This window comes from Melanostigma gelatinosum (assembly GCF_949748355.1).
Source record: "Melanostigma gelatinosum genome assembly, chromosome: 20".
NCBI classification, from domain to species: domain Eukaryota; kingdom Metazoa; phylum Chordata; class Actinopteri; order Perciformes; family Zoarcidae; genus Melanostigma; species Melanostigma gelatinosum.
The window spans coordinates 7,168,274-7,240,362 of record NC_136653.1 but is presented as its reverse complement, the minus strand read 5'-3'; the positions used below and the strand labels follow the sequence as shown (position 1 = coordinate 7,240,362).

The following is a 72,089-nucleotide window of genomic DNA, read 5'->3' as shown; positions in this document are numbered from 1 at the left end:
TTCAGACTCAACAAGGTAACACTGCTCAAAGAACACAATTTGAAAAGGCATTTGTCTGACACTTTTGTATTGGAAGTTAGTCAAGACTTGGAGGGAGCGTTTCCCAACAGCTACGCATTAATCATAGGTTGCTTCACTCCAGAAATGATGCTTCCATTTGGTGAAGGGAAGAGAAGGTGTGTTTTTAATGAAGCAGAGTTTGAGTCACTAGACACGCCTATGTAATGGTACAACATTGACAAATAGAGTAAAAAATGTGATGATGTTTGACTTTCCTCTGAGTAATAACAAGTGACCTCACGTTGAACTTGTGGACAAAATGCTAAAAGTGCATGCAGTGATTTTTTAACCAGCAGGTGACGGAAACCGTGAAAAAGAACCGGCAATCCGTTTTGCCAAGTTTGTTGCGCCTCTGACCACACCCAGCAGTGATGTCACTATGTACTGACCACACCCTGCAGTACACTTTTACATCACTGCAACCAGGCGATGTGCACAACATTTCTGTTGGTGTTAAGTTTCTCTTCAAGCTTGCGTATTTTTCTGCTTGTTGTCAGAAAGAAACCAAGTCAGTGAAGATGATGTACCAGAAATCTAAGTTCCCCGTCACCTACATCCCGGAAGCCAACTGCCAGGTAACTAGTTTGTTGATCAATCAAACAACTGTTAACTGACCAGGCAACAGCTGAACTAATTGTGTATAAACTTTGTTAATGAGGTTAAACAGGATTTAACGAGATTTCCATGTAATGTGAACGATTCCAAGGAGAATGGATGAGGTTTTGATTGTGATCCATTGTACAATAACTGTGAAACTAAATACCGAACAAGGTTGTTGTTTTTTTGGTTGCATGTAATCCCATAAACTATCTTGTTAATACATAACAAATAACTATGTAGTTGTCAGACCAGTAACAGGAATTTGCTGTAATTTTTGAAACCCTCTGTTGCACAGATCCTCGAGATGCCTTACAAAGGAAAGGAGCTCAGCATGTACAACGGGTCTGGAGAAGGTGGGACACACACACATACACACACTTGCTCTCATAAAGAAATCCACAAGACGCAGACAAACAAATAATTGATTGTGTGTCCGCCCCCTAGCTGGAGAAGGCGCTGACCTATGAGAACTTTGTGGAGTGGACTCGTCCAGACATGATGGATGAAGTTGAGATCCGGGTGGGGCTGCCTCGGTTCAAGATGGAGGAGAGCTATGACATGAAGAATGTCCTGGCCAGCATGGGCATGTTGGACGCGTTCGACGTGTCAATGTGTGACTTCTCTGGTAGGACGTGTGCCTGGATCACATCAGATATATATATATATATATATATATATATATATATATATATATATATATATATATATATATATATATATATATATATATATATATATATATATATATATCAGACATGTCATGCAGGGTGACACGTGACCCTGTGTTTTTTTTTTTTTTTTATATTCCATCTCCGCTCTCTCCTGTGACAGGCATGTCTCCCGGCAACGACCTGGTGCTGTCGAAGGTCGTCCACAAGGCTTTCGTGGAGGTCAATGAGGAGGGAACGGAGGCGGCTGCCGCCACTGCTGCTGTCATGATGCTGCGCTCCATGCCGCAATCCTTCACCGCAGACCACCCCTTCCTCTTCTTCATCCGACACAACGCCTCCTCGAGCATTCTCTTTGCTGGCCGATACTGCTCCCCTGAGTGAGCCGTTTAGAGCAGTGTTTCTCAACAGCACGGGGGGGGGGGGGGGGGGGTACAATATGACTACTATTGTAACAGTGTACAATATAAGCATTACTGGAAGTATGTTGAGAATCACCACCCTGGACTTCCCTATAGCTAACCACATCCTGAGTTCTCGTCCTTTATCTTCAACACCAGAACTAGTAAAGTCGTTGGTGTTGAAATTTCCTGAGAGCGGCTTCTTGTTGGCGTCACCTCTGTGTGTAATACCTAATCTCATCCGTAGGATCTGCGTCACTTTATGTCTGTAATGCACGTATGGCCCTATTTGCTGCACCCTCACACACTACCTTAGTTAATCTTTACCATTAAAGTCGAATGTATCTTATCTTAAGCCTTACACCCTTTGAAAGAATTTGCCTTAATCACAATTTCTCTTTTTTCTACCTCCAGCCAAGACGTTAACTTTACTTATACACCATATGAATACACGAGTGTTGCAGGATTTGCTGCACATTTTCTGCCGAACGATTTCAGCATTTTATATGTTCAGTCAACCAAAGAGAAGAGAGTGATAATATGAATCCCATTGTCAGATAGATGATTGGTGTAGTGAAGGAAAGCTCAGTTATTTGTAATTGTACCATCATGCATATAATAAATATAGACTATAAAGAACAAGCGCTTACATGAAGGTTTGAAATGGCATTGAGTCCAGGTTAGTGTATGTATCCTTGTGCTTTTACATGTGGAATAAAAGTGTGTGGTTTAAAAATAGTTTGTCACAAGAAAATCATTTTATTGACATTTTCTAAGATCTGGTTCAACCACTTGTGTAAGATTGATAACCTGCAGTTTGATCGGTCATTGTGGTTTGTGTGTTATTACTACACTGGTTGTCTATGAGACGCCTTTATCTTACTGTTAATGTTTAACCCTCGCTGACAGTAGTAATGCTTTGGTCAATTATATATGAGGGAGACTAAGTATACTACAGGAACTACTTTAAGTGTCCTATTCCTACAGGCGTGTCTTCCCTGAGATCAAAAGAGTAACATGTTCTTGAAAGAAAACCACAGTGTATGAACCCTCTAGACTGGGGCTGTTACACTATACAATCATGAAGGTCTAATAACATTTGGAATAACTTTTTTCATGGGATTGAGTGAACCTGTAAGCGTTTAGATGTAGAAACATGAGAAGAAACAAAGCAGGCTTACTGTTCTGGACACAGGTTTTAATTCTACATAGCAGATCAAATAAGACGTATGCTGCGTGATAGAGCAATGGGACATGTAATGGTGTGTTAAACACAGTGGTGTATAAAGTACCCAAAAGCCATACTTGAGTAAACGATACCTTACTGGAAAATGACACCAGTAAAAGTCACCTATTAGAATACTACTTGAGTAAAAGTCTTAAAGTATCTGATATTTATTGTACTTAAGTATCAAAAGTAATTTTCTGATATTAAATGTACTTAAGTATTGAAAGTAAAAGTACAAGTGAATGCTGTAAATAAAAAAGCAAAGGGTCAGAATTTTGAGAATTATGAAGTTTATTCTTTTAAGTGCTGTGGCACCATGACCAAGGACATGAGCTGTGTTGACAATAATTGGGATGGCTGTGATCCATCCAGGAGCAACAATGTTCAACATAATATATTGTACACAAGTATACTTTTGCATCGACTATGAACTTATCATAATTCTCCGAAAAGCAATATGACACTATGAAGGAGTTGTAACAGTGCGTTTATAAGTATGCTCATTCCGACTAGAGGCTGTAGAGGGCAAATGCATAATATTATGTTCAGCAAAAAATATCCACTTGATGCATCAGGTCAGTGTTTAGAGAAAGGACACCTGCCTTGTAAACTCCTGTGGGCCTGATTTGAACACAACAGGGAAAGGTTTTGCTCAAGCTGAATCTGCAATTGGGCGACTGCTACCATCATAACTCCATCTGATCATCCACAACATGACTCAAATATCAAAACATGATCAATAATAAAGCAGCACCGAAAGTAACAACCCAGTCATTACTTGAAACTGAAAAATGTCCTGTTCATCTTCAAAAGACAATTCTATTAGAATGTAAAGAAGTTACATTGTATTAGAATGTAAAGAAGTTACATTGTATTAGAATGTAAATAAGTTACATTGTATTAGAATGTAAAGAAGTTACATTGTATTAGAATGTAAAGAAGTTACATTGTATTAGAATGTAAATAAGTTATATTGTATTAGAATGTAAATACGTTACATTGTATTAGAATGTAAAGAAGTTACATTGTATTAGAATGTAAAGAAGTTACATTGTATTAGAATGTAAATAAGTTATATTGTATTAGAATGTAAATAAGTTACATTGTATTAGAATGTAAAGAAGTTACATTCTATTAGAATGTAAAGACGTTACATTGTATTAGAATGTAAATAAATTACATTGTATTAGAATGTAAAGAAGTTACATTGTATTAGAATGTAAAGAAGTTACATTGTATTAGAATGTAAAGAAGTTACATTGTATTAGAATGTAAAGAAATTACATTGTATTAGAATGTAAATAAGTTATATTGTATTAGAATGTAAAGAAGTTACATTGTATTAGAATGTAAAGAAGTTACATTGTATTAGAATGTAAATAAGTTATATTGTATTAGAATGTAAAGAAGTTACATTGTGTTGGAATGTAAAGAAGTTACATTGTGTTGGAATGTAACTTCTTTACATTCTAATACAACTTCTAATACAACTTAATGCAACTTCTTTACATTCTATTAGAATGTAAAGAAGCTACAGTGTATAGAATGATTCTATTGAAGTTATTCCTTTTTTAAATGTTTTAGACGAGTCACTAATCACTTTAAAAGAGTGATTATAGCTGATTTAACTTACAGACATGAGATTGATCTTAACAAAATACTTCGTTAACCAGTGGTGTATAGGAACGAAGAACATAACACAGGAAGACAAGGGATTTGTCGTTTCTCACAAAGGGACTAACGTTACATAATGTATGCCAGTAAACGCATCTTACTCCAACACAGTAGTTGGCGCTGATGCATCGGCGTGTTTGTGCCCCGAATAGAAAGCAAGGAAGAAAAAGCTAGGAACGGCACTTCCGGTTTGCTTCCTGGTTGTCATTGTTTGAAGTCCGATTATTCAAAAACGAATCGCTTATTAACAATACATGACGACTGTATAACTAAAAGTCGGAGGGGATAATGAGATGAGGGAAACGGACACTTTGGCTGACCTATTCTGGCTGAAAGACGACAAACTAGCTTAGTTAGCTTCCGGAGCTGCCTGCTGAACTGGTTTCCCTGCTTGGTTGGTGATGGAGAGGCTAATAACCAAGCTCACGGGAAAGCATGTCCTCTTCACGGCTTCCTTCGCTTTACGACTGGCGCTGGTCGCTTATGGAGACTACCAGGACAGGACTATGGTGGTGAAGTACACTGACATTGACTACCATGTGTTCACAGATGCTGCAAGATTCATCACTGAGGTAACATCAGTCTAATAACGTCTGTGACAGCAGTGAAGTAGTCAGATAAAGCTGCTTGGTCCCAGAATATGTCTACTAATATAAAGTACTGCGTATTGCATGTTAATGCTTCAGTAATAATGATCCAATAACATGGACTGGTGCTATTCTGCATGATGAGTACACTCTGTTGCTTCTGTGCACAGGGTCAGTCCCCGTACAACAGATCCACCTACCGCTACACCCCTCTCCTAGCCTGGCTGCTCACCCCGAACATCTATCTCAGCCTGGTGTTTGGCAAGATCCTCTTCATTGTGTGTGACGTGCTGTCAGGACTGCTCATCTACAGAATCCTCCGTCTGAGAGGTCTGAGCTCGGAGGTATGTTTTTGAGGCACTTTTAACAATTTGTGTTGTTTATACCTCATTCGTTTTGTCCTGTAAAACAACAGTGTGTAGCCTTCCTGGAAATACACTGTTCAGATTAAGTTGTGTTTTTTTGGGGGGGGGGGATTTATGTTCAGACTGCGCGCCGTGTTTGTTCTCTGTGGCTACTCAACCCACTGCCCATGGGAGTGTCCAGCCGAGGGAATGCTGAGTCAATACTGGCAGCTCTGGTGCTGGGGACGTTACTCTGTATGGAAGGTAAGGGTGTGGATGGTGTGTGTGGAGCTTTTGAGTTTCAAAAATACATTTTAAGCTCTTTAAAATAATGTTTCGTAATGTAGATACTCAACTTTTGACCTGGTTTTCCTTCTAGCCCGGCATCTGACGTGGGCAGCCGTGCTCTATGGTCTGTCAGTCCATATGAAGATCTACCCCGTTACATACGCTCTGCCCATCGCTCTGTCCCTGCGCACGCCAGAGACCAGACCAGAGAAGGACCAAAAGGGGTGGAGGAGGTTCATCGGGTTTACGGGAAGCTTCCTCAACCGGGAGCTGCTCCTCTTTGCAAGTGTGGCCGGAGGAGTTTTCTGTGTGCTTACAGCCCTCTTCTACTACATGTGAGAAGCTACTAAGTATTTCTGATACGACTCAATATTAGCCTCTCTACATCCTCCCTTATCTGAAGAAATACACTAAAATAATCCTTTCCTGAACCGTCAGGTATGGATGGGAGTTCCTTCATGAGACCTACTTGTACCATCTGACCAGAAGGGACATCAGACACAACTTCTCGCCATACTTCTATATGCTCTACCTCACCACAGGTATTCACCGCTCCATCCCTTCATAGCCTCCTAGCGTGACACCTTGCTGCAGACAGAACTACAGAACAAAGACCAGCATCGAGTTTAAGCTCATGTGCAGAAGTACACGGTCAGCAGCAATGAAGTGGTTGTTTATTAAATCAGATTTAAAGTTGGTTTTATTAGTTTTCCTTTCATCTGTTTGATTGGGAGTGTAAACTTGCAGCTTTCTAAGCCTGGTCTCGTTCTTTTGTTGGCACAGACAGCGGGTGGAGCCAGTGGCTCGGCCTGGCAGCATTCCTGCCTCAGCTCATCCTGCTGTTGGTAGCGTCATGGGCCTTTCACTCTGACCTGGCTTTCTGCTGCTTCCTGCACACCGCCATCTTTGTCTCTTTCAACAAAGTCTGCACTTCACAGGTACATCAAAACAGTCAATATTCACCCAGTTTTTTCCCCACTCGCTTCTGTAGTCCTAAAGCATTTTCAGCATTGAGATGAGCTGTAGAAAGACAATAAGGATGCTTGTTTGGGGGGAATAGGATCCAATTAAGAAGAGATACTGTCTTTTTGTTGTTTGTAGTTAGTTTAGTGTCATGACTCTGGACTTGACTTTTATTTTCAAAGGCATATTTCTTAGCGAGAGAACCACCTGACGACATCACAACAGAATAATGTGAAAAATCAACACATTAAAGTGAATGAACTCAGGACGCACACGTAGACATCTGAGGTCATTGAGTGAAAGTGATTGCACCTGGGGGGGGCGGGGGCTTTACAGTCAGTAGCGTTTGTTTTGTCCTACCTGCCTCAGGTGTGGCCATATGTTTGTCATCCTTTCATAGTACTTCCTGTGGTACCTGTGTCTCCTCCCTCTGGTCATCCCTCACCTGAGTCTGTCACTAAAACAGGGAGTGGGACTGCTCCTCCTCTGGTTTGCCGGACAGGTAATTTACTTCATCGTATTTTGGGTTTGCAGTGCTTTGAACAAAGTAACTGAAATTGTCTTTGGTATGAAGAAGCTCTGATATTTTCTCTCCACCATCAGGGTATCTGGTTGGGCCCAGCCTACTTCCTGGAGTTTGAAGGCTACAACACCTTCGTGTCAATCTGGCTGGCTGGATTACTCTTCTTGATCATCAACTCATCCATCTTGATTCAGATCGTAGCCCATTACAAACCGACTCAAACTCCACAGAGACTGAAGGTTGAGTGACATTCCAGTCATTTTAACTGAAGATGATGGACGATGGATGCTCAAAAATAAAGTCTATATTTTGTTAACTCTCAGTCTCCCGGGTACTTAACTACTTCCTGTAACCTAAATCATTTTAGGACAGAACGGATACATACAGTGCCATTTTCTGAGTGACTAAATCCACTGGTTCATTTCAGTCATTCAGAGTTAAAACCATTGATTACATGCTTGCCGCTGTAGGCCACTTAAATCCTCAATGACTCACACAGGGCAGAACACTGCTGCTGTGCTGCTTTCTCTCGGGTGAAACGTTGAAGTCTGTTCTTCCACCTGTAGCCACGCCACATGACAAAGCAGATGTTTTACATTTGCTGGCAAGGGCAAAACACCAACCGCAGATCAGAGAACACACACACAGCCCCTCCACAGTTTAACAACCACGATGTTAAACAGCTCTGCATCAAAATACTTCACACACCCTTCAGAGGTTTCTGGTTGCCATTGTCACTGCCATCTTGAGAATGGGAAGCACTTTCTCATTCCAGAGGGAGAAATGGACACATTGTGTATCGCTAAGTAAATCTATATCAATTTTGTGACCTGACTGGGATAAATACTGCACATTAGTCTCATGAATTGGGAATGTTTTGTCTTTAAATATGTTGTTGCGTTGTGGAACTACGAATGACTAGACTGTGATCGGTAATTATCAATGAATCCAGATACGGATACAGAATCATGCTTTCCTATAACAGCCGCTTCCATCTTCCGATGTAAATATTCTACATGGCTTCAAAGCTCGTGCCATGCGATGTGATTTAATAAGACTTGACTCTTCCTCAGTTGCAGTGTGCTGTCGTGACCAGTAGGTAGAAGCATTCGCCAGCATACGAGGCAGCTCAAACGTCTATCCTCTGGTGACCCTCGCAGATGAATCAGCCAACTGAAGGATAAACAAACTGCAAAACAGACAGTGCTGGCAGTGGCTCCATAATCCCACTGTACTCTTCCCCCTAATCTCACCCGGGAGTTATTAGAGCATTCGCTAGTCCTGTAGGTTCAGATCATGTTTGCTGGCCTTGCGCCGTGGGATTGAATGTGGGAGTGCATAATGACAATAAAGCATGTATTCGTGGATGCATGTGAGATACACAGTAGAGGGTTGATTTAGTTGCTTTCCTGAGACATTCCTGTAAAGCCCTTTGTGTATCTGTGAACGCTTTCCTTGTGTGTTGTGTGCATGCGTACATTTGTGTCAGCTGCGGCCTGCATATCTAGTTTATGAATCACCAGGTTGCACCTCAGTAACCTTTCAACTGGCTGGTCGCCCCTGGGCACATACACCATTTCATTTTTACACTGCATCCCACCGAATAAACTCACATGCTGAAGTTTATTTTTAAATCCCCAGGACTGGAAATATGAATGTTGTTTCTTCTTCAACTCGATTTCCTCTGAGTTTCTAGAGCAGTCGTGCCCAACCAGGGATACTTGTACCTCTCCGGTTCCCTGGGGGTTGGAAAGATTTTAGAGGAGCTCAATTTATTTGACAAAGTCAAAATTACAAACCTATTACAGTGATACGTAATGTCCGTATCAGCTGTAACACCTGGACACCTAGAGACTGAGGCTGCTTGAAAAGTAGTTAGCAAGCTAGCAGTGCAGAAAGAGTGAGCAAAATACTGGATAATGATTCAAATGAATAGCTAAAAGTCGTGAATAAACAGTTGAAATCGTTAGGTAAATGTACTGCATCGTGGATAGGTGGTTGATACTTAGCTACACATGATGGATAAATGATTGCAATCGTCAAAAGTTATGGGTAGATGTTTGAAATAGACAGCTAAAAGTAGGATAAACAGTTGAAATAGCTAAAGGTAGGAAATATAATTTAAATTGTTAGCTGAAAGTAGGATAACCTGTTCAGCCAAAAGCTACGCTCGAAAAAAACAGTTGCAATAGTTAGCCTAAAGTGTTGGAAATGGTGGAAACCCCGCAAAATATGGCTGAAATGGCTTATTGATAAAGTTATGAATTGTCAGAATAAATAGCTAAAAGTAATGGGTAAATGTTTGAAACATCCAGTTTTCGTTTGGTAGTAGTGCAAATGAAAAACTGATTTAATTGTGTTAAATAACATCCAGTTTAACAAACTTAATTTCAGTGAATACATTTGGAACATGATGGGTGGTTTAAAGCGATCATTGAGTTCTTCTGACAGGGCTGTGGGGATAGATCAGACAACAACAAAAGGTTGGGCACTACTGCGTTAGAGGCTTTGACAGAGCTAAAGAAAGTAAGCAATAAGGCAAGGTGCTGTTCATAGTTCATTAGCTAATTGTAGTCGGGAAGCAAGAAGTGGCAAGGTTGTGGGGGTGATGGGCGGGGGATTGCGTGACTGTCTCCCATGTGCTTGGTAGGGTGTGTGTATATGTGCATGATAATGTGCATGCATGTGTGTACATGCATGTCTGTGATATACCCTCAAGGATTCTCCTCATTGTCACTGGGGGATATGGGGAGAGGAGATGTGGACTTTGTTGTGTCTATGTATGCATTGGTGCATCTGCCTATATGAATGTGTACTAGTGTGTGTGAGAGTGTGTGTGGTCAATTCGGGCAAATGATGTGTGGAGCAGCAAAGAGTGGGGTATGAACGGTCACGCAACCTTGCGTGGTATATAGGATTATAGGTTTGGTCTGCACACACACCCCCTCCCCCTAACAGCTGTCAACAAGGATCAAACACTTTGCCTACACTACAGTTGCCCAAAGCAGTCTCCCCCTCGCTCTTGATTGGATGTGCTCTCTGCTCTCTTGTTGTCACATCATCAGTCTCACTGCAGTGAGACAAAAGCAAAGTCTTCCTTTGGGGGAAAGCGGGAGAGAGATACTACACACAGTTTTCGTGTGAGTTAGTTGTTACTCACTTGTGAAGAAAACTGTGTGTATGTCAGAGGGGCACAATTGCATATGTAATTCATGTTATAGAGCTTGAAAAGCGCTACGCTTCCTCCTTGTTCGGCTCTGTCTAACATTGCACTTAGTGGGGTGGATACCATTGTAGCTTTGAATATTCAGTGTCCACATTGTGGGTGCATGTCTGGTGAGCAAAACAAAAACAGTACTCATGTAGTTATTCCTTTCACAAAAACTTATTTTTTTCTATTAAACTCTACAACGCTGCCTGTGGACCATTTTTTGTTTATTACTGTATGAATCAAAAACACTTATGTTAACACCATTTAGCCCTTCCTATCCCCCCTGTATGATATTGTGCCACTCCTTGCCAACTGCCAAGTAATGAAACTAATTCGTTTTCAGGCAGTTACACATAACCTGTCACAACAAGCCCTGCCGCACACACAAAGGTGCCCAGGGAGGGAAACCCAAATGTTACTGTTGAGATTAAATGCATGTTAAGTTCCTGTTCAAGTGAAAGCCCAAGTGAACACAGTGTTCAGTCTCAGGACAGCAACTGGAGGAGGAAGTAATATCTTAATTGGATAGAGCATGTTTTAAGCCAAGAGGAAGAGAACAGTTCTTCTGTACTGTTCTTTACTGTCCGGGTCTACATGGGTGTACAAAACACCAACGCTGACACGCATATGGCCATTGTGTAACTTGTTGCATCGTGAATCAACAACATACTGGTAACCAGAGGAATTCACCTTGTTTGGCGTACACTTACTGTAAGGGAAGTGTAGTTTTAAATGGAGAAATAGTAGCTTCGATAGCAATTATCTTCCAACCCCCGGACACATACATAGACTAACATGGCCATCCATTATTAATATTGTGCACGTGAGTGACTTCTGTGGTTTTTGATGCAGGGTCATTTGAAATTTTAGCAATTGCATCAACTCCATTGTTGTTGTAAATCTAGCAGAGGATATTTTAACCACAGAAGTTCCACTCTATCGTTTATTATCTTCATTCACAGCACTTTTAAAATAAAATAAAAATATTGCAGGTATCTTTTTTCAGGTTGTGTTGTTTCTATTGCTTCAAATAAGGTTAAAATAACAAAATTAACGGAATCAAAAAGCCTTATTCTTAAAAATGAGTTAGTACGGTAGTCTGTTCGCAATCAAACCTGGGACGTCGCTATTATACTCATCATGCCTATGACACGTGCACATGATTGTGTTTCTGTGGCCCTAACTGGCCAAGTGCCCACGCAATTTAAATACAAAAAATGTAATCTTTATATTTCTCTTGGTGCAAATATATAACACATTGTGGTCATTTAAAGAGCAATTATTGAATGTGTGATTTTGTTTCGTGGTGTTACAGTTGCATTAAAGCAAAAGAGAAAAATTCACAGTGTCATATAACCTGAGGTTTTGAATGTGGCCACCGTGCCAAATAGTGCTGAACGCTCGTCCTGCAGTAGCTATTCATGTGGTGTGATTTCAGTTATTTTCTTCATATTAATGCATACTTTTACATGTTCCAGTGTTGTAATTATAGGTCGCCCACCATTTGCTTTATTCCGAAACCTCTATTTTGTGTCCAACTATCTGCAACCGCATCACCCTAGAAGTTTCCTTTCACCCAATTTACATCTAATATAAGCAAATCAGATGTCACTGACTTTAGAAAAGGAAAATAGTTGTATTTCAAGCTGAAACTGTAATTTTCATTAGTCTTGGTAAGTGATTTTTTTGGGGGGCTTTTAGAGCCAATATAATCTACAGTATTTAATGCATGTAATGATGAAAGATCAGATTCTCTCTGTTACAATGCAACTTTCATATGAAAAATGAAGTGCTCCTCTGTCCAGAGGGAGGAACACTGGATAAAGTAGACAGTGAATGTTCAGGGCCGATTTTAAACCCGATGTGCCAAGTGAACGCAATTAATTACCTCGTAGGATAGAATTCCCTGGACCAGGACTTCACCACAGCTTTTAGGCTACATCTCTGCCTCTTCTTGCTCCCTGCTCCCGTTCTCGCCCTATACCTCTCCGTGGATGCCAACATTCCCCTGGCTCGAGCTCTCGTCCTAGACAGTGGTGAGAGACTGGTGTTGAGTTTCTCAGATCGTGTGAAGGAGCTGTCATGCCAACTTTACAACACATTAATCATACAGGCAATGTGGCTAGAGATACTCTGTATCCTGTTCTGCTGAGTATTTATTATTAATAGAGACACAAATCTGAAGAATGAGACCACATTTGGTGTACGTGAAAAATTCAAAAGCTGCTAAAGAGACACGGCTGTTAATTGAACCATAGAATTTGGGAATTTTTAATTCTGGAGAGCGTTAATGAGAGCAGGAAACCATGAGATTATTTCACATTACTTGATTTGAGCTCCATGGTTTTCATTTGGCATTGTTAAGGAAATATGTATATTTCTACTATGAAAAAGTCCTTGGAACGTTGTACCATCTTCTGCAGAGTTTCTTGCACAAAGCCATGTTGCTGCTCGCTTTCACTCATCTATTGCAAATCCTAAAAGATTAGTATGCTTGTCATTCACAGCTGTGTAATATTCACACAGGCCTTTCTCACAGCAGACATCTGACTTGTGATAGCGGGAGAAGCACAGGTGTCACTATGAGAGTGAGGCGGCATGCACGACACCAGAAACCTGAAATCAAAGCCATCATTAATTCCATTATTTACACCTGTGCTTTTCCTACTGCGGCAAGTGAAAATGTCTTCTCTAAAAAGGTCTAAGTGACTAGTTATGTGTAATCTGATTACTGTGGATTTGTTTGTTTTTTGGTGGTAGTCCAGAATGCCATCATGTGGGACATGTTGATATGTTACTCGCCCACCAAGCTGGCAGTAATTGGTTGCCTTGTTTTCAATCTGCCTCGTGGCAAAAGAACAACACTTCACCCAGAGTTTGCATATCAAGAAAAAGTCTTTTAATAGATAAGTCCCATTTGCAAAAACACGTAGAAACATTGGAAGACATTGCATATGTACACTGTGTTCGCTACCTTGCAGCTACCTCCTCCATGAGACAAGTATGACTTTTATAACAATTGTCAAAAAAGATAGCAAGAAAAAAAAGGCATATTTATTTACCTTAGTGAAACAGAAAAGCCTTCAAAACTGTAGTTTTTGAAAAATTATACACTTTTGCCTCTTACAATAAATACGAATCATCAAACATTTATTGAAATGAACACACAGAGAGAAAAAGACAAAGTCAAAACAGTGACACCGTGTACAGTTGTCTCAAAAACCTGTCTGGGTAGGCTGAACTTCAACTGAACTACTCCCAGTAGTGCAATTCCGAAACTACAACAGCAGCTCCACAGAACTGAGACTCTAACAGCGAATCAATTTGGTGCTTTTTTAATTCATCTTGTGCAAAAACATTGATTGTGACGAAAAGGTCGGATGTTTTCGGACTCAAACGACGACATGAAAAGTGTATATTCATTTCAAAAGGAAATGTGTCGTGTCTGCAGTGAGACAGGCTGTATGGAGTTAAAATGCTGCGCTTGCCATGAACACTAAACCAAACTGTACAACATTAGCTTTGACATAAAATGACATAAATAAATTCATTATTCGTATGCTCGACAGGTTGCATGACTTAATATGATAAAAATGATTGTGCACGTTGGAAGAATAACATCGAACCTATTAACAAAAGTCTTCTTTCCCTTCAGTTCAAACACTTCTACCTCGTCCAAACAAACCTTCAACTGAGTAATTATATGGTCATTTAAGCGGTGCAGACCATCGTTCTTAGGTCCAAGTTCATCTTAGGTCCTGCAACTTAAAGGGCAATTCAAGTGTGATCCTTTACCTCAGAGCCAAGGAGTGCATGCTTCAACCACAGGTGGTGGTACTTCATCCGCCCCCTCATGTATTCAGTTTCTAGTTTAATAAACAGATGCAGTGAATATGCTTAAAGCTTTGGCCAATAGTTTTACATGTTTCCGTCTATGAACTAAAACGTTTTCCAAAGCTTTCTGCATTTGCAAGGAGAAACCTTTGTTGTTGTTGTTAAACTGTCCTTTGTGGTGGATAAATGTGCGCTCTGACAAAAGCACAGCATTGCACGCTATGATCTTGGAAAATCAAATTCAGGTCATAAATCTTGAGCAAACAAAGTAGTTGTGAATAAAATATCAATTTGGTTGTGTCATGCATTTAGAAAACAGATTTTCTGCAGCTGCAGGAATGCATGAATGAAGAGGGACCAAACTGTTTTCTTTACTGCAATTGATGAAGTTTCAAGTCTCTGAAAGTTGATTTAATACAAGTCTAAAATGCATAGAAACCACGAGATTCCATTCAAAGATCACTGGGGGCATTCATGAAAAAGGTAGGCTGATGTTGACGCACTAAAACATGCAGAACCACCATCAAAGCAGATCATCCTTTAAGTTGTTATCACTGACTGTGTGCCATCTCCTTTGATAAGCCCAGCAGCAGGTGTAAGTCATCTCCTGTGTACAACGTTTTAAAAATAAAGTCTCTTTTTACAGCAACATCTTTGTTCCTCCCACAAAAGCCAGGTGTGCACAACACATAAAACTAAAATGAAATTGTGTCTCCAGACATAAATTGTCTCACGAAATCCAAAAGTGCTAGGAACCAACTACAAAATGTATCCCTTAAAAACTAAATCGCCGATCCACAAACTGGATTCAAGGTATTATTTTTGATTGTCACAACACGAACACTAGAACCTGAGCCTTGTTTGTGACCTCTTCATCGGACTGAAGAAGAAGTCACTTAAATGTTAATGTCCTGGGAATCCTTTTGTAATGCTGGTGCATTTGGCGCAATACAAAGTACTTTAATGCACACTGATTGCTTGAGAGAGTGTGTGTGTGTGTGTGTGTGTGTGTGTGTGTGTGTGTGTGTGTGTGTGTGTGTGTGTGTGTGTGTGTGAGAGAAATGATCTGCTGTGTTTGCTCCAATCACTCTTATGGCAAATAAATGTAGGGACTGGACTTGTGGTGCCCCGTGCTCATCACACATGGCATAATGTTCCTCGGACCAACCATCATGGACTGGCTTATGTTGTGAGCGTTCTCAGACCACGGTGGGGAGTCCATGGGCTCCCGCTTGATGGAATGGACCAGGCCGTGACCTTTGAACTCGTAAGTGCCATGCTTGTTGTAGTCCGGGTGCATGTAGGCCTTGTGAGGGTCCTGTGGATAGACGTGTGAGTCCATGAGGTTGACAGATTGGTTGCTGCATAGAGAGTCGGAGTGAGAGAGTCTCTGAGGACTAAACTGGCTGTTGTCGTTGTGATTGCCAAAGTCTTTGTCACATTTCAACAGACGTCCGGTTGTGTTCCCGCCGTTGTTGACTGCATAGTTCTGATAGTTGCCGTTGTTGTACGGTGGGCTGATTCCTGCTTTCCCTCGCTGGCAGGGCGAGTACTGCGGATCATAATATTCCGCCTCTGATTTGAGATGGAGGCCTGAGCTCTGGTCGTATACCTCGTTGCCGTAGCGGCGGTCGACGGCCTCTGGGTCGCGGCACGCCCAGGGTCGCCCGTAGGCATCGCAGCCGTTCTCAGAGTCCGAGTCGTGCTCCACCTTGATGGGCTGCATCTCGGGCATCATGCCATCGTAGCATTCCCCGTAGCCGTTCTCGTTCTTCACCAGGTCCACGCAGTAGGCATCCGGGTCTGTGGGGATCTGGACGTTCCCGTAGAGCTTAGAGACAAACACCTCGCCACCTCTGCCGCTGTGGCAGTTAGGGGAAAGGCGGTATGGCTTCCCGCACTGGCCGGCCTTGTTCATGCGGTTCGAGGGGATGTAGCCGACACCCTGGCCCGATCTGAGGGGACCGGAGTTCGGCCGCAGGGGCCAGCCGCAGCCCAGGCCTGGGCTAACACCTTGATGGGACGCCATGGTGGTCTTGCAATAGTTGAGGGGCTCCTCCTGGTTGTAGTAACCCTCAGGGCGGTACTTGAGGTTGTCTTTGGAGAGCGGGGTCCAGGGAGTGTGGTGACCCCGCTGGGTTGCACCAGGAGTGGGACAGGAGAGGAGGACTGGGTCTGCTATGTCGCCCATTCCTCCACCGAAGGAATGCCTCCGGAGCTGTTCCCCTCGCTCACTGTGAGGGAGAGGAGAGGCATGAAAAGAGGGGTGGGGAGGAGAGAGGGATGGAAGAAGGATATCATTAGTCACAAAACAAGATGACAAAACAATCACAGTAGATTATACAATGTTTCTGTGGTCCTTGAGGACATTCAAGAAGAGGTGGTCTCTTGAAATATCATTGATCCGCCCAGAAATCCATATGGGATCGTCCACAAACTGATTGTTTATTCTACTGATTGATGAGTGACTCAAAGCCCAAATATCTAGGTTTGGTTCACTTAAGTTCACGAGAGAATCATTCCAAAAGTGACTCATTTTTTCCAGGATTCAACTCATCTGAAAATTGAGAACAGAGTCAACATCCATAGCCCAAAGATCAATGATGGCCCGCAATCCAAGTTAATTGGCAGGACAACAATTGGCCATTTCAAACTTCTGATTGTAATGGCAAAACTTTGACTTCAAAACAAGTTTTTTTCTCCCGTGAATCCCCACTCTGACTGTCTTTTGCCGCTCTTTGCTCTTTCTCAACAGGAGCTTTTCACAGCATTGACGTGTCACAGCAGGGTAAACACAGGTGTAATTGATCAAAAATAATTATGCCCTCATTCTATTTAGCATGCCACAGCCATTCCAGTGAGCCAGCATGCACAGTACCAGGGCCACAATTGATTAAAAACACCTGTGTTTACCCTGCAATTACATGTCAAAATGATTGGTGTGAAAAGGGCCGACTGGATCACATAACACTATATTGATAAGATAAGGCTTTGGAGTAGTATTACCTCTTTGGACCCAGGCAGCACACATTGTCTTTTTAAAAACATTATGTAAATATACACATTTTCAAGCGTTTCCCAGCTGCCATGTATTTTGAACATGACACTGTGTTCTCATACTGAAGACCCAACCCTATGAGCTCCTTGTGATCCAACCAGCCAACATGCCGTCCACTTATAAGTAATTGGTATGTTTCTCAAGAAACCTGGATGATGCTTAGAAGGAATGAACAGCAGAGGGGGTGGTGGGGCTCTGCTCTCTGACTACAGCTCAACTCTTGGCCGCTCTGCCTCCCAAAGTTGTTAATGATGCATGAAGCGCAGAGGGCCTCATCCAAGCTGGGACATGTATTTGCTCCTAATTGGCCACAGGTAAGGCATCCAGCACTCGTATGGTTTGGTGTCGGAGCCTGCTGGGCGAGGAAAAGGCTTATGTCTGTGTTCATAAAGCTGTTGCTGGGCAATACGCTGGTATATCTTGGAAATGATTTAAAGAATGAATAATACACGAGGACTGATGCCCATTTTTCATCACTCTAACACTGTTAGAGTGTTTGAATATGTTTGTGTACTGCTGCCTCATGGATCTCACTCAAGGTAGTCACAAAGTATGATTTTACTTATTTACCAAAGTAAACATATTGGCCCTTATGAATTATGAGGGCAGTTCTGATGTAGCGGATGTGGCCTTTTGATGTTTATAGTTTTGACCTTTTCTTCTAGCACCCCCATCAGGCAAATCAGTGTAATCTCCAGAGGAGATAACAAGCTGCCAAAATGCATCAAAGGACCAAAGGTGTCTGAAATATCAAGTTTGTGTTAAAAAGCTTGACCTTTAATTACAGTATAGCACCCCCATTAAAACAATCAGTGGCTTTACACTAAGACACAGTGTGAATATACATCATTCCTTTAACTTTGGTTAACGTTGCAAGGATGACGCTCATGGACTGTACGGGTTCTCTCACCCATGCTCCAGTGAGGAGATCATCCCTTCACCTCCTCCCTTGTTCTTTCCCCGCATTAACATGTTCTTCATTTTCATCTCAGTGATGGAGGGCAGTAGAAGGGGTACACCTATGCAGAATAAAGCCAGCTGGGGAGGCATCAGAGCCCCGGAGGCTGACTTCTTTTTCTGACCGTGGAGGAACTTCAACCGACCCTGGAACTGCATAGTCTGGGAGAGAAGAGAAGAAGAATTTACTGGTTTGAACACATGATCTTTAGGCTATGGTCTTCCAAACGTCTTACATGTTATTTTTATTCATTTCCCTTGAAAGTTCACATTGACTTGTCTTCTTTTGCATTTGTTATATTTCTCTTTAAACTGGTTTTCAATTTGATTCCAGGAAACATTGGGAAGTGTCGACTTGTACTGAAACACAGTGTAGCCTACTATACAGTCGAGACACTGTGTCTTTATGTCATCTTTAATAAAAAGAACCATACACACACTGGGAACCACAATAGTATTTAAACAAGACTAAGCATCTACAGCTGAGCTGGAAGCTCTTTGAGGCTGTACAGCAGTGCTTTGAGCTAAATGCTAACATCATCATGCTAACATGCTCATAATGCTAGCATGCTGATGTTTAGCACATAATTGGCCTATTTAGCAGATAATTTAAGGGTCGTTTAGCGGTCCGCTTCCAGTCTGTTAGCATGCTAACATTTGCTAATTAGAAAATTAGTTGTTGAGATATTTCAGTCTGGACCAAAGACCCACCGCCATCTATTAAGCTTCTGGCGAGCAGATATGTTCAATAAAACATGCATTACATTAATATTTTGTGTGCCTGCAATTATGTTGGCTGATCAGGAAAGCATCTCACCATTTGCTCACTACTTGGCTATAAAGGCTTCCAGAATAAATCAGCCTTCTAAAATGTCTGTGCAGCCAGAGCAGACTTGGTGACAGTGAACTTTAATGACCCTGATGAAATGGTCCAAACCCGTATGCTTATTGCTTTGTCATCATGGCCCTGAACTTTTCCACTGCTGTTCTCCAAACCACTCTAGTCACAGCCCCGACGGATGAACCAGACTCCTATTCTGCTGCTGTGTCCAGGCACCCAATTACCTCATAATACAACTATGTATAACTGTACGCACTACAATTTAAAAAATAAGTTTTGCTGTAAAGAACGGGTCATAATACTTTTTATAGGCCTGGGTCTTCTCCCAGAAAGTGGGCAACAATTAGTCCATGGTTTAATTTTCATTGCATATCTCTGGACTTTTCTACGTAAACGTTAATGCGTTAATTGAAAACTAACTGTTCCGACCACTCACCAAGAATCCGGAGGTGCTGTCCAAGAGGCATCGGACTCTGGCAATGAAACACCTGTTGAGAAAGCAGGAGAGCTCAGGAGGAACTCCCCCTGCCTCCGGAGAATGGAACAGGCTGCTCACTACAAAGTCCTCACCTGAAATGTAATGGAGAAAGATGGAGGAGGTGAAGAAGAAGAGTTTAATTTCAACTGCAAATGTTGTGTCAAACCTACAATGGGAGATAGACATACTCTAGATCTCAAGAGTAACTAGCAGAACTTCAACATTTAAAAATGTAACAAAGAATGTCTGTGATCAAACCCATATCCACATTTCAACCCAACAGTTTGCCCAAGGGAACTGGTTCATCCCTTCCCAGTAAGCTACCCACCGGCCCCTGCAGCTAGCTGGCCGTCCTGGTGTGCCGAATTCCCCTGCGGAGGACACATGGCCCAGTGGAGCTGGCGTCTGAACTCCTGGCGGTCGTCTACGTGGATGTAGTCAAACACATTCTGGTGCATCACGTCAGTCTGCCGGGGAAAATTGAACGGCATTTAGTACGTTTGTCAAGGAAAGGACATTTCCAGTTTTAGACTCTTTGTTTTGTCATCTCATGAAAGTCTTCAGAAACATGAGATTGCAACAGACTGACTTTGGGCTGCGTTGTGCTGCCATCAGTGCAGCTGGTGGACGCTGTTTAGACGGGGGATTCCTGCTATTGCTGCTCTGATACACTCAGCCTGCCTCAGGATTCCCAGGGAGCATGTTAACTTCCCCCGATACACTCATAAGGACCATACTGTACACACAAAGTCCCCGGAAACATACAGTACATGCACACTGCATCAATAGATATGTGTTCTGCACATACACACACACACACAGAGGAGCATTTACTTAGTACTGTAACAGTCTAAGGGCCGCTGTAGGGCCAGCGAGGGCAGCTGTGTTTGTCAAACATCGCGTGACACCGGCTCTCGAACAGCAGTCCAGCCCAGCTTGCCCTCCCCATCCACACACACACACACACGCACACACAGAGTGAGCGGGGTTCCAGCCCACTCTCGTCATGCCTCTCGCTCTTTTCCAGCAATAGCTTTGCTTTCTGTCATTCCATGACAGATTCCTCACTAAAACGTTCAGCCTTCTCCTCTTCCCTCCTCCCTGCACTCTCTCCATAATTTCCACACTGGTGGCACGCGAGGGTTTTTGATCGCCTGCCTCTGAAAACACAATCTGTTCCCACCGTCTTCGGCGGGCTCTTCGGCCTGTGGTTTTGGTTCCCTACCGGCAGTCAGGCAGACAGACGGATCGAGTGACTATTGTTTATGTTTCTCGTAAAAAATGCAGGGAGGAAAAGAAGAGGGGGAAAAGAAAAGAGAATAAGTGATATTTTCGCTGCCCTTCAAAGGCTAACAAATGGGATCAAAGGCCAGTGGAGGTTTTCTGCTCTTCTCCGGGGCTGTCTTGTGGTGTTACTTAGTGAAGCGTTCCCTTTTCTTTTTTTCCTGTGGTATATTAGGGATAAGTGTCCTTCTGACTACAATTGTGGGCTCAGAATTATGTGACATGTTGTCAAGGCCTTAGAGGCAAACTATGTGACTTAAAAACAACCAATAGCTTATTTGCGAGAAATGTGGGAAAGGCTAAGAGAATGTTTTGGGGACAGTCTCTGAAATATAACATGGTGATCCGTGAGTACTTGGTTTATGTACTGCAAGGACAGACTGTCAACAACTCATTCATTCTTCGGTTTCTCATATAGAACAGTTTGTATTTAAAGTCACCTGTATTTCAGTACAGAGAACTACATGATTTTAATTTGATGTATAGATAAACAGTGATCGTCTGACTCTGGTCAAACATGAGCATATCACACAAACTGCTTTGGCTCTTTCTTTTGAGTATGTTTTTGCATTTGTTAACTCACACATATTGATGAACAATTGGCAGTATGAACAGAACTTACATTACTGTTACTGCTATGTTCTGTAAAATAAAAAAGATGTTGTGTGGTTGTATTGGTGTGACTTGGTGAATTTTGATTGAATTTGACACTGAAATATCTCAACAAATATCGGATGGATTGCGATTAAATTTTGTACAGAAATACAAGGTCCCCAGAGGAAATCCCCTGATTTTTCATCCAGCACCACTAGTTTAAAACTTCACTTTGTCTAGTACCTCCAAACTTATCACACAGCCTCAACTGTACTTTGTGTTTCGTACGAAATAGCAAATGTTACCATGCTAACAGGCTGCACTAGGATGGTGAACACTGTAAACATTTGACCTGTTTATCTTCACCATGTTAGCATTGATATTGTGAGCATGTTAGCATGCTGATCTTAGCGTTTAGCTCAAAACGCCGCTGTTCCTGTGTGCAGCTTCGCAGAGCCGTTAGCATAGCATAGCTCGTAGTCTTAAATATGAACTATATATACTACATATTTCCTTTTTATTTTACACATGCATACACACACATTTCATGCACTTGACGGTTTTAATTTCCTTTGTCTGTCTCCACTTGCTCCCATGCCACCCTGCTCACACACACACACACGCACAGACACACGCTCTGGCAGGATCTTTCAGACCGCTGTGGTTCGCATGTCGATTTCATGGCGCTGGGTTACTGCCCCGGTCTGCTTGTAAGCCAAGTGGGAGCGCTGTAGCAGAATAATTTCCACCCCAAAAGTGTCAATGTGCTGTGTGTGTGTGCGTGTAGGTGTGTGTGTGTGAGCAGACATGAGGGCAAAGGAGGGATTTTAACAGTGAAAAGCACTTTATTCATGGTTTTGAAGGAGGGAGATGATTTTAGCATCGCAGTACAGGCAAGCCTGTGTTGACATCATCCATAATTAATGACTGGCTGGGTATAGCTGCCGGAGAGGAAGGAAGCTAAACCGTTGGTGACTTATCAGTGCCCGCACACACACCGACACCCACAGTGTGTATCTCAGGGTGAAACGGGGGTCTTCACCTTCCTGTGGCCTCTTAGCTGTGACTTAAAGGGTTCAGTCTGCCCCTCTAGATAGAGTTATCAGGCAGACTGAAAGAGAGACTTTTACTCTGACTCATTAGCCGTAGCATGGGAAGGAAAGAAAGTAGAAGGGGATGGATGGAAGAGAAAACATTGTCTGCGGGTGAAAAAGTGAAATAGTGAACTTTCTGAATGATGGCGGAGACCTCTGACACTTGTTGACTTTGAGAAGGGGCAACACGAGAGGCTTCCCACGAGTGGATTTATTAGCTTACCTTTTGAAAAATGTATATAACTAGGTGTTGCATATCTCTTATAATGTAAATGATGACACCTGTTTGATTCTAAATTTATTTTATAATGCATCCAAGCTATTAAAGAACTCTTTTTGGTAAATAAGAGAGAGAGGATGAGATTAGAAGATCATACCATTTACATGACTGTACTGTAAATAAGAAGCTAGCAACTGCTTAGCTTAGTCTAGCATAAGGACTGGAATCAAGATCTCCAAATGAAAATCCACCTACCAGCACCTCTAAAGCTCACTAATTAACGTCTCTTTTATCTGTACAGAAACACAACTATTTGCAATTGTATGGTAATGTGACGGACAGAATATCTCTTGGTGGGGAGCAGTAACTTCCTGTCCAAACAGCGGAGGTTGAGATATAACATATTAATTAGCATGATCATTCTATCAATATGACCTAAAACTGTATATTCATCAGACAACAAGACCACAACAAGAAATTGATCAATATTACCATTGTTTTAGCATTTTTCATACTGGCTGTGTTTGCTGTCAGGTGCCTAAATTCCTGAAATAGTTTCATGGATTCAGGTTACCTCGGCCTCAGGCACGAGGACATTGGATGACAATTAGTCAAAAACATGATAAGTTGGGTTCCTAAAAAACACCGGCTGAGTACAACACACCTACTGTCTCAGGGAAATGTTGCAGTTGAAGATGATGCTGCCAACTAGTCTGTCAGTTGATAAATGTTTTGTTCAGCTTTGTATGTGTAAAATATATTTGAGACATTTAACTCACCTGATGAAATCCCAGATAGTCCACAATGGTTGAAGAGGCATAAAATACCATCCCATCACTGCTCACTACCAAGGCAAAGCCTGTAAGAGACTACACGCACACACACACACACACACACACACACACACACACGCACACACGCACAGAGAGACAGGAATAAGCAGTGACTCAGGGCAACTCATGCAGCAAATAAACTCAAGTGCAACAAATACATAATTGACAAACACAAACAACTGGATTTAATCGGTGGCGTCTTTGCAAAGCTAGCTTTAGATGGCATGATTGCACCCAGCAGAAACACAACAGAGTCAAATGTTTTTTTATTTACGACCCAACTGTGGTCACAGCCATAACTGTACATTTATTTTACGCAGCCAGGATTTGACTCAAGCCAGACTTTTTATTGCACATTTATATCATTCTTTCCATAATTATCAGAACAGCAAATACCGGTAATAATGGAACAAAAAATTGAACAATACTGGACACTGGAGCAGGAATGAAAGACAGATGGCTATGGAAGTGAGTGGGCCAAATAAAGCCTTTTAGAATATTTTCTGGCGGTATTTCAATTTGTGGTATTTTTAAAGCAGTCAACTTGAGGATGACAGACACACCAATTTGCTCCCCTTTTAAATGTATGGATTTCATCAGAAACTTTGATAATTAATTCCGTTTGACTGCTAACATGCTTTGATTTGTGATACCAAACACGTTGATTAAAAGCAGAGAAACTCCAGACACAAACACAGACCCACACACACACACACACATACACACACACACACACACACACACACACACACACATTATGTATTTGGCCGGCACAGCTCACAGAGACAAGTGTTGATTAAAGAGAAAATTTCAATAAATACATAACTGGCTTCAGTCAAATGAGGGGGGGGGGGAGGGCAGATGGAGGTGGAGAGGGGAAAAAAAAGGAAAACAAGGGAAGGAGACGTGGAAGAGTCTTTCAGTGTGCATGTGTGTTGTGCACAGCTGTGATAGCGTGACAACTGCAAAGCTACTTGACTTGCGTGACTGTCGCTGCCAGAGTCTGTCATCTCTATTTTACTGCGAGACTATGCAGGTCTTCCCCTTGTGTGTGTGTGTGTGTGTGTGTGTGTGTGTGTGTGTGTGTTCAATGTGGCATATATCTCCCTGTGGCCTCTAAATTCACACTCACTCCCTCACTTTCTCCTAACATTGATCTGATTGCCTTAGCGAGCAGAGTAATGCTCAGCTCCCCGTATGCACGCTCCAACCCGACCGCATGACAGACTGCGACACCTGTCCGTCTGTGAACAGAGCAATAGTTTCTAAAATGGACATGTAAACAGTCTGAATATACTTGGATGTGATGTTGCCTTTATGAGGTCCAACAAGGCCATAAAAAGGCCAACATTTACATGTTGGGTTCAATTAGTTTTTTTTAGCCCGTTCACCTTTCTCCATTCCTCGTCGAAGCCAATGAAATGCCACCGTCAATTTTCTGCATTTTCTTTCGAAAGGGCTTTTTTTTATTTTTCAGAGAACAAATAGGCCTTGGACTTGAGACCTGACAGACTGTGTGAAGGCAAAAACACTACGTTTTTTTTAGAGTTGATTACTGTAATAACTGGCTTTCCAAGACGGAATGACAAATATATTATAGCTGAATACAGTGCATTTATTTTTGACATAATGCAACACCCATCATTTATGTTGGAATAAGAGAGGCATTTACAATGTAGAAAAATGCCTCTACTTCTTAAATAATCATTATTCTATTTTCTTTATGAAAAACAACCAAGCTAAAGACCTAGAGAGAGACCTTTATACCTCTATTTTGGAATAAGAAAATAGTTGTACTAAAGAAAGAAATACTGTACTCTTATTGGCTGCACTGTGCTGCATGCTATTTTTATGTGTTTCCTCCATTCACATTTCTCTCACTTCCTCGCATACTAAAGCCTTTAGGTAATGGAAACAGGCACCTGCTGCTGGCCTGCTCCGCCACATATCTGCAACTACGACGCCCCCGGCTCCCGTAACCGCCCCAGGGAGACTAAAAGCTTTGACTTACAAATCGCAAGAGGCGCTTTGCACGCAGAGCCCAAAATATAATATTAGTTCACTGGATTTGGAAGCATGGGAGGAGGTGGTGGTGATGGTGGCGGGGCAGCCGTGTCTCATTGTTTCGACAGAGTTCCTTTGGTTTTTCCTTCGGTCTCGCTGTCACAGCGAGATGAAAGCAGTGATGATGAGGTCATGACAAACATGCAGACCTTCTTCCATCAGGAAACCATATCCTTCACACACATACGAAGGTTAGCATAATATGGGGTTCTGATATATTGAATGATGTCTGGAAAAAAAATGAGTGAGTCAATGAGTGAGACCGCAGTCACACATCAGAAATGCATTACAGCGAGCGGTGTGGCTCTAGGGAAGGCAGATATCACTACAAGTACCGCATGAACTGCCATGAAAATTGGTAGAGATATGTATGGTCCCCAGAGGATGATCCCTACTGACTTTGGTGATTCCCTGACTTTTCCTCCAGCGCCACAATGAGGCTGACATTTTTGGTTCTGACTTAAATGTCTCGACAACTATTGGATGGATTGCATCAGCAAGTTGGCTCTTGAAATTTTGATATTCGACATTTTATATAACATATATTGTATAAACATAAAAAAATACAAAATTCTAAATACAATCTATACAATAAAACATACAATATATGCTGTATGTTTCTTATGAGAATCAACCTCCAAAATGGATACACAAACATACACAAGCATGAAAAATGTACGCGTCAAACAAACACACATATCCGCCTGCCCCTCTCTTGGGATCCCATCCCCGTAACAACTAATGCACAGTTTGCTGTGCGGCCCCGGTGCAGGTTGAGTCACGCAACGGGAGGCGGCCCATCGTTACGGCCAATCTATCCTTTTGTTGAGACAACCCAACACGTTAACAGAAGCATCAGTGGATCAGCTCGCCCCTGTGCGTGTGCGCACGCAGTTGTTGGCCGACGATCAGTGTGGTTTGTTGTTCGACAGACATCCATGAAGGTATTGAGTGCGTAGCAATGATCTGATGCTAAATGAAATTCCCACGTAGCGTGCTGCTGCATGTGTCTGACTACGACATCCTGTCTGCTCGGATGCCTTCAAGAGAAACATTCGCCTCTCTAGGAATCTAACGACATATTTTCAACTTTTATGTAACATATATTAAGAACATCCATCGTGTGCGTTATTGGTCACAGCCAAGTTCGACTGGGTGTCCTGGTATCATGTAAAAGACACGACGTGTCATACCCTGAACTATATGCACTTATGATAATCTTATTCTGTCTGATTAAAGGTCTGAGGTCAACAGACAAAAAATACATCTTAGATTTGCTCTGATTAATGTTGTCAGGCGTGGTGTGTTCTTCTCACTCTCTTCTGCTCACTTTCACACACGACTACATGCATCCAGACAGAGATGCACTTACGCACACATACACGCACGCACACACACACACACACACACACACACACACACACACACACACACACACACACACACACACACACACACACTTTGACTGGCTGCTAAAGCCGCCAGCATGTGTGAGTCCACACCTCCTCCATCAGCTCTGACACTCCCACCTCACCTGTATGTCACGCAACACCACAGCTCTGCAAAGGAGGTCAGGGCAAAGGGCGAAGGGCACACACGCATGCACACACAAGAGCCCCCCCCCCCCCTCCCCAACTCACTCAGTCACACATGCTCTCCTGACTGATGCGAATGAAAGCTAGCGAGTATTTTAATCGCGGGTGCAACCAAAAACGTTTTGAAGGCAGCATGGTGGAAAGTGATATCATTGAAATATACTTAGGATGGCATACGTACGCACACATAATACTTTCTGTTCACAGAGTTATTCCACACATACAGACAACAGCCATGTGGTTTCTTACTTCCAGGAGGAGGCTGCTTTCATTGACTGTGGTGGCCAGTGGAAGGCTCTCTTTCCTGGGTTCAGGGTTTGAGGATGCAGTGCTGATACTCTGCTTCCTGGAGGGCTTCTCATGGTTTGCTGTAAAAAAAAGAAAAAGAAAAGAGTCAATTGGCTGGAACGAGGGGCATATTTATGTTAAAACAACAAAAACTAAAAGCACTGAGCAAACTCTGTGGTTACAAGTGCAGGTGGAGATGAAAAGAGCAGCCACAAACACAAACCCAGTCCTTCATTTCATTAACCTTATACATGCAGGGACATGTGCTCATATCTGCTGCATTCAAGGTCTGGAACATAAAATCAAGCACACATCTAACTCTTGACTTTCCATGTCAACACAGGAAAAGTTGAGGACGATAACAACAATGATTGCATTTCCGAAAGCTTCTAAATCCACCAAAAAGCCTGTCTGATGCAGCAGTGATAAGAGTTGGACCGGCACGCAGACATGTGGCCGACACATTAATGGCATCAGTCTCCTCTTGCACTGCGTGATCTCCAGGTATTAGTCTGTGCGGCGGGGCCGTCTAACGAGGCAAAACAGAGGAGGATTTCATGACTTTACGGGATTCTTCTCACACGATACGGCCGCACGCACACGCAGAGGCTCACTGGCACACCAAGCGTGAGGTAGAGCGCAGCATTTAGTGCTTTTGGGACGACTTATTTGCACTGAAACGAGGCTCTGAGATGTTCTTTATTCTTTACAAAGCTCACCACTCTCCTGCTCCTTTTGTGTCATCTGATATTCAAAAGAGTAGGAACATCTACTTCAGTTATACAAATATCACATGCAACGAGTCACGCTCCATCAACCGCTGCTATACACATGCAGCGATCTCTCCGCTGTAGAGTAAAGGCCTACCTACTACCATGCCAGAGTGTCTACACATGCAATTAGCCTCCACGGACGTGGCGTGCAGAAATGTCACATGTGCATCGGTGACGTGTGTGTGGCGTGTCGGAGGCATGTTTGCGTGTTTTTCTTATGGGCGTGCTGTCAGTGGGCATGTGGCTGACTCCAAGAGATCAGCCCTTCACTCCGTCACTCATTGTAGCTGGCACCGATTAGTCACGCAACACATACACACACACCATAGCCTCATTACGAAGAACTATCTAAGTATGTATGTGTCTTCCAATGCTCCGTACAGTCCCCACCCCCACCGAATAACCCCATTACGGCTACCATTCCTCCCCCTTTAACCTTCTACCGTCTCCTGTCCTCTGTCCATTCCTCCCCCAATGAACCCCCGTCTTCCTCCTCCTCCTCATCTCTCCACCCTTTCTTTGTTCAACTCGGCATCGCAGGTGATCGACAACCGATTTCGTGATGCTGAAAGAGTTCCCCTTCTCTTAATTCCACTCTGAAGCACGCAAAGCAAATGCAGCCATTTGTTTTTCTTTCTATCTGTACATGTTTGATGTTTAATCATTCCCCGGTTGCAACATCAGGTTAATGAGTGAAAATAAAGGCCTCAATGTGAATGATGGAAATCAGGTAAGCGCTGATGACTGCATTGACAGTCGCTCAGTAAACTCATAAATGCCAGTAATAATGTTAAGTATTTTGTCATCACCTCCTGCAGGTGCAAACACACACAAACAAACAGACTCAGACAGCCACACACACACACACACACACACACACACACACACACACACAGACACACACACACACACACACACACACACACACCATTCTCTTCAATCACGCAATATCATCCAACCAGTGGAAACTAGCAGAGGGAAATGGAGCTAATAAGCCTCTTTATTTTCCTCCTTCAACGTATTTTTGTTTTCTCTCTTACGGCAGCTTTTGGAGAGGATGCAGCGTCAGGAAAGACAAACACGCGGGATGATTAATTAATGGCACATGCACTTCCTCTGCCGACAATACGGGCTTTATTCATCACCGCTCGCGTCTTCGGGTTTGCTTTTCTTTGCCTCCATTTTCTCCCTGGTCTATAAAGGAAAACAGAGTGGGTAATGGCGAGGCGTTTATGTGCTCTGTGTGCGGACGGGGTGTCAAGTAAAAAGTGACAAGTAGCGGGATGTCGATGCTGCCAAGGGGTGAGGCTGAAATTGTCTCGCTCCCTTAGTCGGCCCCGGTCTGTCTTTTCCACCTCCACTCAGTACACAAAACGTTAAGACCACCCGCCACACATCAAGTACATTGTGATTCAATTGGCACAATTCGAGTCACAATTGTCTCGGGACTTCAATTGGCTCAGAGGACACCTTCGATGATTTGTTGAAATGAAAAAATAATCCGATATTACGAATAGGGACTGTGATGGAAAGAGATGCTGCAAGGGAGGAAAGACTTGCTTGTAGAATGTGATGCGGTTTAGATGGGATTGCTTTAGATTGCTGCGTAGTGTGTGTATGTGTGAGTTTAGGGCTCAGTCCACATCAATCAGGTGTTTCTCCCCCTCTAGGGGGCGAGGTGAGTCTGGCCGTGGGGCATATGGACGTGTAGCAGCAAAGTCTCGGTTTGTTCTTCTGTATTCTCCTTTACAGCCACTTCCTCCCACACTACCAATAACAGCCGGAAAAAAAAGAAATACGAAGAGGAACTAGAGGAGAGAAAGAAGAACACCTCTATAAGGAGGGAGAGCTGTGCACTGCAGGGGGGGATGTCTCTGTGGACCCATAGTGTCACCGACATGCTTTTATTCTGGGGATAATGGAGGTCAAACACAAAGGAATGTCTCACAAAATGACGAGAGATGCAAAGATGAATATTTCAATGCAGTCCTGTGCATTAGGTTCAAAGCTGGCATGGCACGACATTATGTTGGAGAGTGTCGCACGACTCAAAGCGCTTCAGAAATCGCGAGTACTGAATGGTAGGTGATACCCCGGCTCCATTCTCCTGCTCACGCTGCTATCCAGAGCAATATGCAGCGAGGAGCAGGTAAGTGTTCATACATGGCTGCTCATAGACACAACACCAGCTGCTGCACGGTTTTAACCTGGGACCTACCAACCTGCATGCACACTGCTCCAAACCCAGTCCAACAGGTGGCTACTACTGCTTTTTTGGGTGTTCTTTAGACATTTGATCACTTTATACTCAGTTTAATGCCAGTTCAGGTAATATGTAATAAGTAGTGGAGGACCGCCCTGAACATTTATTTGTCAGCTATAGTTACTGTGATATATCACATATAACATATGACGATCTTTAAAAAATCGTATGCACTGTTGTAGAAGAAACTACCCAACAGTATGTCAAATAGTTTAAATTAACGGTAGAATGCTCATTAAACATTAATGCATTCGTCATAATAATCCAATACGATAATATTTGAATACCTTTTTTACTTAAGTCACAATTTTGATGCAGTAATTTTACTTCTTGAAGTATTTATATATTGCAATATTGCTACTTTTACTCAAGCAAGGGATCTGATATTTTCCCCACCCCTGGTAAGAAGTAATCTTATCCGAAATGATTAGTTTTTTCTCTGTCAGAGGGTTGGTGTTTTGCTAATGAGTGACGCCCAATCACATCCATACTACCTACATCTGCATGCAGGCTCTCCGTCTCCCTGATTTGCAGCAGCATGGGTGCCACTGCCATCTCTTGGCAGCCGATCCTCTGCTGTGGTTTTTGGCTTGTAAAAAAAGAGCTCCGGACCTGAACATGCGAAACGCTGTGCTGCACAGCAGTCCCTCCCCTTCCACAAGGCTTGCGTGAGTAGAGAGAACTGTGTGTGTGTGTGTGTGTGTGTGTGTGTGTGTGTGTGTGTGTGTGTGTGTGTGTGTGTGTGTGCGATGAGGTCGGGTTGGCTTACAGCCACTTCCTTTGCCTATTCCCGCCCCCTTCCCTCAGCGCTCTTCTTCTCTGTCTCTCTCTCTCACCATCTCTCTCTCTCGCTCTCCCCGCAGGCACAGGAAATCCACAGCAGAGAGAGCAGCAGCACCAACACACACACACACACAGAGAGAGAGAGAGAGAGAGAGAAGTTGGCCGATCAAGGGCTGGTTGTCACGCGAGCGAGCCGTCTGTCAATCTCCCCCCCCTCCTCCTGACAGTGGGCTGGCGGCCGGCCAAGGCCTTGCGTGCAAGCCGGCAAGCCACATTAGCCCATAAAGAATTTCATAATAGCAACAGCTGTTAAATATTGATGACTGCTGGCAAGCGCTCAATGGTGCTCCGCAAAAAGGTTAAGCCTGCACTGTAATGGAAGCTAATACTATTATGCCACAGATCAAATGTCCGGATCTCGGCCTGTCCAAATCTTTCAACTTTTTTTTTCTTTTTCTTTTGCAGTGTGGCACAGAGAAGAAAAAAAGACTCACTGACAGAAAGTTTTTGGCGCTTTTCATATTTTCCTGAAGATAAACAGAAGCTTTTTCCACTTGGTTCCACTTGATGGATATAAACAGTATGCATTCAAATTTCAATCACCCTTGATACCAGTATTAATATTGGATTGAGGTCGCTAATCCTCCCCGATATTGTTTTGGATGACAATGTATTCCACTGTGACATATAAGATTACAGTTGGAGGGAGGGACTGCCAGAGTTTAAAGCCTTTTTTTGTTCACTAAACCACATTTACAGAAAGGACTTTTCTTGTCGTCCCGGCATGAATCACGAATAATCATCTTTCAGAGGAGATCCAAACGTGAGTGAGGGATTTTTGAGAGTAGTGTGCACGTGGATTCGCTACAGGAAGTCTCTCTCTGAGGAAGGGGAAAAAAATACAAAATGTGATTTCTGATCCTGAATAGAACATAAACAATAGCCTAGACGCTGAAGTGAAGGGGAAGTGATATTATGGCCGAGCAAACGGGATCACACAGATTGGAGGTCGGGATGCAAAACTCAATTGTTTCTAGTTCTCTGTTTTGTTTGGCAAACAGACACACGACTGTTGTACAGGAGTGATCTGTCTCCACGCATGAGCCCTCGGGCAAAACAGACGCGTATGGCAACTGTGTACTGCTACTGTATGTGGCTTGTATACACGGGAGCATCATAAAAACTGCCGCCACACACACTCCACACACACACACACACACACTGCTTCTATAAATAGAGAATATGACTGATTGTGGCGCACATGTTTTATGTGAGCGTGGTGTTTGTCAGCGGAGAAAAATGTTTTTTTCTGATGAACCCATTGAAAGAGTGACACACCAGCTAAAGGGCTGTCTAAATTTGCCTTGTCAAGCTTTGGAATAAAAATGTACCACAACATAAAGCCAACGTGGTACAATATTTATACAGACAATTAGAAAAACTAACAGGATGCAAATGGATGAAGGCCCGGGGAGAATGTGCCTCAGCATGAAATGCTCTCCGCTTACACAAACACACATACACACACACACACACGCAAACACACACACACACACACACACACAAACACACACACACACACACATACACACACACACACACACACACAAACACACACACACACAGGCTGCATTCAGGCATGTGTTGCGTGAGATGAGCCAGTTACGCAGGAAAGCTTTTAATTTGAATGTACCCAAATGAATGCCACAGTGTATTTTTTAATTGAAGACAACAAGACGCTCCAGTTTGCGTGCCGCTGCCAGGGATCTGCCGAGTTCCACCAGCACCAGCGTCGGCCCCGGCCTTCAGTCTGCTCAGCGGGGGTGAACTCAGGATACGGACTCCCTCGTGGATCACACACATATCCGAGCAGTAACCCGGCCCGGAGGCCGAATGACAACACACGTGCACAATCACATGTACAGTTCGCGGTTGCAGAAAATGACAAACACAAGGGAGTCATGGGGGGGGGGGGGGGACCTCCATTGTCAGGCCTGTTCTCCACTCTCCTATGCGTCTCTATTTATCACAAACTTCCTCTGATTAGCTCATTCAAATAGAGATAGAATTCATTTCCTTTTGGGGGACCTCGGTGTCCAGGCATATTTTGACTTTTGTGGGGAAACTATTGACGCACTTTCTACCAAGCTAAAGCCCAAAAGGCAAAATCCTTGGTAAAGTACTTTTATTTTCTTCTTCTGGTTAGCCGACTGTAAAATTGATAGAACGAACTGATACATTTCTCACGCATAAAGGTGACAAAATAATGGAATCTTTGTGCCATGTGTGCACATCTGAGATACACACTTCATGACTGTAAGGGACATCAGCTCAGTGTGTGTTGGCGTGGTTACTCGATAAATAGCTTTTCCCTTGGATTCCTGTTTTGATGAAGATGGCTGTTGCTCTCTCAAGCTGGCGGTTAATAAAATTTGCATTTAGGAACCCCACCTGGCCACAATAAAGCACAAGTCTTCTATTTCTGTGCTCGCGCACAATCTCCATTTTCACGAGCGGTCTGAGATTCAATAGCTGGAAATGAACGCGCAGCGCGTCTTTCCTCAAACTGTAAAGTTTATGTGAACATTCGCTGCTTGCTGTTAAGCCCATCTCCCCGATTTTGAGTTTAATTAAGAGATGCATTTGAAATGAAAACCTCTCGTGCTTCATAAACAAACAAGCAGCATGGAAACAGATGTGCCATGAGAGGTGAATTTAAAGTGCTTTGGAATCAGTTAAATATGATTGAAATTGCAGAGTGAGAAAGAGAGGGATGAAGAGGGAGAGGAGGAGCAAAAAGGCATCAAATATTTTTCAGGCTCCTCATAAATTGAGTTATTTAGGTCCAGGCCTTGGTCCAAAAAGTCGACTTCATCAAAATCTAGACTGGAACAAACGTACTGCAGAGCACGGGGCCGTTGACTTACAATGTATAGAATAAACGACCATGAAGTGTTTATTATGGAGCTCATTCATTTCACTCAGTTGTCCTACACTGAGTTTTTCATTAGAAAACGCACCAGTGCCTCTGCTAATTCACACGGAGAAAGGGAATTCTTAACAACAACTCAGGGAATAATTATTAGTTCTCTAGCCCTGTCTTTCAGTCTGCATTCCTGCATGAGAGGGGAGGAGGGCAAAAGAAAGCCGGAGAGCAGAGCGAAGGTTACAGTCTGCAGCTCTGCTGGTTCCTTGTGTTGCGTGCCAACTAGTGTCACTGGCATTATTCACAATAACAGGGAGAAAGAAGCACAACAAGCCTTAGATTATCCCCCTCGTGTTCTCCTCCCCGCTGGCCAGTCGAAAGCAATCATCACTCGCTTTGCGGTCTTCAACAAGTTTTCTGAAGAACCACACCTTTCACTATTTTTATTTTTGATCCTGTTAGCATTTGTTTTCTTTCTTTTGTTTTTAATCCATGCAGCCTCTCCATAACAAGAAGGTAATCTGTTGAAAAGATGATGGCGCTGTTTCGGCCCATTGAGGAAAATAATAACGGACAGATGGTCCCCCAGGCTGAATCCATATGGGGAGGGAAACTACGCGAATGCTGTTGCAGCACGCAGTGCTAAACAAATGCTAACCACGGAGCACTTTTACGACATCAACAAGTTGTGCTCATTCGCTGGGCTTGAACTCAAGAGAGGCATCGTTTTAGTGGAGGAAACGTGAGTACAAAGTGGCTGACATAATGCACTAATGAGAAGAGTTGTACTGAGTTAAACAGACGAACGGAAAGAAAAGAGTATAAAAGTTATTTTATGGCACTTTGCTGAAACTCTGCGGGAGCAAAATGTCGCTGTCCCGAGAAAAAAAACATTGGCTTTTAAGCTTCGTGACAATGCATTTGAACGAAAACAATGAGATTTTAAATGCTTCATTTAGTCTGAGAGGAAGGAGAAGTTTCTCAACCCATGAAGCGAAATCTAATCCTTCCGTGAAACAAATCAAAACCACACAATTTGGCGATACGTGATTTTTCTTTCACTGGGAACAATAAGTTAAAAGATGTATTGACATAAAGTACAAGTGTGAACAGTGTGTCGCTTGCAGAGCCCTCACCAAAACGCTACACTCACATACGCCAACACACAGGTGAGGTGGTTAATGTGTGCAGGGGTCAAGTGATAGCCACGATGCCGACCATGCTTAATGCATGAAAGCCATTAACTTGTCAGTCAGTAGACACTATCAGAGGTGTTCAGTATCCACTGTGCTTCTGTGTGAGTGTGTGTGTGTGTGTGTGTGTGTGTGTGTGTGTGAGTGTGTGTGTGTGTGTGTGAATGTGTGTGTGTAGGACCAGGGCTAATCTGTGAGGCAAGTAATCGAGAGCAATAGCATAATGCAGTATTTAAGGTCTCTCTCTCCTCATACAAACAGTCACATTTCAATTTAAGGTTGTCGCCCCACCAAAAGCTGATTTTTCAGTAAAAATAAAATAAATCCAAAGACAGTATTTTTGGGATAGTTTCTGCCTGATTTGATCTTCCTTCACGTCACCCGTCAGCTTTGCTTTAACGTGAGTGACCCGTCTTCTGCGTCTCTCACCAACAATATCACACAACAATTTGGCCTCTGACAGAGCTAATTCATTATGCGACACGCTAACCCAACAGTAATCTGATTATCCTCCTAACACCTCGTTCCTGGGTTGCAGGGTATTAGATCCGGGGCGGCAGGCAAACACTGGCTGCTCACAGAAAAAAAACGACCCAGAAGCATCTCAGCATCAAAACATCAAACATGATGATGCCTTTTGACATGACATCTTAAGAATTTAGAAAATAGGCAAAAATGTGAGTACAGATTTACAACCACGTACAGCAAATATACCCGTCATAACTCGCGTTAATATTGTCTTTTAATACTTGTGTGTAAAAGTACCGAACAAGAGGACAAAGTGTTAGCTACTGGCAGCGTCACTCCAACGAAAGCATCAGCTTTTCTAAAAATTCAGACGTGAGCTGTGGCAGCACAGTTGAAAAGAAGTCGAGGTGAGCGCAGCGAGATATCCTTTGTCAGGTCTGGACATATCGTGACTGTCCACTTCACATCCTCCCATCTGTGCCCCTCGCATGTCACCACAACACTCTAATCCAAGCTTCTTTATACTGACAGTGTTTGCTCCGATCACTTCATTTGGCTCAGGGAGGGAGAGGACATATACCCCCCCGCTCTATCGCCCAGCAGGCGATATACTCGTGTGTTTGTGTGTGAGGGCAGGATATAGAGGGGGGGGGGGGGGGGCCATGATGGGGGAGTGATGTTAAGATCACGCAAGCTTGCTAAAAGAGGAAAAGTCAGGAGAGAGTCACGCATGGCGGGGCTTTGCTGTGGATGCCACTCAGTCACCACTGTACTTCCTGGCATCTGGTGTTGGCGTGACGCTATGAGTGTATGTATGTATGTGTGTGTGTGTGTGTGTGTGTGTTGTGTTGTGTTTAATTCCCAAACAACCAATGAGATTTTCAGAGGGTAAACAAACACCGACTTGTCTGCCTTCTCCAAACAGGCTGTCGCTCTGAATAGGAAGACTATTTTTCTCACTTTGCACGCAGAGCGGCCGACTCCGCTGTAACAGCTACTTCTGGACGAGCTTTGTCCAGTGAGAGACGATGAAGATAACCCTGATGATGTCACAGCGATGACACACAGCGATGACACACAGCGATGACACACAGCTCGAGAGGGAAATTTTCTAACAGAAAGCCCTGCGTTGCAAACTAGAGGAGTGGATTTGTGTGAGAAAGGTCTCACAAAAAGATGCAATTCAACTGCATTATTTGGAAATGTAGGACTCAGTGTTTTGAAGCTTGACGCACTTTTTCTTGACCAATTTTGTCTTTAAATTAGTCTCTTCAGAGTGCCTGAATCCCTTTAATCCAAATGGTTAGTGCGGTTTGGTGAGTCCTTATTTGTGTCAAAGGTGGTCCAGCCTTTTTTTCTGCTTGAGCTTATGACACATCTTTGTTTGTGTGTTTCACCCTGGAGATGATCTCATCAACATGTGTTGAAAGATGGGACTCGGCTTGTCATGGAAGCAAAGTCGGAAGTAGTCAGTACAATTTACATATATTACCTTCGGTTTTGGCCATTTTCATGGAAAATAAAAGGTTCCTTCATGTCTGATTGCTGCAGGATACTTGATTTTAACTTTGCAGAAAGCTGCAGATGGTGAAGAGCAGCACTGCAATGTCGAGGCGAGGCAAGGGAGAAATGTGGAAAAAGTTTCGGGGAAGATTCGCAGGCTAATTTGATTTATGTAAATAGTAGGTATACCATCCAGTCATTTTGTAATTTGATTTGTTAGGATTTAGGTTACTTAGAAAGACAGCTGCTTTCAAAAAATCATGGATGAAATGCAAGATGAGATCATGTGCATCTGATATTTGTTTTCAAGCTGGAGATAGAAATGTAATCAAACAGGAACGCATGCATGTATCTGTCAACTCTTCAAAACCAACAACGGTTAGAGTCCTGATGTGAATAATGGAGGTTTCCTTCTGCAAAACATTCCGTTTAACAAGCAAGGGAATCTAAAAGGACATGGTTCAGAAAGGCTTCAAGGAGAAATTCTTACAATTGTGCTGAACACCAGGGCCTAACGCGCGGCACACTTCTCAAACTACCCAGCGCAATTATCGCCTCCACGCTAATGAACCTCACATTACACCGTGTGTCAGTAAACCACCATTTGGGCCTAGCAGCATATAAACTTCCACTTCGGCTCTTGTATCGCCCTGCAGCTGAGACCTGTGGGCAACACCGCTGGACCCGGGCCCATACCCGCAGATCTGAGCCTCCAGCTCCGTTTCCATGCTGACACTTCATTTAAAGCATTACTCTGCATCTAAGAAAGGCTCTTCCACCTCAAGTGCCCCGACATTAAGTTAAAATCAAGGCTGTTTCATATAATACCTTTTTAATTTAGTAGTGGAGAAGTATTTCGATGACTTGTGCGCCAAACAAAGTGGCATCTACTTTCAAACATCTACTCATGTGTTACTTTTTTATCTCTTCTATCTCTGCTGCAATGACCAGATTGTCTGATAAAAATCCTCAAAGTTTCATCTTATCACATCTAACTGCTGTACTGAGTGAGACGTGAGATGGCAGCTTTTATGAGTTTCTAAACCTCAGACTGAAGTAGCTGCTTTGTCCACCCAGAGCTCAAAAGTCCACTTCAGCACCGGACATTAAACAAATGGACGATTTGAAGTGATTTGAAGACAGATCATAGTTTTTTCCTCCATAAACTCGACATTGGATTTCCAGACGTTGAGACACCTCAAACCAAATGCGTCTGAGGTAGAAGTGCAGAACATGTGTTTCTGGAGCTGCGCTGTATTCCACTATGCAGGCCTGTCCTCCAGTATTTTCTGCCTGCAGCTGAAGTCTGATTTATGAGCGGGACCACAGAAATTCCTCTGCAATAGCTTCAGGATGTGTCCGGAATAACAGTAATATCTCTGATTTGGGAAAGTATGAGCAGCTCAAAAACACTGCTGTGTCACTGTGAGCGACTCACGCGAGGCGAGGCATCCTCTTTCCCCCTCTATTGCATCAGGGCTTCGTAAACTGTGGCTTGTTTTCTGTTGTTCTGCTGGGAAATCTGGTGGGATGACATTCCAGCTGAATAAACAAAACCATGACCAGAAGTTGCACGATGTATCAATTTTACAATTACACGTTATTAATACAACATTTCAATTGATTCTAAAATAATAAAAAGTAAGAGTGATTTTTGTGGATTACAACTGGAGTGTCCTTTATGCTGTTTCTTATGCAAAGAGTTGCAGCACTGTTCCAGTTAAGATAAGTTGTCACACATCACTCCAGATCCTGATCCACTTATAGTTAAGAATGCACACACACACACACACACACACACACACACACACAAAACACAATGTAAAAACATGGACACATATCCAATTTAGTCAGGGAGCGATGTGGTGTTTTGCTCAAGGACACTTCGACAGGACACACAGCTGCTGCTGGGTTTGGACCGTCCATTTGGCGGCCGGTCTCCCGTTACACACACTCTGCGCGCACACACACACACAAAATAAACACAGCAAATATCCACATCCTCCTCACCCGACAACAGTGCTGCAACTGTTCCTCATGTGACAGAAGGGGGGTGAGCTGCTGAGCTGAGGGAGTGGCGAGGAATAGCGTGCGAAGCCCTAATACAATGTTTCAACCCCAGATGGGTCACATCAGTAGCCCGCAATCAACCAATTTGGCCCTGCCAAGTTTACACGCTTTACATGTCAAAGGGGACGGGACGGGGAAAAGGGAGAAACCCGTTTCTTCTTCTTCTTCTTTTTCTTCTTCCCCCATGCTTCTTTTTATTGCCTGCCACAGCTTATAATTATTAATTACTGTGACTGTTTTTTCCGTTGTGGAGGGGAAGAGGAGAGGAGAGGAGAAATGAGTAGAGGAGAGGAGACAAAAGGAGAGGAGGAGAGGAGAGAAGAGAAGAGAAAAAAGGATGTTAAGGACTACAGGGACAGAAAATGGGTGGAACTCAGTGGTGTGAATGCAGAAAATAACAGAGCTGGTTCCTGACACCAGGGCATTTCATGGAAACTAAGGTTATCTGCATAGATGTTAAGGGTCATATGGCACCCTCAAGCTTTGTCTACCCTCTGCAAAAGCACCGCGATGAGCTGATCCATTTCCTCACTGACACCACCGATTATAACCAGCACCGCAGAGCCATTCGGGGGCTGGCAAGACACCGTTGTCTCCGTTCAAAGTGGTTAGGACGAGCCGAGGGGACACCTGGTGAGCGACTTCACACGGGGAGCTCACCTAATGCGTTCACAGCAGGGATGTTTAAATGAGGCCGATGATATCAATGTCTCTGGAGAAGTAAAGCTCCAGATGACACAAGTGTCAGCATCCTGCGCCAAATTATCAGTGGCAAATCACACACAAACACACAAACACAGTAGGCATACCCTTGTAGAAGAGATATCTATATCTCACACACACACACACACACACACACACACACACACACACACACACACACACACACACACACACACACACACACACACACACACACACACACACACACACACACACACACACAGACAGAGCTTTCCCACGGCAAAGTGTGGTCTTGTCATTCAGGCTTTGTTTCCACCGTGGCCTCTCATCTTTAAATAGCCTGCTATGATCTGTCCATTCAAGCACAGCCACATCTAGTTTCAGACCGAATTTTTATAGTGCAGTTTGGAATCAGAGCAGAGAGTAAGATCTGAGCCCAGATCTGCTGCAGGGTTGTGCACACGATGACGGAGGCTTAACGTCGGTGGAAAGGAAGCTAAGTGGTGTGAAAGTATATTGAAAAGGTTTCTCCTAAAAGATCAACTGCAATATCATGAAAGATCTAAAATTGACTGGTGTCAGCATGATAAAGGAATACTGCCTGGCAGCTTTACACTTTAGCTTTGTGTGTTTTTGCACAGAACAGAATGCTTTCAATTGATGCTACTCACGCATAATGACTTGACAAACTGTTAGGGCGAGGACTAACAGTCATCATCAACTTGTTTATAGAAGAACACAGAGTTTGAACTTAAGGGTGGCTCTATATGGTGTTGCAATTCAAGCACCGATTGTCTCAAACTCTCACTAACAAAGAAGAGGTGGGAGGGGGGAAAAAAGAACGGAATCCTTTTTGCACGTAAAAAAAAAAAAAGAAAGAGAGGAAAAGATAAAGAGAGGCCGGGTGGGAACTGTCATAAAATGAACAGAGAATGAGATTCAAAGTCTTTTTTCCCACCGGACAATAAAACATGAAAAAGTACGTGTTGGAAGGATGGAGAAATCCTTCCCTGGCTCCACTGTGCTGTGAAGGAGAGTCAGAGAGCACTCCAGATGTGTCTCAAACATGCCTCGAGTTTCATTGTGATACTTAGTGGGTCTTAGTGAAGCGGACCCGGGGTTTTGTATTTAAGTCTGGCCTAAGACCAGGACCAGATGGTTAGCACATGAGAGATAGAGAGCAACAGCTTTGACCTTAATTGTTTAACAGTTATCTTTAAGGTAGTTGTACACAGCACCCACCAAATTACTTCGTAGTTTTGGTTTATTCTATAGCTTCCACCAAGATGAACACCATTCCTCTGCACCAGCATCACTGTCTGGAGTCCTCATTACTGCATATTTAAAAGTGATAATTACATGGACTTTGTGCTACGCGTGTAGGCTTTATCTTGCACTTGTGTTCGGGTCACCTGCAGGTACGGATCCTCAAAAAGGAAAAAGCCATTAAGGTACATGTATATTTGAGGAAGAATTGATTCTGACAAATGCAAAGGACATTATAACATCTCCCTCATTTCAACACGTTCACACTGAGGTGAAAGGTCACGGCTGACATCACCTCTCCTTTCCTTGCTGTACGGTCACTGCTTCTCCCTGTCTATGCATTTATGCGCATTATGCCACAACTGAGAAATTGTCCTCCAATCACCAGTGGTGAATCACTGGGGAATTAAACAGAGACAAAGTGGGTAGACAGCATTTTTGCTATTTCTGGGGGAAAATGTCGACGAACTGCTGATTTTAAAAATCTAAAACCGGGATTTCTCAAAAAAAGATTTGGGGACCCCTCTTTTGAAAATGACAAACCATCACAACCCAATTCACACCAGGCCTTATCTGAAATTTCTGCGTAAATTAGCCTTCCTGATCATCTTCACTGCCATTTACGCATCATCATGTTATCTTGATTCTTGAATCGGTAAACCAGCCAGTTCGAATAGATAGTATGTTATGTGGGTGTTATTGAAAACATATACACATGTTAATACAAAATAATGATCCGAACAACGCGAGCATTCAAGCTCCGTCGTGTGATAAACTCTCATCTAAATAATTCGAGAAATTCTTATGTGAACACTGAATTATACAAAATAATCTAATTTGAATACATTTTTCTTCATCCTTATGCTTAAATAGACAAAAACTAAACGCAATTAAGACTTCATTCTTTGGCTGTTCTGGAAGCCAATTGATTTAGATTCTGCTGATTGTTCCTCTGGTATGTCAAACATTTGATTCAAGGAGCTTGACCGTTAGATGGAAACGCTGCTATAGCTAACATGCCATACCAGCTTTCTGCATCTCAAATTCATATGTTCTTGACTCCGAGCCAAACAAGCTGGTTGATATGCTGCCAACTGGAACATAAACTGTTATGCTTCTGGCTTCTTTCATGTAGTATTTGTTTTGGTTTTCTTTTTACTCTACATATGAGCCGAGTGTACATTTTTAATCTGGCACCGCATCATAAGCTCCAGTGTTTTTATGAAGAGCAGAATAAAAGACAGAGGACACGAACAGCACAGGAGGTGAAACCCTGCGTCTGATTGTCCGTTTCAGGTGCAGATTTGTGCGTGCATTTCTGTGGATTTCTTTGTGTGTGATCTCATCTGATCAGTGTCAGGTATGACAGCTCAGCATCCTGAAGGCGTTTGGGGGAAGCGTGTGCACGTGTGCAGCACGAGTGTCACGTTCATGTGTGTGACTGCACAGCATCAGTGCTTTGTATCCAAGTGGTGTGTGTGTGTGTGTGTGTGTGCGTGTTTGTGTGTGCATGAACGCCATTTTTATGAGTGATTCCACCTGATCAGTGTTAACTCAGCTCTACATCCTAAAGGTGTGTGTGTGTGTGTGCCTATGTGGGAGGGAGAGAGCTGGGATTCCCTAAAGCATGTTTAGTAAATCCTCAACCGGCACGATTCCCAGGCATCGCGTGCAGCAGGGTGGGACTCCCGAGCTAAACCACACCTCTGCACACATACATACACTCACACACACACACACACACACACACACACACACACACACACACACACACACACACACACACACACACACACACACACACACACACACACACACACACACACACACACACACACACATTCAGACAACAGTTCCTAGCTGAGGCCAGTGTAATGTTAGGTACAGGGCTTAAGCTGGTATCGTGGGAGGGTTAATGGATTTCAACCATTTATTCACCTGTCATCCCCATTAAATCCATAGCTGGTCGTTCCGTGACCAAATGAGACCTCTTATCTCCATAACAACCCTCATCTGGTTAACCTCAACCCCGCTTACCCTCCGCGGTGCGTGTATGTGTGTGTCAGTGGAAATGCACATCCCCTGTATGCTCGCGGCAGCATTACTGGAAACACAGAATGATACTTATCTAATGTAAATAGGAAAGCAATGATCCAATGTACCTTCAGATTAACCCTCGGCATGTCCGTGCTCTTTGCCATGGCTGCGACACCTTGAGACGTATGCGGTTTTGAAGTTAAAGAGCAGGATTGGCTGATGGGTCTCACATGTCGAGGAGGTTTCGGTCGCACTGTGGGTGGTCAGTGCACAGTAGATCAGACGCACTGTTGTGTGTGCGTGTGTCGTGGTGGTGGGTGTGTGTTCGAGGGAGAGTGCAGGGGGAGAGTGCAGCCTATTATGGTTGACTGGGCCCTAAACATGTCATTGCTGAGAAATGACACCGCCAAACTATTTTCAGTGAAACGCTTTTCATTTTGAACAATGTTGTAATTATACTGTAAAAGTGCAGAGAAACAAAGCTACCTGGCATTTTTACTGATTCCAATTCAGTCCCGATGTCAAATTGAAACAGCTTGTCAATTTATCATGTGAAAACCTTCAGAATAAAAGCCCTTCTGTTGTGAGTTAGCTGTGTTACAAACCAGAGAGCTTGTAGTCTGGCAATCTGTACCCTTAAAATGTGGAAGTATAATGTGGTGGACATACTCCTTTATGTTTAACTACACAGTAACATGTAGAAATGGAGGAGGGCGTCTCTGGACAGATTGACTCCCTTATGTAGAAGGTTGTTTTGCTCTGCAGTTTCACTGCCAACGTGGAGCATATCAAAGCTGTTTAGTTGATCAGTTTGACTGATTCGTTAACCAGTAAGTGTCGAAGAACTCCCGCTTGGAAATGAACTCTGTTAATGAAAAATAAATAATACATTTTACGGCTCGCAACCAGCCTCTTTTTAGCGTGTGCACACAAGTGTACAGTGCATACGGGCTAATGCGTGTCCATGTGTGCAGCCTTGATGCGTAAACCTGACACCATTACAACATGTGATGCACACCACCTGTGCAAACAGCACTACAAAGACTTCCCTGTTTTCATGTACTGGCCCTTTAATTGGCCTTTAATTGGGCCAGAGCCTCGCACAGTTAGGACAGTGAGACAGAACCAGACAGCTGTGGAACGAACAGGAGCAGAGGACGGGAGATCAACTGTGGCTGGAAAATGACTTTTCCCGACATCAACCAGTCGGTAATCTGTTATTTTCAATGGTGTGATCAGCAGTTTTGACAACGGCATGCGTTATGACGCAGGATCTTTTATTAATAAAAGATATTTACATGAGGATAAATAAGCTTAAACTGTTCGGTAAGGTGGCTGTCAGCACACACACACACACACACCTCTATAGCCCAAAAATATTTGGTGATTTACAAACCACATCTGAGAAGTTATGCAATGCTCAAACATGTGGCCAGTTCTGAAAACAAACCATGGCACGCAACGGCAGCGAGGTCATTTTATACACTGGAGAGTTTCACTCTCTGCTCTGTCTCCTTTCTCTCTGAATCTCTCTCAACCCCTCTCTCTTATTCCCAAAGCAGCACTTGTGAAGCTAACAGGGAAAGCGGTCAGACATTATTAGCTCAGCTACATGCCACTGAGTTTTTCCTGACATAGGTTGAAGCCCTTAAATAGACTTCACACTGCAGTAGGGACACGCAATGTCTTCTACTGTCAGAGCCATTGATCCTGAAGCAAGTCGGAATGAACTGGACACGGAACAGAAAAATTACAAAGTAACAAAGTGAAATGGCACCGATCCAGATGATGGGGTGGTGATCCGGGACAAGTGTACTTAATGGTTGATAAGAAACATGTGACGGCTTGTTTAAGGTCCCGCATGATGTGTCATTTTCATGTAATCGTCACCACACCCGAGTGGCAGGAAGCCAGAAGGTTGTCTTGCAGATTTTATAACCACTCTAACGCATCTCACCATCATTAACCAATGGTATTTCACACAGAGACAACAATGTATTTGTCCAAAGTCATCTTTCAACATACACAAATCCCCCCCCCCCCCAAAAAAAAATATTGTTGACCAATAACGTGCCAGAATACATCTTATTTAGGCACCAAGTACTGTTAAAAAGTCTGTTTGCATGAGGGTGGCAAATGGGGAACCCGGCACAAAAAGCTGTTTATAGTGAAAATGCGTTTCCATGATTTGATTATAGTCTTATGAATCGAGTATCATGATATAACTCAGGTTTTATAGGCCTTACTTCTTGAATTTGGGCGGAATGATCACACTAAAATACCCAGGAGATAATAACTAGAGTAAATAAGATGTGAAGTTTGGTTCTAATCAGTGTAGGGAAGGGTTGATGTAGAGTTTATCCACCTTTGTGGCCTGAAATAAATATTTATCGAGCAGTGTAAAACTCACTGAATAGAGGTCATATCGAAATACTTTAAAATGTCTATAAAGTAAAGGAAGAATAAAAACTGGAGCAGATATGAACATATTGGCGATAAAAGAAGTGTGAAGACACTGTGAAAAGCCAAGATTCCTCCACTTGTTTTCCATATCCTGCATTTGATTGAACTGATTCAACAGGTGATCTGAATTCATTTTTATATATTTTTACGAGAAGATACGAGAAGTCGTAAATCCAATGAAAGCAGCATGTGTGGATCCATTGTTCTTTGTTCGTTTATGTGTGTGTGTATTGCACATGTCTGTTTATGTAGGCAGCATCCTGTGAAGAAGCGGAGGGAAATCATGCCATTGTGTTGGTGTATGTCGACACCTCCTTCCTTGCCATCAGTTGACAAGGTATGTTTATAAATGGCAGTGGCACGGCCTCCCTACTCACTCTACCTGTTTAAAATGAAAACATGAATATATGAACCTGTGTATTATTTGAATGGCTTAGGACTGAATGCACAATAAAGAGGTATGTTTATACATGGCACTAGGCCCATTTAATATAAAACACAATTTTATACAATATATATAGTCGGGGGTCCCTGCTCCATCTCTCTATCAGTTTGGGGGTCCTTGGCCTGGAAAACGTTGAAGACCCCTGCTCTAGACTATTTTTGAAGGCCTATGCTTTGTAATACTGAAGTTTTATCATTCAAAAAAAATCCAGGTTTTAATAACTGTCTTTATGAACTTTAAATAAATAGTAAGCTGATAGTAATACATTGTAGAAATAGTTAGCTTGACATAATGGATAAATAGTTAGCTAAATGTAACAGATAAGTAGTTGAAATAGTTAGCTAAAAGTAATAAATGGTTGAAATAGATAGCTCGCCGTAGTGGATGAATGTTCTAAATAGTTCGTTTAAAGTATTAACTGTTCAAAATAACTAGCTAAACGTAATAAATCGTAGAAATAGTTCGCTAAAATAAACGGTAGAAAAAGCTAGACGTAGCAGATAAATGGTCGAAATAGTTAGCTGGAGGAAAAGTGATAAATGGTTGTAATAGTTAGGTAAAATATTGTGCAGGCATCACAATGTCAGGTGTTCCTAATGTTAAATTGTGGATATTTTTCTTTGGAGCCAAATCCGTTTCATGCGACTTTCATATGTATTCTTCTGCAAAATCCAGGGAGAAAATCATGAGTGGGGAATAAGTTCACATGAGTGGGGAACTGAACATCCTCTAGGAAGCCCCAGGACATGACAGAAACGCATATATGTACATAACGCACGACACGCCCTTAAATTTACATTTACCCACATTCAAACTGGATGCAACAGCTGTGTGCAGAATGAATTACTACATGTAGTACTAGCCCGAGAGATGGTGAGATGGAGGGGAGGATACACATATGGAGAGAGAGATGGAGTAGCACGAGTTCCCTATCATGTATTGCTTCCACAGGATGCCCTGTACGCTAAAAGGAAACCATAACTGGCCTTGATCACGCTCAGCCATTGAGACATATAAGTGACCGGCAGTGGAGAGATAGGGAGAGAGAGAGAGCGAGAGAGACAGACAGACAGAAAGGGGAGGGAGGGGGAGATGGTAAGGCAGTGTGACAGATGTTTCTGAAGAGGATGAACTGTAAATATTGACCCTGGAGAGGACAATATGTGTGTGCAAGATGCGTGTGTGATATCATTTCTCTGCTGGTGCAGAGAAATGATAGCGACACACACACAAACAAACACACACACAATTCAGGTTATTCACTGGTCTGGAAAATGCAGTAGCTATGAATCTTATTGAGACGAGATAAATGTGGTTTTAGAACTGTGGTATAGTTTTGGAACTGAGAACTTTTTAAACATGGAAGACTCTCTTAAAACATTACAGTACAAACCCTTAAACCACACGCAAGAAGGTAAGATGTTTTTTGTTCCTCATCATATGATGTATGAGAGTTTAAAATTCTTCGCCTCAGCCGTCCAATGTACAGTCTTAATGGTAATGCGGGAGCCCACCTGAAAGAACTTCTTCGCCCCAAATTTCCCAAACTCTACAAACTGAAATCAGATGACCCCTTGACCCTTTGCACCCCATGACTAATCCTCACAGATCGGGCCTTCAGCTCAAATATCCCCCATCTTTGGAATGCACTTCCCCACCATCTGAGCGCCACAAACGTTTGTGTCCTTTAGAAGAGGCCTCAAAACCTTTTAGTTCGGGAAGGCTTTTCATTCATTCATCTTTTTGAATTGTAGCACTTTATCTTTTGATGAAAGGTATGATAAAATGAATTATTACAATCTGTATCGACTATGTATTAATAGTGAGTTATCGGTTATTGCTTTTTTATTCGCCAAGATACTCACAGCTGCCCAGGATTTAACGAGCGCTGAGCTACTTTTCACTTCACTCACATATTCATCATAAAGCAATTTCTACTGTAAGGGTTCATGAACAGGGTTTGTAATTTTCAATACAGATCCTGGGATAGGGTTTTAACTCTTTATATGTATATGTATATGTATATATATATATATATATATATATATGTATATATATATATATATATATATATATATATATACATATATATATATATACATATATATATACATACATATATATATACATATATATATATATATACATATATATATATATATATATATATGTATATATACATATATATATATACATATATATATATATACATATATATATATATATACATATATATATATACATATATATATATATACATATATATATATATATACATATATATATATATATATATATATATATATACATATATATATATATATACATATATATATATATATATATATATATATATATATATATATATAAATATGTATATATATATATATATATATATATATATATACATAATATGCATATTTATATATATATATATATATATATATATATATATATACATATATATATATATATACATATATATATATATATATATATATATACATATATATATATATATATATATATATATATATATATATATATATATATATATATACATATATATATACATATATATATATATATATATATATATATATATAAATATGCATTTATGTGTTTTTACTATACGCTAATTGAAACCTGCTTTGCTTTTACACTCTCCTTCATTCAAGACCGGTATGTGGAGCCTCGGAGTGTGGGACCGAGCGTACAAGCAAGTATCTCACGCCAAAAGCGTGAGAGCTGGCAACCCTGCTCACAACAAAGATTACAATTGTCATGACACAGACTCGCTGGCCCTTCTTCTCCCCGTCTTCCTGCATCTCTCTCGCAGCCCTTGTCCTGGTATGCCCTCCCTCCCTCCGTCACGCCGCTGTCCCTGTTGAGCGACTCATGCATGGATACAATGTGATCCACTGTGCTCTTTGAAGGCTAGCATTACTGTTCACACGCAATCTGCACCGAACACCGATATGTTTCTCCCTCTTTCTCGCTTTGGTTTTTTCCTCTCTTCCATCTTTCATCCCTTCTTTATTTTTCTGCTTCAAGTCACGGTTGGGGAAACTGGTAAACCTTCAGAAATATTTACGATTGTATCGTAAATTCCTACTTTTACTCAAGTGAAGGTAATAACAAATTCCCTTGATGTAACAAATTCATCGTGTACATTTACAAGTAATATTTTTACAGACTCACACATTCTCGGTTATATTTACCCTCAATTATCCTGAAAGCTTAGTTCCCGAAATGCGCAGTATCTGCTGAAAATGAACAGCTTGCATCTTTCTTCGATTACAGATTTACAACCTCTCTTGCTCGCAGAGTAATGAGCATAAACAGCCACTGGTCTCACCACAATGGTATTATGGAAACTAACCTGCTCTTCCTCTAATTATTTCAAGTGCACCACAAACCTAAATCGCATTACGTCTCTGCATTTAGGAGAAAAATAAAAGTTGAACCTTTAAATTAACTTGATGTAGGTTCACAATTACTGTGTGTCATAGCGATTACATTTACATTCATTTGTATAAAAATGTTGATGACCGGTTCCCCCGCGTTATTCATATCAAGAAGAAATATTCAAACATACAGGCTATCAATAAGTAATTCAAAAGTAAGTTCTAAGTCTTTCCGATCATCTGTCAATTGTTTCCATGTGCTCAACCTCAGGAATCTCTCCTGGATATTCAGAGCATGCCAGTACCACAGCGGGAATATGATACCTGACTTTCTTTCTCCACCTCTCCCCTGTTTTTCCCCTCTGAGTCTCAGTGGCAAAAATATTCTCTCTCTCTCTTTTTTTTAATCTCACTTTTTGTCTCCAAGCACACTATCTGCTCCCCTGTGTGGACTGACCCGTGTTATTCCCTCATGGCTCGGCAATAAGCACAGTACGGTGTGTGTGAGATTTAGTGTATGTGCATTGAATACCTTCAGGAATGTGTGTGTGTGTGTGTGTGGCAGCTCTCCAGTGTCATTCAGTGATAGTGTCGTATAGGAAGTAAATTAACTCATTTTTGCAGGGCTGGTCTCACTCTATTTCTCTCTCTATAATGCTTGCTTTCTCCGTTTCTCTCTCACTCACTCTCTCTCTCTCTCTCTCTCTCTCTCTCCGCTCGCTTTGACAGATCGTTTTCATAACCACTTTTCTGAGGTCACAGCCTCGTCTGCAGTAGTCACGCAACCCCTCGCCTGCTCAGTCAGCTTTATATGCGTACACACACACACACACAGTAAATGTAAATGTACACGTATGCACACACGCGCACACACGCACACACACTACCACAGTAATACTACACTACACAAAAGCCCGTCTTAAAGAGATAGCGCGCGGCTCTCTCCCAGCAGCCATAACATGTTAGAAACTCCACTTTTAAAGGGTCAGCATGTCTATTTTTGGCTCTCTGCGCTCAAAGCATTCTTCTGCTGCTGGCAACACACATGCAACCTGTGGCTGCTGAGTGGTAATGCAACACGGGCTGAAGCTGATTTTCAGATTAAACATCTTGACTTTTGGAAAATTTCAAATTGTAACCATATTTTTACTCTGCAGAAAACATAAACAGGGAATTAATTCCGGTGGTGATTCTCTTCATGAACGATCTCTTTATGTGGTCGGTGCATAGGAAGTTATCGCTTTACCTCATCAACTGCATGTTTAATGATGCCAGTTGCTAGTGCAGGTGAGAGTCAACTCCTCCGTGATCATTTCTCTTTATCTTTGACGGTCTCTCTGTGTGGAAGACTTCCTTCTCTGTGTGTTGCAATGAGATGGAACCTCGCATTGTCCAGTCCTGACCGGGTCTATCCATCCGTCTGTCTCCTCCTCTCCGTCCTCTTGTTTCTGTCTCGCTGCCTCTCCCAACACCTTTCTATCCTCTCATCACCTCTCCACCACCAGGATAGCCCACGGAGGAATATACAGTAACTGGGGATGACAGCGAACCAAAGACGGCGGGCAGGGATGAAAGTGAGTGCCAGTGATCGGAACGGCTTTAGTGAAGACGGTGAAACAAAGGGATCATTCATAAAATACTTACAAAGGTCTGGTTTGTTGAACGAAGGATGTGTCTGAGACCGGATACTAATATTAACTAACAGGGATGTTGAAAAGATGCTCACAAAAATAACATTGCATCCATTTTCCAATCCATATTATTTCAGGACACGCTTTTGTGATTTAATAAAATAGAGGCGTCTCCTCAAACATCCTCAAACATTCATCAGTTTGTATTTGTATATACTGTACATTCAGTATCTCTTGCTACCGAGGGCTTCTTGACATTTGCCGCCAGCCTTCCTCCTCACTTGAACATATGTTGGGGTGATTAGGAAGACACAAATGGACAGCGGTAGACTTTTAATCTATTATTCTGCTGCCAGGCCCCCTTAGTTACTGTTGCTAAGCCTGTTAAGCTTTCTGTTCCTGCACGACGCATGTAGTTTACAACGGCGGTCTTAGCTTTGTCTTAAAGGCTCAGTGTTCACTTGAAGCACACGAGCGTATATGCCCGAACGTACTGTAAATATGTGCGAGCACACACAAACCTAGCCGGTCTCAAATATTATTACCTGCACTCTAGCTGCATAACCAAAGTGGACATTTTGACACTTAGGCTACACAGAGTGGACAATAATTCTTTACAAGCTGAAATGAGATTTTCCAGCTCATCAAATCTTAGTTTGTGTTTTTTGTCATGACATCACCGGGAGGGGAGGGGAGCCCGCGAAACAGCCTCAATATGGCCTGGAAATTGACTGAGAATTTGGCCGGGAGAGGTTGCATGAGAAGGAGAAGGACTTGAAGTAGCGGGGAGGAGAGGCCTGCCAAGAGTAAAGGCTCAGGCCTGAAGGCTTTTGGCAGGTGTTTTGACTCTGCTATCCATCCAGCTGCTGACTTAAAACATGGGAATCTATTAGCCGTAAAGACAGGTTGTAATCTCCGTAATCTTCTGTCCTTTTACCAATTTCTAAGAATCCTGCAAATGTACAAAAAGCGCTTGTCTGACTAGTAGATGAAGAGATAACCAAATGCAATCATCCAACAAAATGACTTTGTTTCTGGAAAATCTGAATCATAGTCAATTGTCTACCACAGCAGCCTCAGCCTCATCAATGATCATATGGCTCTGCCAATTAGGTCAAGGTCTGAGAGTTTTCTACATGAACTGGCCCATCTGACATTTTAACAAAGATGCTGGTCTGAGGATGGATGGATGGAGAATTGGTATTGTGATGGCCCAATGAATTATGCAATAGGGTTTCTCTCCTTTTATTTTACGCCTCCCTTCTGCCTTTTTGCAACCCCCATCCACCTCTCTCGAACACGGCCCTGTGTTAAAATCATTCATGGCATCAGCTCTCGCGACACGTTGACCTCATTGCCAAAGCCTTCCGATTTAGTAGCCGCAACGCTCATTTACAAAGACACGACGGTCGGGTCTAAATCGTGGTCATGGTAAAGGGACAGGTGAGCGCAACAAAAGTAAAGAATCGGCAGCCTTAGTCACAAAGGCGAAAACAATGAAAAGTGAGTGAGTGTGGGAGGCGTGCCAAAGCCGCACCAGCAGGCAGACAGGTTGAGGTTGTGCAGGCCTCCAGGAAAAGCAGTGGTGGCACCACAAGAGAGGAAGGATTAAATGGAAGATTAACAAGCTCAGAGATCAAAAAGCAGACAAAACAGACAGCTGCCTTGACGTATGGGAATGAAATGACAATGAAAGTGAGACGTCAAGAAAATCATGTATGATAAAAGGACCCCGATGATTTAAGGGGAATTAAATAAATATGCCTATACTACTGCTATATATTCAATATCACCAGTGTAAACTCACTGAGGGAGGCCGCCCTGTTGAGTTTGTGACTTTTACATTTTTCTGTAGTTAGTTCTTTGGACTTGTTTCCCATAAGAAGCCACAGATAACTCCTTCGTTTAAGCCAACGCGAAAGACAAAAGATATAAAATGTGAGCAGATGGTGGATGATCTGTTCGCTTTTAAAGAGATCCAACGGCACATCTGATCGAGCAAGAATACCATTGACAGGCACAGGACAATCCGCATTCGCTGCTCCTGTGTGTGTGCATGAGAGGGGATATTTATAAAACAATAACCACATTATCATGCCCGAGACATGTGGGCGGGTGCGGCATCTTCATCCTTAACTCGTTTAGGACATATTGAGGTCATTTTCCCCGGGTTTACACAACATTGCGTGAGAAGGGAAGGGTATCCGGTGGATCCAATTGCCCTCTGTGAGGGAGGCAGCGCCTCTATGAATGTGGCCTTTGAGTGGCGAGAGGCCAGTAGACATGCAGACAGCCTGTACTTACTGTAACTGGGAAATAGGCCTGATGCGACTTCAAACAGCCACAATGATGTTATTATGGTCCCCCCCCCCCTGCTCCTTCCCAAGCCTGTCTCTCTCTACTTTCTGAGAACTTGTTGCTCATGAGTCACAAGGAAGGAGTCTCCAGCGATCTGTTGTTTACCCTCACATTAACCATGGTAGGACAAATCACTGCTTCATTTCCATTTTTGAAAAAAAGGAGTTTTTTTGTTGTCACCCCCTCTAAGAGAGACTGTCGATTTATCCAAAAGCTATCATTATCTCCATTTACCCCGGAGAAACGGAAGTGGACAAAAGTGCTTTCACACTTCTAACTTTAATTTGTTGAGCAAAAGAATGACAAGAACATTAGACGCCATTGCAGTAACCGGGGGGTTTACTGAAGAGGAAAAACAAGGAAATGATCCTTGTTATGGAGGTCAAAGAGGATCATTCTGAGGGGTATCATGACTCTTCCAATATAGTGATAAGCAATGCACTAATATAACTTTTGAGGTGATAATGCTGCACTGACTTTGCTCCTAACTTTGGGCAAACAAGGATTACACACTCCTTCGTTGTAAACTGGGTTATCCATAACTTTAAGCCCAGATTTGCTGTTTTCCCCCCAGAAAAATCAAATGAGGGCTCCCAGCAAACATTTGACAGGCGGGTAATAGGCAAGAGGTAGAAATGTTCAACATCATCCCAAGCAAAGCAACAATATGATGGCATACAGTAGCAAAGTAAAAAATGCAAGTGAAAACAGCTTTTTTTTAACTTATATCAAACAGATATGGAAGATTTCACAAAATGACGCAGGTGGCAGCTACGGACGACGAGCGGATGTGACTCAGTTTTGACTTTGGTGCTATATTTACACATTCTTTCAACGTCGGTCGAGGCTGTCATATCAACATCTTCTCAGTGTCACAATGTTTGCTGGGCCTGGCTAACTTGTGATGGTGAGAAACTGGGTTCGACTTCAGAGGGACAATCCTATCACATTAAATTCGTCAAGTCATCCCTTAAAAAACACAAACTTTGTTCTGAGAGTTGTAGTTTTTGTAAAGCAAATGGAGGTTGTGGTACTGTATTCTGCTCCAAATTAACACTACACTATATTGACGCAAACAGTAGTTATTTTCAAAATATATACCATATACATCTATTTTAAAAAAAACAGGTAAAAGTGCATTTAAAATAAAAACTATTTTATCTCTTTCTGCTGATTTTTTGTTTGTTTTCAGTAAATAAAGATGTATAGAATCAATAATATACTAAATGCCTAAATGCCTTTGTGGTAAGTGTAAAGGGCTAAAGATGTGAAAGCTTTATATTTCAGGCTGTATAGTCAATATATAAACATGCCAAGACTCAGTTACCTCTTTAATCTCCCTGCTCTCAAGCTAATTGTTATCCCGCGGTGTGAAAAGCTCTTGCATGTGTTAATCTGGAGACAGCGCCAGGGAAAGCACTGAGATCCATTACAGGGCAAGAAATACTGCGTATAAAAAATGATTGAAAGATTATGGGAGTGGTTTATGAAAAATAAACATGGGTGGAAGCCACTTCCATCTCTTCATTTGACACATGACACCGTACAAAAACACGGATTAGACTGTCAATGCTCTGACTGGATAAATATGTGTGTGCGTGTGTGTGTGGGTGCGTGGGTGTGTGGGTGTGTGCGTATGTGGGTGTGTGTTTGCATGTGCGATGCATTTTTAAAACATTTGCAATTTGATGACGAAAACAAACCCTGGCACATTAGCATGGAGAATTTCTCAGCTCCGCACGCTAACTTAGAGATGGGGAGGGCCCCAGAGTGTGTGTGTGTGTGTGTGTGTGTGTGTGTGTGTGTGTGTGTGTGTGTGTGTGTGTGTGTGTGTGTGTGTGTGTGCGTTGCTGTGGGTGAAGCCGGCAGCTGTTTAAATTCAGTCTACAGTCTTACAGCGCACCATACCAATTTAAACACGATCCTCAGGGACAGGAACAGAGTCGGACACTTTTATCCACCACTTCTTTCTGTCTTTCTCCCTCCTTCTCGTTCTTCTTTCTTTTGTTGCAAATATCCACTATCAGAATTCAACAACCACCACGATGTCTACAACCCCGGCCCGTCGTGCACTCAGACCTCACTTATCTCGCTGCATTAGCCATTAGCTCCTGCACCTTACACGATGATCCTAATTGATCCCTTTGCTCTCCGTCATGTACCATCTTTGAGGGGTCGTGTCACCGTTGCCTGATGAATAAGTCATTAGATCGGCGCTGTGCTCGTCCCTGAAAGGTCCAGAGGCTTGGTGCCCGTGGCTCCATTTCGAATGAGGTCACAAAACAAAAGGAACCTCCGTGACAGACAACAGCTCTGCCATAACCTTCGCCGATAGAATCAAATTGAAACATTGTTGAAAATAAAAATGTCCCGTTACGAGAAAAGGTACCATTTTATGTTCTTGCCGGTGATATTCTGCAATTGAAACGTTACATTTGAAATACTGAAGTCAAAATTCAACATACTGAAAGAAGTTGTAAGTTGAAGTGTAAGCGCTGAGTGAAGTTGAAGATTCGCTGAAAGGAGTTTAAAAAAAAGCCAGCCGAGGTGTAGGGGATGAATTGAGCTGCAGGCGTCCGTCAAAGTCAACGCCTAAAAAGAGATTAGTGCCAGCTCCAGTCTATGAATTGAAAGATGATGTCAGTTGAAATGTTAGAGCTGGATGTGTCAGTTAAAGTGAAAGCCTACGGAGAGATAGTGCCAGCTAAAGCGTGTAAATTGAAAGGTGATGCCAGTTGAAATGTTAGAGCTGGATGTGTCAGTTAAAGTGAAAGCCTACGGAGAGATAGTGCCAGCTAAAGCGTGTAAATTGAAAGGTGATGCCAGTTGAAGCGTAAGCGCCCACTCAGTCCTGAAAGCAGTTGCAGTAAATCTGCAAAACAATCTAAGAGCGTGCACGGGTTAATAGTGGCAGTCCAACTGTGAAAGGAGTTAACGTGTCAGTATAGAAGAGAAAGAGAGAGAATGCAATCAAAGTGTCAGTGGACATGTAAGTGGTAAAAGCTGTTGAAATAAGAGATAAAACTGTAAAAATGAAACACAAATGACAGATTACCAACTGCTTCTCACCAAAAATATTCAAAACACAAACGAGTGCAACTCTGACAGCCTTTAAAAGTGTGTGTGTGCGTGTGCGTGTGTGTGTGTGTGTGTGTGTGTGTGTGCGTGCGTGCGTGCGTGTGTGTGTTTGTGTGTGTGTCATTTAGGGCTGCAGCAGGAATGACTTTTATTTCATTTGATCAGATTAGATAACCTTTGAATGACTGCCAGTAGCTATGAACTACCACAATGCATTTATTGCTTGAGCTATGAACTACTATATTGCATTCATAGCTTCTGCTATATTTGCTTTAAATAAAAAGGAACGTGACAGGAGATAAGTGTGATGCTTCATAATGGAAGAGTCATTTCCTATTTCTAAGGTGTGTCATTTCAACACTGGTGTCTTGAATCTAAAGAATGTCATGAACGGAAAAAACAACCTGCGACATTTAAAAATAGCATTCTTCTCCTCTATTATTCACTCACTACTTCTTTTACTTTTTTTTCTTACTTTTTTTGTCAGTTGAAATTACAGTTTAAGGAACCTGAGAGAGCCTCAGAGAGCTTCACCATAAACTCCCCCAGTGGGCCCTTAGTGTCGGTGATGTCAGTGAAACCGCCAGTGCAGCTATCCAGCATTCAGACACACACACACACACACACACACACACACACACACACACACACACACACACACACACACACACACACACACACACACACACACACACACACACACACAAACAAAAAAAACAACAGGAAAACTTAGCTGGTTTCAAGTTTTTCAGTAGAATTAACAATTTATAACACACATTTATAAATAAAGGAAACACTTCTAAAATTTGAGTATTGAGTCAACAGCATATATTTTTTGTAGTGTGTGCGTAAGTGTGTATATACACATCTGTGATTATGCTAAATCATCACTTCCCACTGGAGTTTTTCTTTAAGTGAGGTCGAATAAACGATCGGATACAAGATGAAATCTCTTGCCCTGCCCGTCATTATTATTATTATTTTTTGCAGTGCACACATGCACAAACACGCACAAATCTCAAATAAATCCCAGTGAGCTTTCGGGCCTCTTCACAGCTCTGTTTACTGTTGAACACTTAAGATACACCCTTCTTTCTCCTCGCTAACAAATAACGCCTGGGGGGCTGGAGGGCTGAGCCAAGCACAAGTCACGCAACTGCCTCGCTCTGTCTCTCTCTCTCAGTCAACCCCCCCCCCCCCCCCCCCCCCACATACACACACACACACTCTGGCCATCCTGACTCACTGGACACCTGGCTGCCTGGGTGAGACATTTGCCCCTGCAGAGCTGTCCCTCTTTAACAATGTGCCTGGACGCTGTCAAGTCAGAGCCCATCCCGCTGCCGCTAACTGATGTTTGACTTCACCTTGTCTTCCTCCGCGGCGCCCAAGTACAAGTGTGCGTGTGTGTGCATGTGTGATGCGATTGTCTTCACCCGCTGTTCCTAGAGCTGTACCCTCTGCTTGCGTCTCTCTCCACCCTAAAAATATTTTGTCAGATTCACTCATTCGATCATAATTCAGCAGAGAGCAGGAGTTCACGCAGAGTTCAGACTGCTATGGGTACAGGATGCACAGCAATATGTCTTGGTTCAGTGTCAGTTACATTTTGTGTGGTGGGCTTACAACACACTCAGTCTGAGATTGAAAAAAAATGCTATTCCCCACCGAAGCTTCTCCAAGTGACCCTAACTTTATATGACATGATCTGAAGGACTATTTTTACTCGGGTGAGTTACGTGCTCCTGTTTTCCCGTATCAGATCCTGATGAAAGGGGACCTCATCTGGCTGATGGTAGTTAGCGTATAGAGCTGTACCGGGTCAGATGCCACCTTTGCTTAGTGATCTTTCCAACCGCATGGAAACATATCGATTTACATTAGGGAACAACAGCAGGGACTGGGCCACTGTTGCACACTGAAGCATGCTTCAATTAAGATAAATGGAGGTGACAGACAGAACAAACGGCCTGGTGTACAGTGCGTCCGGGCACAACCTGATGACATGTAGTACTTGTGGAAGTCATGCCACGCGAGTCTTCAGAGAACAAACACAGCCAGTGATTCTGCTTATAAAAGGCTTATGCTTCGGTTTTCCTTTGCATTAATTCCATCAGTCGACTAACCGCTGGTGTTTACACTGAATGTATGCAGCTTTAAACCATCATTTCTTAAGGATTCAACACTTCTTTTTTTTCTTTTTGCAGCCAAGCTGACAGTGTCACAGTCCAGGATCACGATGCATTCAGGTGAGGTTTGCAGAACGTAGAGAAAAATGTGACGCAGACCACAAAAAACGTTGACTGAGTTTGCTGATGCAGTTCAAACACCACTTTCCTGTGATTTCTCCCTTTCGCACCACTTGGCTGCTTCATGGCGTTGTCCCTGTGAGACATTGATCAGCGCCGTGCCAGAGCCGCAGTGTCGCTGAGTTCACTCATCAGCCACTGTGAATAGACTCTCCATCCGCTCGGTTTAGCCATCAACAGATCGCATTACTGACACCAGTGAGCTTTTTATTCGAATGGCCATGTTAAATTGGTTGTGCTGTAGCTAATAGGCCTCTGGTGTTCACTCGGAGGCAACAGGGGAGTGAATCTATGTTGTGTCATCAATCAGTTCATTGTGGACTGCCTCCGAAGCATGCGAACGGGACAACAGAGGGACACAGACAAGCTTGATCATAACTCAATCCGATTCTTGGATTCTACTATTTGATTTGGTTACTTGTACAATTGTAATCCCAATTCAGCCCACTTGTAGGCCTTTTCTTTATTTGGTCGTATTAGGCATTCCAGAGTTGCTGCAAAATTGATTCAGTTTTCAAATGCAGTCATCTTACAATAAACAGTCACAAAACTTTTTTTCCCGAAACTCAGGAAGCGGTTTCTGAGCAGAAGTACTCACAAGCCACAACAAATAAGAAAAGGACTGTTCCGAGGCTTAATGAGTTATCAAATCTCTCAAAGCTCTCAAAATGTGGCTTTGGGTGGGGCCGAATCTGTTAGCCATATTGCATGTTTGCATGGAGATCAAGTCTATTTGTTTGCTGTGTGGGGGATGAATATAAATTGGCAATGTGAAATGAGTTCATCTAAACCAAAAGGGCTGTAGTTGGGGTTACGCATGCTAGAGTGGCGCGCCTACAAAAATAGAACGGATTCACTGAAAACCAACAGCAGAATAAATATTTGCGATAAGAAATGTGTCTGCCAACAGCATAACGGCCGTGGACTAACTACAGGTTGCACACGCTATGAACCTGAAATATACTTGCAGCATGTGAGTTTTCTAATTGAATGCCATGATATAATAAACCCTGTAAGACAACAGCTGGGACTTGTCAGCTTGTTTGTAGCGCCGCTGCATGCTTAAAATGCTTCCATAATATAATTATCAACTCGAGCTGCGGGGGCTTTCGGTGCGCTTGTTGCTCCCCTCCTTGTCCCTCTGAGCATTCCTTGCTCAGGCAGAGCGACGCGCTCGGCGGTAGCTGTGGCAGTAATTACACAAGACAGCTTCCAACAATAGTGTTGGGCCAACAAAGGCTTCTCTGCATGAGTCCTGGCTGTCTATTCACACTCACTCAAACTCAAACACACACTCTACCCGTCTGTTCACACACACACACACACACACACTTGCACAAAAACACACCTCCCACTGCTCCACGGCCGCCACTAACTGTTACAGTTTGCGTCGAACGGGGGGGCCCCTCGGCACTGATTTGAGTAATTCACTTATGGCCTTTTGCGATCCCAGGGGGCTCTGTTGCCCCCCCCCCCCCAAGGACAATAGAGCCCAGCTCCACTCAAGCGAGTTCACTGTCTGTGGCACAAGAGGCCAGGCAGGGACAAAGCCAGTGTCATGCCTTTGATTCAAGCAACTAATGAGTTTGCTGTGAGGATCCCAAACGCATAAAGCGGCTTCTCCATTCATGGTTCTCGACACATACAAGGGATTAGCGTGGCTGGCCTGTTGCGCTAGTTAACAGCTAGTGTGACTGATTACTGTAGAGGGGGCAAACATACATGCAAGAGGGTGGGAGAGTGAGACGACATGCAATTGATGTGCAATTTAGCATGGAACCATTGGGCGGGCAATGACTATGTTAGCCGCAATAAAGGAAATAAATATACATATATACACACACATACATATATATATATATATATATATATATACAGTATAAACATTTGAATAGCAAATGTATTGAAGATGATCTTGATATTATTTTAGAAGTTGTTCTACTTCCACAAACACAACTCTTGGGGAAATCTTTTTATTGTGTGTCTATGATACACAACACTCACTGCATCAAAATTGACGCACGCATTGGATCTCAATAGCACAGACGCAGAGCTGGGTAAACTGTAGCCAGGACCCATGGGTAGAAAACAGTTGGGTCCAAATGGAACCCAAGATAATGGATCATTTTGACCCAGTGTTAGTGGGGTTTTTTTTTTATATTACTGTAACGGTTAGTTTCCTAAATTAAAATGGCTGTTTTGACCCAGTGTTAGACATAATAAGCTCAAGTTGTATCTTAAAACAAATTGAACAAATTATTCTCAACCATACTACCTATTGTATTTCAGTTTGGGTAAATAATCCCAATAAAAAAATACTATATAATAACTCTGGGTCAAAACAAGCCATTGTCAATGGTTCTACCCATGGGTCCTGCATAAAGTTAACCCGCTGTTGTTATATTGACCAAATCACAGGTATGAAAATGGCCAACTCATACGGTAAACTGCTGCACAAAAAATAGTCTGTGTCAAAATTGTATTTGTCATTATTGTGAGTATATTACTTTAGCGTATAAACCTATTTCTGTGTTCTCACTCACAACAAATGAACAGGGGTTTAGCATGCCAAAATAAAGGACAGGAATGATAAGACCCTGAGCACTGGTGTTAGGTTAGTCATAACAGTGAGAACACATTAACATTTACACTGGAAATGTATTAAGCGGCCATACATCTACGTTTGTATATAGAACCCGTAGCACGGAATTACAGACATCGCATGTGGAGGAAAGAGGAAGGAGAAAAGCCTGAGCACTGGCATTTAGCCTGATCACGCACTCCTCATGAAGCACATGGAGATGAGAGGTGATTATCTTTCACAGAGGTCAGTGAAACAAACAGAAGAGCAGAACCCCATAGGGGGTGAAAGGAGGAGGAGAGAGACACACAGAAAAAAGGAGAGAAAATCGACATGTAATGAATGAAACACAGCAGACAGAAATGGAGTCACAGGGCGAATGTGTACCCCCAATTTGATGACGATAATCACACGTAAGAGTACATTTTCTCTGCTTCAACAGCATACACGCACAAACAGATGAGGATGTTCTCATCTATTATCTCTCTGGATGCTCTTAATCAATACGCATCACGAGGTCTCATGAGGGTTTAGTGATGTGAAGCTACATTAAATGATCTAATGAACTGTCAAGAGAAAATCATGACAATGTGACCTGCTGGCAGTGATGCTGGTTTTAAAAAACATATCACGGAAGCTCAAATACCCCCTTTTTGTCCGCTTAGCATCACCTTTCATTACTCATAATGTAAATGTCTTGTAATGTACCAGCCCCGGGTGAACTGGAGACGTCGCGCCACCAACACTAGAACAGCGCTGGCCAGTCTACTTGTGTCTGTGTTCAGGCTTGTTGTGACACATTCACATTCACATTCACATTCAACTGATATGACGGGCTGATGCGTTAAAGTCCTCGCATCCTTTGGGCTTTGAAGCGTTGCGTGTTGGAGGACTCAAACGTCCAATCGCCCAACTAAGACTCACTAATTAACATGTTATATCTCTTTTGTGTATCCATACGACAATGTAAGTGTAAATACGTCTTTGTGCTAAGCTAAGCTAACCTGCTGCTGCATGACGCTTGTGATATGTGGTATTAATCTACTCATCTAACTCTCAGTGAGGAAGTGAAGAACCCTATTTTTCAAAGTGTTTAACTACAGGATTGTTTTAATGATCAAACTAAATATGTCTGGCTTAAGCGTGAGTTTAGGGTAATGACATTGCACAGATCTGTGCTGTTTAAGGAGTCTAAGAGAAGGTGAACAAGCTGCCGATACTACCTCCTGGCAACATTTAGCAATGTGGGTCGCAGTCTATGACTCACCGGAAATTTCCAGAGCTGAGCTTTTTGTCTCAACAACTGGAAACAACAGTGAATTGATCACATCTTGACCTTTCTAATGCTGAACCTTTTCACTTCATTTCTTGTCCACGCGGCTTGCCGATTTGTCTTGGCCTCTGCCCGACAGTCTCGTCTGCCTTTGGGTTGCGGAAGGAAAAGGTGCGGGGTCACCGAGAGTTTAGTAAACACGAAGTCCGTCCATAATGTGACCTGATACACATTTCACCCCCTGAGCAAAGACTCCATTGAGAAACAGCTATCACGCAGCTGCACTTCCCCTTTTGGGAAAAAGCGAATGATGTGCACATATTGACTGGATTTGACACAGATTCAACATGGAAAAGGATCAACACACATTTGAGGGGCCATACGACCACGATATTCTCCGAAAATTAGTAGATGGATCCAGACTGATTGCTTGACTCCTTCCTCTATTGCACGATAGAGACGATGGTTACAAAACCGTCTCCTGTCTGCTGGCTGACGTATGCCTGCCGTGAGTCTGCGGGCTCTGCGGCCTTTCTCTTCCTCTTTTCATAAAGCTCACCCAGCATTTAGAGGCAGACGTACACACGTACCGAAACTGACTGGCACGCGTTTGGGAGACTATAGCGACACAGATACACAGCGCAGGTCTAAACACTGTTGTATGGATTTCGCGTAGCAGTGAGGCGATCAGCATGCCAAGTTACCAAACTTTCATGTTGCTCATCAAATTTTGTGTGGCTGTGTGTGTGTGTGTGTGTGTGTGTGTGTGTGTGTGTGTGTGTGTGTGTGTGTGTGTGTGTGTGTGTGTGTTCCCATACCCTGTTAATGCCCAGACTGGACTGACAGCCATGAGGGAAGGTGGGGCTTTAATTGCGTGGGCTTCCAGACACACACACACACACACTTATAAATACACCTTGCTGCGATGTGGATACATTTACACCACAGGCATTTATATTTGGGCATGAGATTGTTTTGGTGGTAACTTCAGGGGTTGTTGTGATGTACTGCAAGACAGTAATGGTTTTCAGGGCGGATCATTCAACGAAAGCAGAGCAATACAGCCCTGAAGTCATATAGATGGTTTTACAGGTTGTTCATGTCTCACTGAGGTCAGTGTGTAAGTCTATTTTGAGATTTAAACAAAACAAAAAAACAATGCATGAACTATGCAGGAGAGAGTGTAAATGAAGGGTAAAAACAGTGGATTATCTTTTTGTCTGTGTTGTTTTTAAATTATTTGGGTTGATGTATTATTTTGCAATGGATGCATTTTAGCTACAGGAAATATACCAAAGGAAGGCTACACACTGATCGCTGCTATCAGATATCAGTGCGACGAGGGTCAAGAGCTTGGATGGTGACAGACGGCGTCAAAATAAAAGTCTATCACACCTCATTGCACACACAGTCAAAATAACCACCATCAACACATCTAACACATTGTACAGGGTTCCATGTAAAGCCACGCTCTGCTCCAAAAACAAACAACGGAAACTGTTCCAGCCATTCTGGGGATATGAACTGCTGATCGTCTTGGTCACAAGCTTACATGCTTTACAATTTACTTTTCCTCAAAGATTTCTTGTTTGAAAGTGTTCTGCTTCATCAGAGACACAGGGAGTGTGAGTGTGACCACATTACACACAAACCTACGAAAGGAGCGCCAACATCACGTTAGATCTCATGAGATTCATATCATGCCAGCAGCTAACATGAATGCATTGGCATGGGTTGCATTAGCTGATCTCAAGCCTAGAGCGGTGCAATGGGCTGAACGTTGGGGAAGAGGGTCTGTCCTTTATTATGTGGTCTCCAGGTCCTCTGCCTTATAACTCCCATCTGATTCTCATCACAAGCCCTGTTGACTTCAGCTCTCTCTGTTACAGTCACTTTCAATTCATATTAGTCCAGCAACGCAGGAAAAGAGAGGGAAGGAAGGAGTAGAGGCGCATGTCCCATTTCTTTGACACACTCTGGACTCAGTTATTTTACAAGATATCATGATTGCGTTTATGCCACTGAAATACAAAAAAAAGTCTTAAGAATAATACAAATCAATTAAAAAGGAAATATTTTGCCTTTAGTTACCTGATCCTTTCTGAAAGTATGGCCGCAACCTGATTAAATATTCGAAAACAAAGCAAAATTCTAGTTTCAAATAATGGGGGGGAAAAAAAGGAGAGAAACACAATCGCCCAAAACAGACTGGAGGAGAATTAAAGGCAATCGGGCAGAAAGACAAAGGAGGAGGGATAGATAATCCTGAGGGTAAATATTTAACAAGCTCAGCAATTACAGAGACCTAACATGGAAGAGAAGGGAACTGCAGCCTGCTGACTGTCAACACACACACACACACACTCTCACATGATCCTACTCGCTTGGGCATCTGCCTAGAAATGCTGAGAATAAAGATACCCTGACCTAAAATGAAAATTAAACAAAAAAACATGGGACAAAGCCCGTAGGCTATGAACTGATGATTTGGATTCTTTAAAATGATTTATTTGTTTGAAGGGGCCCCTGGACTTGTGGCCCACTTTTTCAACTGGGGATAACTGCGGCAGCTGCATCACTATACAGTAATAATGGACAAATGTTTGACCAGGCTGTCCATCAAATATCAGCTTTTATCTGCAACAGAGTTAAAGTGTATGGCCGTTTGAGTCTGAGCCCTAGAAATGGTTCTCAGCCACGGGGATTGTGAGTTTTGGAATATAAATATCTTTTTATAGCCAAATATATTTGTCATACATCCTTGTGAAACAGGTACTTTACGAGTGGACATTTGCACCCTGCAGGCAGAATAAACTAAATTCCATTAAAAAATAAAAAGGGAAATAAAATTGTATTAATCAATGTCAAAGGGCATAAAATAGAAATAGCACAAGGAGTCGTCTCAGGTCCCGTATCTCATTGTGCCCGTAAGCACACTGCAGCTGAATCTCATGGAATATGATGAATAAGGGAAACTGGCTGAAGTGATTCTCTGTCTGGTGTCGCTTTTTATTTACTCACACACAGGCATTCAGACACACACACACACACACACAGCCTGGAGGTGTATTTGCATGAAGTGCATACATACTGTTCACTTTGCTCCACCCTTGAGCAGTCACGCAACAGAGACGACCGGTAGAATCTCAGTGTGCTCCCGAAACCACCTGCCACCCGATTCTCTTCTTCTTCTCCTCTGTCTGTAAACCTTCTACTGTCTTACAGTGAAGTAGATCAAATCTGTGAATCTATGTCGTAAAATGAGAAAAACAAATGATACAGTCCGACATGCAGCCACTTGATCACAACTAACTGAACTAAACATCAGTGATGACTGCGTAGCAACTTCCCACAGTCCCCCCGGTGGACAGAAAGCAGAACTGCATCAGTGTGAGCAGGAACATCTTCATTCCTCCTCTATGAAAGAGTTCATGAATGCAAACAAAACTTAAGGCGGTTTCACAGCATGCTTTCGGTGAGTGACTCAGTGTTTGAAAGAGGTTATGACTGTTGTTACAAGCCACAGGAAGGATGTGGATATGTACTTGTTGCTCATCTTAGATTCATCTGGAGGAGCTCTGGCCACACTCCATGTTGAAATATCAGCGGACAAAGCTGCGGCTCTGAGATCCAGTGAGAGAGGGAGGGCAGAGCTGTATACAGTATAGTATACAGTATAGTGTGGCATTAAAAGCCAGCTAAGCTGGTCACTACTGCCACTGATAACAAGGCACCCAGCAGTGTTGGCGCAAACAAATAGAGGCTTTTGCACTAATGCATGTTCACAGAGTTCTTCGGAATATAAATAATTCCTGATAAATGGCGCCTTTACCGCAAATGCTAGTGCCCGCACCGCTTCGGAAGAAGAGCACAGAAAGCTATTAGCAGGCAAATACGCAACCCACTTCACGGCTCATTTACAACACACCTTTCAACACTTTTCACACACGTGACTGAACCCTCTCTGTTCTCTCTCGCTCAGTCCTGCAGTGAGGCAGCGGTTGTGGTCTTTATCTCTGCGTGATCTCTTATCCGGGAAAGACACCCTTGATAAGTCCAATTAGCACCTGTACTGCAACTTTGCGTGATGGCTAAGCTACATGAGCATTCGGGGTAGAACAAGTAACTGTGTGTGTGTGTGTGTGTGTGTGTGTGTGTGTGTGTGTGTGTGTGTGTGTGTGTGTGTGTGTGTGTGTGTGTGTGTGTGTGTGTGTGTGTGTGTGTGTGTGTGTGTGTGCGTAAAGTTACATGACTCTGGCCAATAGGATGCCAGTTGTTGGGTGCCATGCCAAACCAAGGCAGCAGATGATGGAGATTAAGGGCGCCGCAAGGATCAGAGGAGCAGAAGGTGAAAGAGGAGGGTCGCATATGTCGAAGAGGTGATGGCTGAAAAACTTTCAGCTGGTCAGAACTGTACAAATCTCTTTCCATGAGGACTTTCATTCAGCCCCTAAGACTAGGAACACAGTGCGCCTCACAGGACCTCGCTATACTGCCTCCCCTCCACTGCCCTGCTTCCCTTCCTTCATCCTCCGTCTACTTTGTCACGAGCATTTTCCCTTTCAATACAGAGGGAAGATGCTTGTTCTTTGCTCTGTATATAAAAAAAAAACGACCTCTTGTCTTAGAGCTGTCGCATCCAGCTGTGCCAGCAGCCTCTGAGTTGATATGGCAGTCGCCGAGGCCACCGGCAACGGAATGCGTTCTGAAGCGGCCCATGAATATTTGAAGTAGATTGTGGAGCAACACGAGGGGAGGAAGGGAGGCATTCGGTGGTGGGTGGGGAAACAAGAGTTTGCCTCAATATACCTTTTAATTACATGCTGCGACAACAGACGTAGGGTGACAGGGATTTGGGGAGGGTGAACCGAAAAAACGATGCATCTATGGTGACGCTGCCTTCCTCAAATCATCAGAAATCATCCTCGCGTACACAGCATGAGACAACACAAGAGACACGTTCTCTGCTCTGTCTGTTAACGCATGCCATGGCATGACGGTGTTTCCTAAGAGACAGCGCAGGAAAGAACAGCTCTTGTAATGCAAAGGCCGAGGGGATTGTTACCCCTTCAGCACAAGCGTTTGACTAATATGGTTTGGGGTGAAGGAATATATTTTTAAAATCTTTTTGAGGCAATATTTTTTAAATGATATAGAATATCTTTAAAGTGACATTTTCCATAATATTGCAAAAATAGTATTTATGTTTATTTTCCACCGAAACCAGGATATTATTATTACGACTACATCTTCTAATAGTATAGATATTTAAGTGTCATTTTAGAATTACTTCACATTTGTTCGTGGGTCAGTTGTATCATAAAAATATATCAGAGGTGGACAACATTGACCCATATGCCTATTTACAGCAGCAAATATCACATTATTAACCCCGTAAATCAAATCACAACTCCCTCTGAACTCAGAGACAGACACACATAAACCAAACACCCCGGCCCCTCCACCTGCCGCTGCAAAATGTCGTCTTTCGACCTCCTTTACCTTGGAAGCAGCTCTTGACGCGGAGGTAGGAGACTGCAAGGCGCAGCACGGACAGCTTGTCCAGCTTGGAGATGACATCCGGGGGGAACGGCAGCAGGCTGGCCAGCCGGTCCAGCTCAGCGTTCAGCCTGTCTCTGTGCCGCTTGGACGGGTTGGTTTTCTCATTGGCAGAGGACAGCTTCCTGATGGCGAGACGGACAGAAGGGAGAGGGGAAGATGGGGTTAAATGGGCATCGGGGACGTGTGTGGGGATGGACCCGAGACCATCAAACATCATGCATTCAGCTGCAAAATAACAACAGCTTCGACTAAATCATGAGTTTTAGCTCGGACAAACTTGACAATCTTAACACAAACAAAAACAACAAGTGGAGCAATGCCTGACTCATGTGTGACTATTTGATTTTTGGATCAATGTGAAAAACAGGGCACCAAACTATTAAAGGAAATTGGAATGAATGCATTTTTAAGAAATGCTTTCCAAAGAGATACCTGGCATTTTTTGTTTGATATTCCTTCCTCCGTATGATATGTTTGTCTGACTCTGCACAGCACCAACCCAAGTAGAGCCATATGATCAAATAAACCACACTAGTCTGCACACGTCTGTCTTTGAACTGTATTTCCTTTAGAATCAGTCCACAATGCACCGCAATAATTTGTGTTTACTCAAATGACAAGTCTCTTTATTTGGTAGTATTTGGCAGTATTTCTTTACTACAACACAAAACAAATGAGTTTTGTTTCTCGAACTGCAGAATATCTCTCCACGCTGACATAAATCCTGTGGGTTTACTTTATGGTAATATATCTGTATTTACCTAAATCCACTGTGGCTGTTCCACTCTTCAAATCAACTCCTGATGTTGAATGTATTGGACTTATTGCACTATTCCTCTCGGTGCCGCATGGCACATAAAATGCTCCTTAGGCACAGAGTTATTTGTGTGTGTTAGGATGGGGTGCCACGGCGTTACGAGCCAAAACTTAAAATGATCTGCGTATGTAATGGTCAGCTACAATTTCCACAGCTGACAGTTTCTGATCAGACGGACGGAATGCTTTTACATGAATGCCTGGACTCTGTTTTATTCTGGCAGAAGAATAAAAAAAAAACCACACACCCTCCACGAGTTACTATCGGAAGACAGACAAAAGAAAAACATCTGAATGTGCCATTTTGATTGTGTTATTCAACGAAACTTAAGTTTACTTGACTGCTCACTTGTGAGTTCTACAATATTCATGAGGAACTAAAAGTACCAAAACAGCCTTAATATTTTAATATTAAACAAAGTCCTAAAATATCTTGTGGCATGACTATGCAGACTACAAATTCAAGTGTAGTTCTGTCCAGTGCACAAACAGTAGCGATATGATGTGGCAAAGACTTCCTCTCAAATCAGTGGCAGAGGCAGAGCAAAACATGACAACTTTATGAATGCCACAGGCCTTGTTAAATTACCACTTCCCTCCTCTAAAACTTATATAACCTACTCACTATGCATGACATCAGCTGACAAGATGGCCCCATAAACTACTGTCCTCCACATTTAAAAAGCCATGGACACCTAAAACACTGTCAACCAAACACACGATTGATGCATGCCTGTGGGTAAAGGACAAGCTACATGTAAAGTAAGAAAGAAAACACAATATATTCTAAATGTTACTCCACTCACAATAATTATGGATCAAAAGGGACGCATATAGATTTGGAATATTAAGTTGTGGTGAGTAGTAAAAGGCTTATACTTAAATAACCACGGTGTAATAAGTGCTATATTATTAATATTATGTGTGCTATGATCGCTAGTCTGCTAGATATGTGATTAAAACATGTTATTCCGTGCTACAATGATATATAAAAAATATCAATACCAACAGAAGCTACATTTACAACTCCATGGTGCTGCGGCTCTGTAACTTCCGAATCATAAGAGTGACGCCACCCTGCAAGTTACCAGGAAAGGCACCAACAAAATGTGCGACCGTCTGTCAGCTATAGCATCGATTTGACGAATTATGTCACAATATTCAACATCGCTCCTTAACTGTTTCTGGACGGGCTTCCTCCTCTTTCTGCCCGCGTACATGCAGTCTCCCGGAGGTATCATGGTCTCGCGCTCCGTGGAGGTAACAGGTGCGCTGCGGAGGAGACAGAGAGGACGTCAACTTAAACTTAAACACACGTGAGACAGTTAGAATTCAGAAAGTCATTATTGTTTTAAGGGGGTTGGAAATGCAGTGAGTCCCCGCATGCATAAAAAATAAAGCATATTAAAACTATTTAAGCTATAAAAGCTAAACAAACTAGTCTGTGTTAATTAGCGTCGCAATATTTGTGGCACATGAACGGTTAATAGCACACAAACAATTGCCATATAGTTAACTACAGCACACTGGTGCAACTCATGCAATCAATATTTAGCAAAGCCCGGATCCCTACAAATGAACAGTAAAATAACAACGCTTTGAAGACAATAAAATCATGCAAGAAACGTCAAAGAATAAAAGCACTGACCCCAAATCCCTCGGGATATCAGTTAATTCCAGAATAGTGATGGCTGTGGAGTCACATTCACTTAAAGTGCAGAAAAGAGGAGACGCGTCTCTCTGGGTCCACCGACTCGGTGATGCCAAATGATAAATCCAAGGAAAATCAAATAAATCGGAGAGGTCCTGTATGAGCTCCGAGCTGATGTTTTCATCAGCTTTGCACTGCTCGGGGCAGATGTTGGCTGATGCTTTATACCCAATTGAGTCGCCTTCACTTCCTCGCGTTTCAGGTGGCGGATTCCTCTGAATGACATGTCGAGCTCTTCGCACGCAACTCTGTGCCTCACAAACAGAGCGCAAGAGCGCACACACACACGCGCGCGCACACACACACGCGAGGTTTAGCCTATGCCGCTTTCAGGGACTGTCTGCATATGTGAATTACGATCTTTTAATCTTTATATGGCCTCCTATATTTGTGGCAATGACTTTTACATAGATATATATAGTATAATGTATAAAAACTGGATGACTATTTTTTTCTCATGCTGGCTATTCATTTTTGCATACTTTGGTAAGGTTAGCCTCCTATGCAAGATTAAGAAGTAGTGGCTACAAAGCATTTTCTCTTTATTCTGTGGCCACAGATTATTTGGTTTCGGCTACTAAAATCATTTTAAAACGCCACCAATAATACCACGTTGTATCATGTTGCTATATGTATGCGGTGTATTTTGAATGCGTGTACAGTTTGTATATTTACGAGGAGCACATGAAAGTAGCAGCGGCCCAACCCGACCCGAGCCTGCAGCCGCGCGCAGCGCACACACATCTTCTGAGCAGCGCGAGGGGAGGGATCACACGCGAAGGGCAGCGGCAGAAGCACGAAT

General features: G+C 42.7%; 3 protein-coding genes across 3 annotated transcripts in view; 2 read left to right on the top strand and 1 right to left on the bottom strand.

Annotated features, from left to right (window-relative positions):
- Positions 1-2,036, top strand: part of LOC306794053 (leukocyte elastase inhibitor-like) — a 6,774-nt gene extending 4,738 nt beyond the window's left edge. Inside the window, 6 exon segments of the mRNA XM_079291918.1 lie at positions 1-15; positions 558-635; positions 956-993; positions 995-1,013; positions 1,105-1,285; positions 1,492-2,036. The exon segment at positions 1-15 is cut by the window's left edge and continues 128 nt beyond it. Coding sequence (XP_079148044.1) covers positions 1-15; positions 558-635; positions 956-993; positions 995-1,013; positions 1,105-1,285; positions 1,492-1,712 — 552 coding nt within the window. The 3' untranslated portion in view covers positions 1,713-2,036.
- Positions 2,037-4,978: 2,942 nt separating this feature from the next.
- On the top strand, positions 4,979-7,606 carry pigm (phosphatidylinositol glycan anchor biosynthesis, class M). The gene is made up of 8 exons (XM_079291877.1): positions 4,979-5,203; positions 5,389-5,562; positions 5,706-5,826; positions 5,942-6,185; positions 6,289-6,392; positions 6,634-6,788; positions 7,214-7,315; positions 7,417-7,606. Exons 1-8 carry the CDS (start codon positions 5,033-5,035, stop codon positions 7,582-7,584), a joined length of 1,239 nt encoding a protein of 412 aa, XP_079148003.1. The 5' UTR covers positions 4,979-5,032; the 3' UTR covers positions 7,585-7,606.
- Positions 7,607-13,440: 5,834 nt separating this feature from the next.
- On the bottom strand, positions 13,441-71,468 carry ahrra (aryl-hydrocarbon receptor repressor a). Its single transcript, XM_079292311.1, has 9 exons — positions 71,225-71,468; positions 70,756-70,848; positions 68,701-68,882; positions 27,649-27,767; positions 23,687-23,776; positions 20,044-20,182; positions 19,674-19,807; positions 18,350-18,558; positions 13,441-16,615 (listed from the first exon to the last, which is right to left on the bottom strand). The coding sequence occupies exons 2-9, from the start codon at positions 70,815-70,817 to the stop codon at positions 15,472-15,474; spliced, it is 2,079 nt and encodes a 692-aa protein (XP_079148437.1). The 5' UTR covers positions 70,818-70,848; positions 71,225-71,468; the 3' UTR covers positions 13,441-15,471.
- Between the last annotated feature and the right edge of the window lie 621 nt (positions 71,469-72,089).

What these genes read in the sequence shown, in the direction of transcription:
- pigm (XM_079291877.1), top strand. Translation starts at nt 5,033, where the DNA reads ATGGAGAGGCTAATAACCAAGCTCACGGGAAAGCATGTCCTCTTCACG. An exon ending in ACAGCCCTCTTCTACTACAT is followed by an intron (nt 6,186 to 6,288) that starts GTGAGAAGCTAC and finishes CTGAACCGTCAG; the next exon opens with GTATGGATGGGAGTTCCTTC. An exon ending in ACAAAGTCTGCACTTCACAG is followed by an intron (nt 6,789 to 7,213) that starts GTACATCAAAAC and finishes ATCCTTTCATAG; the next exon opens with TACTTCCTGTGGTACCTGTG.
- ahrra (XM_079292311.1), bottom strand. Translation starts at nt 70,817, where the DNA reads ATGATACCTCCGGGAGACTGCATGTACGCGGGCAGAAAGAGGAGGAAG. An exon ending in AGGAAGCCCGTCCAGAAACA is followed by an intron (nt 68,883 to 70,755) that starts GTTAAGGAGCGA and finishes TCTCGCCATCAG; the next exon opens with GAAGCTGTCCTCTGCCAATG. An exon ending in CCAGCTAGCTGCAGGGGCCG is followed by an intron (nt 19,808 to 20,043) that starts GTGGGTAGCTTA and finishes ATTACATTTCAG; the next exon opens with GTGAGGACTTTGTAGTGAGC.